This window comes from Abrus precatorius, unplaced genomic scaffold (assembly GCF_003935025.1).
Source record: "Abrus precatorius isolate BTA unplaced genomic scaffold, Abrus_2018 Scaffold4, whole genome shotgun sequence".
Taxonomy (NCBI): Eukaryota; Viridiplantae; Streptophyta; class Magnoliopsida; order Fabales; family Fabaceae; genus Abrus; species Abrus precatorius.
Window position 1 is genome coordinate 12654140 of NW_020874384.1, and position 72089 is coordinate 12726228.

At 30.2% G+C, this 72089-nt stretch overlaps 5 protein-coding genes across 10 annotated transcripts in view; 3 read left to right on the forward strand and 2 right to left on the reverse strand.

Moving 5' to 3' along the window:
• LOC113865017 overlaps positions 1-5288 on the forward strand; it is a 16068-nt gene extending 10780 nt beyond the window's left edge. Inside the window, exon 8 of one of the 2 annotated variants that reach the window (XM_027499326.1) lies at positions 4644-5288. In XM_027499326.1, coding sequence (XP_027355127.1) covers positions 4644-5045 — 402 coding nt within the window. In that variant the 3' untranslated portion in view covers positions 5046-5288. The remainder of the gene's footprint in view (positions 1-4643) is intronic. The other variant, XM_027499327.1, reaches the window with a different exon arrangement.
• Positions 5289-16490: 11202 nt separating this feature from the next.
• On the forward strand, positions 16491-21051 carry LOC113865601 (ethylene-responsive transcription factor WRI1). Its single transcript, XM_027500285.1, has 7 exons — positions 16491-16663; positions 16760-16842; positions 17062-17070; positions 17264-17352; positions 17531-17655; positions 17981-18057; positions 20414-21051. Exons 1-7 carry the CDS (start codon positions 16491-16493, stop codon positions 21049-21051), a joined length of 1194 nt encoding a protein of 397 aa, XP_027356086.1.
• Positions 21052-23714: 2663 nt separating this feature from the next.
• LOC113865232 lies at positions 23715-25520 on the reverse strand. The gene is made up of 2 exons (XM_027499645.1): positions 25412-25520; positions 23715-25125 (listed from the first exon to the last, which is right to left on the reverse strand). The coding sequence occupies exon 2, from the start codon at positions 25121-25123 to the stop codon at positions 23945-23947; it is 1179 nt and encodes a 392-aa protein (XP_027355446.1). The 5' UTR covers positions 25124-25125; positions 25412-25520; the 3' UTR covers positions 23715-23944.
• Positions 25521-30054: 4534 nt separating this feature from the next.
• Positions 30055-38427, forward strand: LOC113864590 (protein FAR1-RELATED SEQUENCE 3-like). The gene is made up of 6 exons (XM_027498479.1): positions 30055-30330; positions 31520-33836; positions 33926-34015; positions 34345-34494; positions 37699-37814; positions 38050-38427. Exons 2-5 carry the CDS (start codon positions 31635-31637, stop codon positions 37807-37809), a joined length of 2553 nt encoding a protein of 850 aa, XP_027354280.1. The 5' UTR covers positions 30055-30330; positions 31520-31634; the 3' UTR covers positions 37810-37814; positions 38050-38427.
• A 1566-nt stretch (positions 38428-39993) lies between these two features.
• On the reverse strand, positions 39994-50351 carry LOC113864801 (serrate RNA effector molecule-like). 5 transcript variants are annotated; one of them, XM_027498919.1, is made up of 12 exons: positions 49796-50351; positions 48793-48920; positions 44406-44457; positions 43362-43436; positions 43191-43265; positions 43009-43056; positions 42783-42851; positions 41864-42664; positions 41730-41775; positions 41113-41363; positions 40833-41015; positions 39994-40403 (listed from the first exon to the last, which is right to left on the reverse strand). In XM_027498919.1, exons 1-12 carry the CDS (start codon positions 50185-50187, stop codon positions 40343-40345), a joined length of 2181 nt encoding a protein of 726 aa, XP_027354720.1. In that variant the 5' UTR covers positions 50188-50351; the 3' UTR covers positions 39994-40342. The 5 variants fall into 5 exon arrangements, with proteins under 5 accessions (XP_027354720.1, XP_027354721.1, XP_027354719.1 ...); XM_027498920.1 differs by having other exon boundaries at positions 48793-48917; positions 49796-50299; XM_027498918.1 differs by having other exon boundaries at positions 44397-44457; positions 48793-48917; positions 49796-50261.
• Between the last annotated feature and the right edge of the window lie 21738 nt (positions 50352-72089).

Below are 72089 nucleotides of genomic sequence, written 5' to 3' on the forward strand. Positions count from 1 at the left end.
TTCTTTTCCTTTTGTTGTTGAACATGCCTTAATCTTGGAAACTTTTGCAGCTTTGATAGTGATACCACTTGATGGATTCTTTCTTTTCTTAGAATGACGCCTAGTATATGTTGTAGGCTCTCCAATTCCAGAAGCTTCATAAACAGTTGTCCAATTTAAAGTGTTGTTACCATAAAAAACTAAGTCATTTCCAGCATCCTCATCTAGAGCATCATCATCCATTTTTCCAACCAACCACTCATTACACTCATCAATATCATTGAGTGTAATTGGATCAATTACATCTTTAAGATTGTAACATTCTTTGAGTTGTTGGTTGTATTTCACATAAACCAAGTCATGTAATTTTTTGTGATCAAGCCTATTTCTCTTCTTTGAATGAATCTGCAACGTGAGTTTAATTATAAGAATATTAATCAGTTTCTCTCTAATTTATAAAAGAAAATAGTAGGCTCGAGAGATAAAAAATTACTTGCTCAAAAACACTCCAGTTGCGTTCACATCCGGATGCACTACATGTCAAGCTCAAAATTTTGATAGCTAGTTGCTGCAAATGTGGAGCTGAATGTCCATACATTCTCCACCATTGAGCTATAAAATGAAAGACAAATTATAACTCTGAAGATGAAGTATAACCTTAAAATTAAAATATTGAAGAATTTGATGAATTACCGGGAGCAATGCTTTTTCTTTGTGATTTTGCAAAGTCGGACCCAAAGAGACCACCACCGCTCTTGTAAATTGGTAATTCAAGTAGTATACTTTGTTGCACATCCCGACTTGGCACCAACCTCTTGATACAATCATACAACCCATTTGTAACTTCCAAATCAAATTCAATTTGAGGGTTGTCATAGTAAAATTCTGGGTTTAAAATGTGACCAGCTGCATGTAATGGACGGTGAAGCTGACAAGTCCATTTGTCATAGTAAAATCAATGATTGCAAACACATCTTTGTATTTACTTTCATTATTTTTGAATGACTTCATGATAGCTTCTTTACTTTTCTCCATTGCTTCATAAATATACCCCATAGCTGGTCTTCTTTCTCCATCAACCAAACGTAACACCCGGACAAGAGGAGCCATGATTTTCAAAGTATACACCACATTATTCCAAAATACAGGATTTAATAGAATTTTTGTTGCTTGCTTCCCTTTAGCTTCCTTTGATAACTTGTTTTTACACCATTCCTTAGAAGTAAACATCTTTCTAAGATTTGCTTTTTCTTGGTGAAGTCTTTCTAATGATAGAAAAGAAGTTGCAAATCGAGTAACTGCATGTCTTACCAATTCCCTCTTGTTTGTAAAATTTCTCAACAAACTCAAGGTACTTGAATGACTGTAGATAAAGCCAACAACCGATATTCCCCTTTGAATTGTCTTCTTTATCAAAGGAAGCTTTCCAATATCTTCAAGCATAAGATCTATGCAATGAGCTGCACAAGGAGTCCAATAAAGATGTGGTCTTTTCGCTTCTAACATCTTACCAGCCAAGACATAATTGGTTCCATTATCCGTTATCACTTGCACAACTTTATCTTCTCCAATCTCTTCCACAAGAGCATCAAGCATCTCAAATAATTTTTCACCGGTCTTCACAAAATTAGATCCATCAATAGACCTCACAAACATAGTACCAGCAGGAGAGTTGACCAAAAAATTAATCAAGCATCTTTGCTTTCGATCGGTCCATGCATCTGACATTATGGAACAACCATGTTTGCTCCATTGCTCTTTATGATCTTTCATGAGGGAATCGGTATATTCTAGCTCTTTCTTTAGAAGTGGAACTCGAATATCATGATAACTTGGAGCTGGTAAATTTGGACCGAAAGCACCAACAGCTGTAAGCATTTCTTGAAAGCTCTTCATTTTAATGAGGTTAAAGGAAAGGCCAGCTTGATACCAAAATCGAGCTATGTATTGATGGATCCTTGCCTTGGCTTCTTTGTCACATCGTTCTCTTATATTTGTTTGTCTCAATTTTTCCTTTTTTCTTTTCTCAATTGCACTTTCAGGCTTTCTACAAAACAAGTCCATTGGCCCTTTCTGATTTTCAATGGCAACGCTACGGGTTTGGGTATCCTCTTCATCCTCACTTATATCATAGCTTATACTTTCAAAGCTTCTCACATTTGGCATCTCAAAATTATTTTGATTCTTTTTTTCCTTTTGATATGTCTCAATCTCTTTTCTAACTTCTTCCGGACACTTGGGACAAGCTTTCACGTTACCCTTCTTTCCAATTAAATGTTGTTTCACTCTAGTGATTCCCGCACTCATAACTTTTCCACAAAAATTACATACAATGTTGTTTGTATCTCCATCTTTCACCGAATGAGCATATTTCCATCCCGGGTCAGAACGATTAGAAGTTCTTGAACAATTTGATGAAGACTCATGTTGAGCCATGTTAAGAGTAGCTGAAATAAATAGAATTTTTTTTTGAGGAAAAACAGAGAAAAAACAGAGAAAAATAGAAATGTGGGAGAGGTAAAAATTGAAAGATGGAAAGGGTAAAATTTAAATGGGGGAAATAAAGAAAAAACTGAGAGGAAAAATGAAAAAAAATAGCTACCAGAAAAATGGAGTCGCCGGAGATGGAAGTGCAGTCGCCGGAAATGGAGGTTGGAGTCACCGAAGATGGTGCAGTCGCCGGAGATACAGACCGAAATGCACCCAAACAAAAACACAAAGAGCCCAAGAAAATGAGATCTCAGCAACGAGATCTCAAAGAAAGCAGTCGCAGAGAGAGAGAGAAGTGGTCGCAGAGAGAGAGAGAGATGGAGGGAGCTCAAAGAGATGAGCAGAGTGGAGAGTGAGATCGCAGAGAGTGCGATTGCAAAGAGAGGGAGAGTGAGATCGTAAGGAGAAGAGAGAGAAAAAACCTAGATTTAGGCAGTTGGATTCTGAGCTGGGTCGGGTCGGGTCTGGCCCAAAAGTGCAGAAAATCCAATTTTTTTAAAAAAAAACGCCATTTATCACGATTTCCGCCATGGCCGGCCGTTACCGCCATGCTCGTAACGGCCGCCATGGCGCCGCCATAACGGCCATTTGACAACACTGGTCCTCACTTACTTTTATCTTCCATTTTAACCCCATTAGCGACGGTTACATTTAGGGGCTTAGTTGTTCTCAACTGTCCCACTCCAGCTTTTGCCAATTAGGTGTCAATGAAATTATGAGTACTTCGTCTGTCCACCAGTACAAACACATTTTTTTTTCCAATCCACCCTGTTATTCTCCTGGTATAATAATTCTCTGATACTCCTGTTTCTCCTTGAATTGCACTCAAAGAAACAACAGGATCTGTCTCCTCTTCTACCTCTACTACCCCTTCATCTTCTTTGAATCCAGCATCTTCTCTTTCCTCTACTACTTCCATCACAAATAGTTGCATCTTCTTTCTTTGAGGCCATGTAAAAATTTCTCATGACTGAACAGCCTCTTGCTACAATGTTCATCTAATTCTCGTGGAGTTAATTTGGATTGAAATCGTAAATTGGGCTTACCCAAGATCCCTTTTTGATTCTTAATTGTTGTTGAATTCAAACCCTTATCATCAACCTTCATCTTTTTTTCTTTACTTCCACCCCATTTTCTTGTAACACCCACCCTGTCTTTGGAAATACTAGTGAATGTTTCTTCGCTCTTGTTTAGTAATTCCAAATTCTTTTTAGCCAATCTAAATGCTTTGAGTAAAGATTTGGGCGCCAACAATTTACCCTTATTGAAATTTCTGGTTTCAGGCCCCCAAGATAGCAACCAAGTTTTTGTTGTCGTTGAGTTCTAATAAATCAAATTTGTCAAATGCTTCTTGCTAATTAGGTAGATCATCTATCTGCTTCAATTGCATCGATTCCTTCATGGGATCTTCAAGAATGACTCCAAATCGCAGTTTTATTGCTTCTACGAGAAAGCAATCCCCATGTCACTTCACCCCCACATCCACGCTCTCACCCTTGAAACCAATTATACTATTGAAAGTTCTAGATACCAGTGTTAAAATAGAGAAATTAAGAGGAAGAATAGAAAGAATTGATAGAAGAGAAAGATTCAAGACAAAGTAGAGATAAAACTTTTCATCTACGCCTTCAATTACAGAAACATCTATTTATGCATTTCAAAAACTCCCTAACTGAATTTTGGCAATGCACTTATTTACATTTATCCCTATAACAACTACGTGTCAGAATCTGAAAGGAGGTGAGTGGAACTTTTGGAACAATAGGAATGCCAATTGTAATTAGGGGATAGGAATGCCAATTGTAATTAGGGGATAGGAATGCCAATTGTAATTAGGGGAGAACAGTACAATTTATCGACGTGGATTTCAAAACTAATCATAAGAATTTCTTATACAAGTACCCTTACACAAACACACACACTCTTTAAATATGTGGGATCGTGAAAGTTTAAATGCGTCAATTTTCAATGATGAAATCATGTGCTAATATGGGTTCTGATTCCTTATTTTCCATTCCATTGAATGTAAAAGGTTTATGACAAAGAAAGCGGTGAAAAAATCTTGGTGATATAAACTTGTTTTTGAATTCCTTGACATTGACATTGTTATATATTGTCTTAGTCTTACACTCGCTCAGAGGAATTCTAAAAATAAATCTTTAACTTTTTCTCAGGACGATGCCACTCGGGGACAATCCGTGAATACCCATTATGACCTTTCACATCCGTATGCCAGCGTTGATGCTGTGGGAACTATTCGAGGTCGAGTCAGTTCAATACCTGGCAGCGCAGAAATTAATTGCAAACCCTGCTTCTCTCTTGCACAGAAGCCATCTGAAACCTCTGCAGTTCAACAAGACATCCAACAATACATAAAAAAGTTCGAAAAAAGCGTTTTGAAGTCATCAACTATGAGGTCAAATTATTGTGACCTAGATGAGTATAGTTTTCAATCATCAGCTGAGAGCTTGTTGATTGATAGAGTACTGCTAAAAAGTAGAATTGAATATGGTAGTTTGTTACTTTGTGATAGTGGTAACAAATTGTCATCTAAATCTTGCGGTTTAGGGATTTAACTTGGAAGTATCGATTAAGCAACTTTTACTCGTATACGATGCACTGTAATTTTCATCTTGTCTTTTTTCACTTCAGAAGTAATATAAATCTAAATGTACATGTGCTAGAGCAGCTGAGCTTGAATGTCCGGTTGCTTCCCTTTTTACTCTCTAGCACTGTTCACTCTTAAGCTATACAACATATGTACACAGGAGATTGTTTTTTTGCACATAATTTTAATTTTAATGATACTTTTAGGGGATCCTTCGAAGTGGTTACAAGTTCTTTTTAACTTATTTTAATAAGTTTTTTTAAGCTGATTATTAAAATGGCTTACGACTTGATTTATTTTTAATATCACACTAGAGATGTAGGTTATTTTATTAATCGATTTTAACAGTTTACTACTTTTTCCACCTTTTAATGTTTTTTTTATTTTAGATTAATGTTTTTTATTTAGTAATTATGACCTAAAAATAAATTAAAAATCCATCATTAATGAATTAAATAAAAGAATTGAGAATAACCTCCCCGAAATTTTTAATAATACTTGAAATATTTCAAATTGCATATGAAACTAAAAGTCACAAAATATCCAATTATGCCCACAAATTTAGTTTTTGAAAATATTTATCAATTACTCCAAATAAATTTAGTAGACCATACCATTATATATACTTAAATTATAATAAAATTTCGATTAAATTTTCTTTAATAATGTTGTATCTTTCTTTAAAAAAAACTTTTGAAATAAGAATCATAGCAAACTCTTAGGACTTATTTCAAACCATTTAAAGAAGTGATTTAAAAATGTTATGTCTTCAAATTTAGGTGATTATTTTACAAAAAAAATTATTTTATAAAATTATTTAAAAATGCACTACTCCATCTATTTAAAATAACTTAAAATGATGTTGTACTGTAAATGCAAGAAGTCTGCACATAACTTCTAATCTAGCTATAGAAGAAAATGTTTAAGTGAAGTCTATAACTTTTATTGAGTATCACCTTGAGTTACTAACTTTGCTTTATTTTTTACTATTTTTTCTTCTTCATTGAATGCTTGGAAACTAAAAAATAAAAAGCATGTTTGATTACAGTTTTCTGTTTTTTTTTTAAAAAATTAGTATCAAAACAGTAATTAAACATGCTCTTATTCTTTGAAATATTATAATAAGAGTAATTTTTTTATGTGTCATCAAAATCTTAAACGTTGTCGCATTAATAAAATATTATAATGTATTTTTTTCTTAAAAATTATCTTTATAATTGTCATATCATATAAAGAGCATCACTCTATACAGTTTAAAAAAAATAAAATTTGTATTCATTTATTATTCATATTGCTTATATGATAATTCAAAAAATTAGCAATATCAATTATTTGACATAAAATATTTCAATATTGAATCATATTTCATTATCGATATTATTGTCAATTAATTATATTTTAGTCTTATGTTAATCACATAAATATGTATAAAAGTATTAATCAAATTTTTAAAAGTAAAAAAATTGAGACTTTATTTTATATAACAACATTAAAGATTTTTTTTATATAATTTTTATTAAAAATTTATATGAAAAGTTTTTAATCTTATTTTAAAAAGTATATTATTTAAAAAATCTATAATTTTTTTAAGAAAAATATGTTTTTCAAAAACATATTAACAAAATAATCATTTTAAAAAATAATTTTAATTGTTTTTAATTTTTTGTTCTAATTATAATTTTTTATTGTAAAAATTGAATATAATAATAATAATAATTTAATATCAAATTTTAATATTATATGTACATAATTTTTTATTTTTAATATATGTATATTTTTATTTGAAAAGTGAAAAAAATTAATAAATTTTTTTTATAAAGATTAAATTAATTTTAATAAAAATTTATTATTTATTTAAATATAATTTTATTTTTATTTTTATAAATTTTAATAAAAAATGACATCATATTATCAGTTATTGATGTACATCATATATAAATTTTAAAAAAATATTATTTATCTCTTATCATATCACATTAATTTATATATTTATGTTATATTTTTTATCATGTCATGTTAAACAAACAAGGCTTTAAACGTTGATATGTTAACTAAAAATAAATTTTAAAAAATATTAAATATTTCATAAATTTTTAAAATATTTATAAAAAAAAATTAACAAAAGAAATTATCATTTTCAATAAATTGTGTTAAAAAAATTATAGTAAACTGCAATAAATGCAAAAGAAATTCCGAAAAAGAAAATAAAATGTAAGGGTCATAAAACACGAAAAATTCAGTTGGTTTGGCGTTAACTATACTTCATCACTACTAAATAACAGTCATTAAATACAATATTTTAGATATTTCGTTCATCATAATAAAATTTCAATTTTAATACATGCTCTAGATAATAAAATTTTACATTGTTACTATTCAATGTAATGCTTAGCTATATTTAAACGATGTAACAAGATATTATTAAATAATGCTATAAAAATTAAATAAAAAATTTATTTAAAATAAATAAATAAATAAATTCTTCAAACAACTATTTTGCAGTATATATGTGTTGAATTTTGAATTGTTGATCCATTCAAAGAAAACTAATAAATCATTGTCATGATTCACATGTAACTTGAAAAGTGTACATTTAATAAATGGAATACTCAACATTAAAAAAATACTTTAAATATAGTAAATATAATTAATCAGTTTTAAAATTTGTTATATGAATTTGCAAAAATATATTTATATTTTTTATTATTTAATATTAAATGATAATAAAAATCCCTTTATCACGTTATTCGAATCAGTCTACAAACCATACTTTGCACGGAAAATGTGTAGAAAGGTTGCAAATTGAATGAGATATAAATTCAAAGACAACAATTAATTAATTTGTAAAGGTAGTCATAATTCATTTAAAACTAGAAAGGGATGTGCTTACAACGCGCTATTCACATTTTGACAAGAGACGTGCATAAACCAAATTTATTGGTTTTGCTGATTTAAGTATTTAAAAATAATAATTTTTTATAAAAATATATTATTTATTATATTTTATATTTTTATGTAATGAATTTTTTTATTGATTATATTCAATTTAAGAATCAAAATTAATATTTATTTTTAATATGTGCTTAAAAATATACTAAAAACTATATATAATAATTTTTTATTTAAAATTATATAATCCAATGCATTTATAATTTTAATCATCATTATAATTTAAATCTTACTAACAGTACTTTAAGAGCATTCATTAAGAAATAAAAATAATAATTTTTTACTAAAAATAACGTTAAAAATATGCTAAAAATTATAGGAAAAACACATTAATAATATTTTTAATAGAAAATTTGATTTAAATACACTTTCTCTTAATATGAAATATAAATATTACCACATCATTCTTTTTTATTATAAAATAATTCATTTTACTTTACACTGTTAAAAATTAGTTAACAATGGTTGCTGAAGGAAAATGTGTTAAAATGATTATTTACAAAGCTGAAAATGTATTAAATTAAATTTAAAGAGAGGAATTAATTGATTTTAAAGTAGTCATGAATCACGCATAGAAGAGATGCGTAACGTAAATTGCAATAAACCAGCGGTGGTGAGTATTTAAAGCTTAAATTTAATTTATACAAAAAGAAAGTAACGTTAAAGATTGCTTTATTTATTTAAATGAGTATAATTTTAAACATAAGTTTGCTTTAAAAATAAAATAAAAAATGAGTTAGATTTATTAGTTTGTATATATATATTTTTATTATTTTAAAAAATTTGCATAAAATTTTATTTATTAATGTAGTATTAAATATATGCTAAAAGTAAAGTAATATAGTTATAAAACATAATTTATCCAGCTTAGAATACTTTAAAATTAGAAATAAATTTTTTTATTATAAAAATTGTATTTTTTTTTTTAAAAACATTATGATTATTTTATTTAAAATAAAATTTATAGCAAACTCACTGCAGTGTCTTACTCAACCCTCCAGCTAGCTTTATAGCAAACTCACTGGAGCGTCTTATTTTTTAACAATAAATTAATAAAAACGGGTGGAATAAAGTATTTTACAAAATGAATTTGATCTAACTTTTAAATTTAAGATTTGAGTTGGACTTATTTACTTGACATAAATTATTATTTAAAGTTTGATCACATTTTTTTAAAAAGTTAAATATAACTTACAAGTTTATTTAAAAATTTATTTTGCAATAATTAGGTGTTTTAAATAGATGAAAAAAACTTACCTCTAAAGAAAATAATAGTTGGTCTAAATTTATAGGTAAATTGACAACCTTAAGCTTTAAATTTAAAATTAATATATAATCTCAAATCAATATTATTAAAAAAAAATTTAAATGTACAATATTATACATAATAATAAGTTATATATGATAAATTTTTATTAAAAATTATAAAATTTAATTTAATTTAATACATTAATAATATTAAATACTATATTTTTTATAAAAAATTATATAATAATTTTTTTCTGTATAATATTACACAAGATAAAATAATTATTACTATTATTATTTAAAACTATGCTTATTCAAATAAGATGATTTATTTGTCTTAAAGATCTTTTCAAACGAAGCTAATCATGTCATTTTAATTAAATTAGTAATTTTTTTATACATTGTATGAGTATGGTTAAATTAAAATATTTTTTTGAAGTAAAATAATATAGATATATTATATTTTTTTAAAAAAATATATAATTTTAAACTAATAAATATTTTAATTATAAAAAATAGGTATTTTATTATATTAAATAACACTTAGATTATAGATAAATTTTTTAAAATTTAAAATGTTATAAGAAAATTAGTTAAAATTCATAACTAAAATTGAATTAAAAGACTATATGTTCAATATAAAGGAAATTATAAAGAGTTATATTTTGTATATAAAGATTACACTTAGCATGATTTAAGCCATATACTCCAAAATTATATATAATCTTCTTTGTGGCAAAATTTTTAGGGAGTGTTTGGCATATTAAATTTTTTTAAATGAGATTTTTGAAAATGTGTTTTCTCTAGATAACTTGTTACTCATGTTTATTTATTAAGTAACTTTTCTAGAAATTCTTTTATTTTCTCTTATTTTCATGTTTGGTATTAAAAAAATTTATCTAAGAATATTATTACTTTTACAAAAATACTTTTAACTTATAAAAAATAAGAGCATATGCTTATAAAAAAAAAATAGGAGCAGAGCAATTATGGAGAAGAGAGCGTGAGAGAGACCAATGAAGTAGAGGGGGTACTTTTGTCTAAAAATTTTAAATTTTTTGATAAGTTTAGGATACTCACTCATTGAGGTGAGAAAATAAAAATTTTAATTTATTCATAATTCAAGTTTTTCGAGAATCTTATAAAGAATATTTTTTTTTTATCTTATATCAAATATGAGTAAAGAAACTTTTTAAGTAACATTCTAAAAAAAGTTACAAAATTTGAATACCAAACACTTCCTTACATACTCGTAGAGACAATTTTCTTGTTCTACATTCTCACTTCAACACATTAATGCACATTCACTGATGTAGAGTGATAATAACAATTGTTTTAATAAGTGGTAAATGTTATAAATTATTGTACAAGTAAATGTCTATTTTCATAACTTCTCATATTCTTTGTAATTTACCATTTTATAATCGTTTTGTTTAAATCTTATTAAAAAAGATGATATTCTTTAGTTATAGATTTAAGCCTATAAAAGTATCTCACTTGTATTAAGCTGAAGTGATTGAAATAAAATTAAAATTCTCTATTCCTTTTTAGATTGTTCTCTCTATTTTCTCAGTTGCTCCTTAAAATTTTACATTCATTTCATAACAGAAAAAAGTTTTTACAGCAATAATTGTACATTATAAAATTTGAAATAATTTACGTTATATACACGTTTTAATATATATTTTTAGAATAATTTTAAAGTATTAGTTAAAAAAATAAAAAAATATAATAAGAAATTATTACTTTTAATATACTTTGAACATAATTTTATTTTTTATTAATTTCTTAAATAGCATTTGACTCATTATTTATTTATAAAATCTATTAGTGATGTTTCTTTTTTAAGAAAAACAATCTATATTATTTTCTTAAATCTCTCTAAAAAAGTTTCATAAAAAATAATTTCCTAGAATAAATTAATCCAAACACCACTGTTTGGTAGGAGATATGTTATTATAGTCAGATTATGGTCTAATCAGCTATTGGATATGCTTGAGTCGTCAAAGTTTCACTACTTCATGTATAATTGTGAAAGGAAGAAAATAGTTGTGATTGCATTCTAGAATAATCATCTGAATCATTAAAACATTATTGTTTATAAAAAAATTATTAACATTAAATTTTGTGATTAAGTTAAATATTGAATAATAATAAACTATTAAAATATTTATTATATTTTTAATAAAAATTTAAAATATTTATTATACTTTAATAAAAATTTAATACTTTGATATATTTAAACTCAGCTGAAATAAAAAAAAAAACTTTATTTATTTATAAGATATACAGTTGAACCCAACTATCATCGTGTATGTAACAATTTCTTGTAACTAAAGAATCCGTGTACGTTATTCGAACACGTACGGAGTTAAGTTACATAAAACAGTCTACAACTTGGCTCTTGATTTTCATAAATGAAAAGAAATTTGGTGCATACCATCAAATGCTATTTAGCAACTTATTTTAATTCAGATATAATTTAATAAATGCATTTTAAAAATGATAGAGATTATAATTTATTGAAAAATTTAGAATTTGAATTAACAAAATTAATAGTAATATGCATGTCATTTTATAAATAAAAGTAGACGAAGTTAAGTATATTTTTATAGTGTTTTTTAATTTGATATATAGAGATAATTTTTAACAAAATATCTTTTACATTATTAGTACATAGAGTCAAGAATAAGAAGAGGTCTCAGCATAATCTAATATTAGAAAAGATGATTAATATATAAGAGTGTTATCATATATCCATTACCTTAAAGTTTTAGGTGAATCTGATGACCTAACCTAATTGTGATGATTTGTTTCATGAGCATTTTCTTTTATAAATAAATGTAGACTTCTCAATATTCTAATTTAATAGGTTCAAGTAACAACATATTATTATTCATGAATATGTGATATTTGATAATAAAAAAATAAATTAATAATTAATTAATTGATTAAATTTATAAATTATTTAAGAACATTTTATTTGTACATGAAAGAAGACAAAAATATGTAAATATTTCACTTTAAGAATATTATGACTGATCATTTTTATTAGAGAAATATAGGATATTTATATAAAATAAAATAAAATTTAAATTTTCAACTTGTTAGATACATGAAAATGCTCATTCTTGTAATGGCTTTTAATCTAAATTATATAATAAAATATAATTTCAAATATAATATTATTATTATTGCTACTGCTATAATAATAATAGAAAAAATATGCTTTTATTTTTTACCTTTGTTTATAAAATTAATTTAAACTTTTAAGTTTTGAATTTATGCAATGCAATATTTTATACTTATTAAATTGTGTAAAAAAAAATTTATTACTGAGACATTTAATTTGACTGTTAATTACTATGTACTTTTCATGTGCATAAAAAGTTATGTTGCATAATTTAAAAACCTAATATCTAAATTTTACGTAATCAAAAGTATAAAAAAATAAAATTGATTTTTTACTTCTTTAAATAGAAGTATTTTTGTATAATGTAGGTGAGAAGCACATGAAAAGTTAATGATCAAATTACATATTTTAATAATAAAAAAATTTTCTACACAATTTAGTAAGTACATAACATTCTGTTGTGTAATTTAAAATTTTAAGGTTTAAATTATACATGATCAACTTTTTTTCTAATAATTATGATAAAATTTACAATTATAATTATAAATTCAATTATAATTTAAAATTTAAGAAATAACATTTAACAAAAGTAAATTTTTAAAAGTAAAATTTATTATATTAGAAATATTTTTTAACATATACCTAACGACAGATAGAAAAAAATATTATAAATAAGAATACTTATTATTTAAAATCATAAAATATTTAATGTACTTTTTTTAATGATAATTTAAATATTTAATATACTATACTTAATACTTATTAATATATACTTTTGCCAAATATTAAAAATTATTGTTAAGATAATGAAATTTTACATTTATGAATTAATAACAACTTAAATGATATATATATATATATATATATATATATAATAATTTCAACGTTAAATTATCAAGACAAATATTTTAGATAATTAGTTACTCAGATTTATATTCAATAAATTAGATCTATGTTCAGAATTTTAATAATTATATTAAAATTGTAAAAATATAATCAATATTTTAATTAAAATATTTTATTACTTTCATGTATTTAAATTATTTTTAAAAATTAATATTAATAAAACCATGAAAAATATATTAACATTTTTATTAAAATTGAAAAAAAAATGTGGATCCCATCCCATCCCCTCTCCTCATGTATAACGACACGCCACCCCGAAAAAGAAAACTCTGTAACGTGTTCATAAATTAAAAGTCCATGAAACGTGCAACTCATTCCATTAATATCATTCCAACATGAATAGTTTGCCAAGTAAGTTAAGTCAATTTTTACAAGTTATGTAAATCACTTAATGATACCTCACTAATAATCTAAATTTAAAGTTTTGTATACAAATTCAAAAATTTGTTAATAATCTAAATTTTATTATTTATTCATTTATAAAATGATAATAAAAAATAAATAAAATTATTAAAGTGTCAGAAAAAAAAACTTCATTTAATAAGAAATTTAAAATAAATGTCAAGATTAGTTCGGGGTCAAATATTTTAAATGTGACTTTATTGTCTGCTTTTGTATTTAATTAATGCATTTGCACCAAAGGAAATGCTTCTCAGAACCAACATAAATTTGGAAAGCAATTACAAGAGTAACTAACTTATCTTGTCCAAATAATAAAATAATTGTGAAATTTAAATTATTATTATTATTTTAGAGTTTTAAATATTTGTTTTTATCATTATTTTATAAATTCAATAAATAATGAACTTTTTATAATTTTTTAAATAATTAATGTGTTTGATAAAAAAATAATAAATAAGTTATATATAATTTGATTGATGTTTTAATATATATTTCAATGGTATATAATAAAAAATTAATAAATAATATTTTTTTATTAAAAATATTTTATGTTATAAATTCAGTGATTTTTGTGGCATTTATAATTTTTTCAATAAAATTTTACCTTATATAGGTTCGGTTGTGTGTCATTGGGTACATGTTAAAAAAAAAAGATCAAATAATGTATTAAATGAAAGGTTTAATTAAAAATAGTTTTACTAACATCAACCCATTTGGCTAAGTTTAAAAGATAAAAAAAAGTAGTCATATTTTATTGAAAAAATTAAGTTTTATTGCATTAGATATATAATATATAATTAATATTTTTAATAGAAAAAGTTACAATTTTTAAATTTTTAACTCAACCTTAATGATCAAAATTAATAAAATAAAATAAAAAATTAACTAATAATTTTTTAAAAATTAGAATATTATGTACTTCCCTTGTTTCTGCATATATAGTCTCTTTAAGTTTAGTTGAGTGAGTTTATGAGTACGTTTTTATAAAAGAAAAAGAAAAGTAACATGTTTCTTTATGTTTTGGAGAAATTAAAATGAGATAATTTTTAAAAGAATAAAAAAATATATAAATTAGTTTAAATTCATGTGTAAAGTTTGATTATTTTACCATTTAATTTTTTTATTTTCAGAAGTACTTATTCAAAAGTTTATTTAAACTGAGTTTTAGTCAATTTTAATTTTTTTATCATTAAGATAATTATTATTTCAAAATTCATTATGTATTTTCTTTTTCTATTAATTTATTGCATAATTTTTTAATCAATAGGTATAACAAATTATAATATTTTAATACAAATAATAATTAAATACATTTATCATTTATTGTATCACATCTTTAAACAGCCATTTTTCAGAGATGCATAGAATAATCTTTTCTTTTTTGTTTGACGGTTAAGGCTTCACAAAAAAATTTAAAAAATAACAAGTATTTTAAATTTTATAAAAGTTATTACTTAATTTTTTACTATGCTTTTCATTTATTATATTAATTATTTCATTTATTTATTATTTTTATCAAATAAGCATTAATTATTTAAGATAAAGCTATAAAAAACATTAATTGGTAATTAATTTTATAAAATGACAATAAAATGTGAGCAAAATAAAATTTTTAAAGTGTCAAAGAATAAAAATAAACGGAAGAAGATTTAAACTTTCATACAAAATCTTAAATGTTAAAAAAAAAAGGTTTTATTAACCCAGTTCTTAAGATTAAATTTTGGGTATTCTAAAATAATATTATTTAATTTAAAAAACACAAATATTATACTAAAAACATGTAGATTATTATTAATTATTTAACACAGTAAAATAGAAGGAGTAATAAATTTAATGTATGAAAGATTGAGTTAATGTTTGAGTCTCTGCAAATTATTCAAATTGGTGGATTGCTTAATGTGATTCAACTTCCAGTCACAGTCTTCACTGTCTTGTAAATTGAGCACACACAAAAATGACAAACATTATTATACTAAAGGGTGAGGCAGAAAATAAACAAAACAAAGGGTAATAAGAGTCTTCTCCTATGCTTACATAGCCTCTGAATATTTGTTTCCTGTCATTATTATTTGGTTAAATTTCATAACCTTAGCACATAACATTCTCAACTAATTATTCAGATTAAGATACTTTTTTCTCTTCTCACATGCCCTATTCCAACTAATACCTCAGAAACACACTCAAAGTAACTGACATGGACACTTGACAGCATCCAAGCCAGGTAAGTTTTCAAGTTTTATTTTTATTTAAAACCAATATAAAATGCTGACAAAAAGGGTTGAGATTCCTAAACCAGTAAAGCCAGCTTAGAATACAAAACCCCATTGGTAGCATGGCTGCACCACCTTGACAAGTGTTGCTCAAATTCAAGCCATTTCATCAGCCATGGTTAATTGACCAAGTTAAATTCCAACCCAAGGTTAAACCATTCACTTCCTTTCCCACCACACCCAGAATTAAAGGTTCAATTGTATATTTAAACATTTTCCACTCCTTCTATAACTCCCCAGTTTCTTTTTCTTCTTCACTCTCCCATTCTCTGTGTTTTGGTAAACCACTTTAGGTAACCTGATTACTACTACTGCTTCTACAAATACAAAGATATGCAATCATAGAACCTACCAGAAGAGGGAAAAAGAGAAAACTTGGCAACTCATTCATAGTCCATTGTTCTCTTATTTAATTTTTTTGGGGTCTAATCCCAGTCCAAGCACACACATTTAGGTGGGTGTTTTGAACACAAGTGGTCGTTTTGGCATTGAGATTGAGGCCCAAATGAAGAGGTCTCCAACATCTTCTTGCTCTTCATCTTCTTCTTTTGGGTTTGAATCTCCCATTCAATCAGAAAAGAGAAGGCCTAAGCATCCAAGAAGGAATTTGAAGTCTCAAAAGTGTAAGCAAAACCAAGTCACTGGCAGAAGAAGCTCCATTTACAGAGGAGTTACAAGGTTTGACTCAATGTTTTTTTATTTCTCTTTGCGTTTTCCTTAATGGGTTTTCAGTTTTGCATTTGCATGTCACTTATTACTGGGTTTGATCAATAGGCATAGGTGGACAGGGAGGTTTGAAGCTCACCTATGGGATAAGAGTTCTTGGAACAACATTCAGAACAAGAAGGGGCGACAAGGTAATTTTCTTTAGGGTGATTAAATTAATCCAAAAAAAAAATTAAAAAAATTAAAAAAAAACAAGTGAGAAAATAAGGGAGATCTATTGTTTTTGTTTACTATTTTTCGCTTTGTAATTTTTTTATTTATTTTTGATTATTATCTATTTTCTGACTTGGTTTTATTCCTGATAACCCCTGTCATTGCAACGTTCACAACACTTTTGGGGGCTGGTTTAGTTTATTTGGGTAAGTCCTTTTCTCATGCACTTGGATCTCACACTATCCTAGTCAACTTTTCAATTTTCTAAATTAATAATTATAATGCAGTAGCATCCTTTCTCCAGATTATTTTTTAGGGTCAAGAAAGATTCTGATCATGATGGGTCACTTGGACCCAATTCACTAATTTCATTTTTTAATTTTTCTTTTGTTGATGTAGGTGCATATGACACTGAAGAAGCTGCAGCCCGTACCTATGATCTTGCAGCCCTCAAGTACTGGGGAAAAGATGCAACCTTGAATTTCCCGGTATCTTAGTTTATTAATTATTTTATTTAATGTGACATTTATATTGAATAAACATTCACTTATTAATATATAAATTATTAATGATATGATTATTTGTATTTAGCTTTAATGAATTAAATATTTAATTATAATTTAATAATGATAATGACTAAGGAGTTAGAATGGATGTACTATGCAGATAGAAACATATGTGAAGGAGCTTGAGGAAATGGACAAAGTGTCAAAAGAAGAATACTTGGCATCTTTGCGGCGGCAAAGCAGTGGATTTTCCAGAGGCATCTCTAAGTACCGAGGGGTGGCCAGGTTGGTTGCATTGAAGTGATGTTTGCATATCATTATTGTTATTTTGTAATCATTCTTCATTGCATACTTTTCTTCATCAAGTTTAGGAATGTATCATTTCTGCTACAAACACTAGAACTGACATCACTTTAGCCTCTTAGGTTTTGCCATATTTACCTTTTGCTAATTAATGCTACAATTTTCTTTAAGAAATATTTCATACTAAACTTTTCCATAATGCACAATATTGTACAAGATATATAATTATACATTTTTAATAATATTAGTATATAATAAAAATAATAATAAGTATTATACTATTAATCAAAATCTAATATTTGAATAGGCATCACCATAATGGCCGCTGGGAAGCTCGCATTGGAAGAGTATGTGGAAACAAGTACCTCTACTTGGGGACATATAGTAAGTTATCCTTCTATTTCTTATATTAAAATTGTTTCAAACTTTGAGTCCTAGGATTGTGCTATAAACAAACTTAAGGTGAATTATGTGAGATTTAAAAGAGAAAACATAGAGCCCAGAAACGAGAAAGGAAAAATATATAAATAATAATAATGTAATTTCTCTTTCTAATTAAGCAAAATATGTCACATGGAATGTGGCAATCCATAAAGGAAAAAGTACAATTTGTAGTACTAATTTTGCTTTTATGTTTCATGAAATTTCTTTTTTCATTAGCAAAGGAATGTTGTAATCCATAAATTGCTCATAATTAGTAGATGTTACTCTTTCCCTTTGTTCTCTCCCAAAATCTTACTACCAAATCTTATGTTAATTTTTCATGTTCATTTCAAAAATACCAAATAATTAACTTCATTTTTCAACTTCTTTTATTGTAATATACCAATTTTTACTGATTTTCTTCTTATTTATTTAACAATAACACGCAAAACGGCCACCTTTTACCTGGTAAATTTTAGCACACAGATCCAGTAGCTTCTTAAAAATTACATTTTTTATGTACAGAAAGGACAAATTTGCTCTTCGAAATTCGAAGCACACATAACGGCTGATTCAAATTTCTTATTCCCTCTATCCGACTCTTAAAACTCTTAAAACCTCTTTTTGTTAATAGAAAAGTGATTTTGACTGAAATATATTTTGTAAAAAAAAATAACATCAAAGTTTAAAAAAAAACTCTTTTTTCTGTTTAAGTGTTTTTTTTTTCAATTAAAAGATTAAGAAATAATAAAGAAAAAATAGGGATAATTTAATAAATAAAGTAACATATTTTACGGCACAACATAGCATGTAAAAGTGGAGTTGTCATAATTAGTGAGAATGAGTTGAGTTAAAGCTTGAGTTTTAGGATGCATGTGTGAGTTGTGGTGATTGCATGAAGTGTAGCTGGAGCAGTGTTGTCGAGTAGTTGCAGTATACATCAATTTCTGGTCTGACAGGACGATATGTGGATCACATAAAATTAGGAGCATAGGAAAGTTACAGCTGCAAGCAGCAGTAAGCAACAAGGCACGTGCATACCCCTCTCCCCCTTTTATTCAAAGTGAACATCCCCAGGGGCTTATTATGAGTAGGGATAAGGAACAAGGACCCATCTCTCTCTCTCTCTCTCTTTTAAATTTTATTAACATCAGTTTTTAGAGTTGATGTTAAGTATTTAAAATATATTTTTATATAAAAATATTATGTTTATTATGATAAATTTTTTCAATAAAATTTGCACTTATATTTATTTAAAGAACAAACAGCTAAATTAGTCCTTAAAAAATTTTGTTTGACCCAGTTTAGTCCATGAAAAAATAAAAGTCACTAAATAAAACCCGTTTTTAATTTTCATTTAAAAAATAATTTTTTATTGGAAGATTATGTTACCTGTTTTTTTTTTGGGAAGAGGGTAGCAGCTCTTCTCTTTGTTTATACATATTCAGATATCTTGAAATTTTATTTTTCATAAATTGTCAAAAAATTTGTCATACCTTTAAGTTAAATTTGTTCCTAAGAAGTTTTTGAAAATAAATAAATGGCTAAATAATGTTACTGTTGTACTATTCAGCTATGCACAATTAGTTGGCCAAGTTCAATCCAACATTTGACAATAGAGCCCTAAACCCAATAGACAAGCATGTTGGAGGGTACAGCATATCCTTGACTTTGCACTTTGTTCATGAATGATGATGCAGAGTTCATGCACTGTCCACAATCTCCTGCCAACGTGTCGGTCAAAAGTAGTAATTAAAAATTTGTCAATCCTGAAAGCAAAATAAAATTGAAAATTTGTTTAAATACTATAAAAGGTAAACTAAAATTAAAAATAAAAATAAAAAATTAGATCAGTCACAGACACTAACAACACCCCAAATCCAGAGGGCACGTGAATAGTAATCCTGGCCGCGATACTTCATCCTTTTAACTTTCTGAGATTCTATATCATAAAGTTGTCTTTTTGCAAATTCTATTCTTTTATGAATTAAATAGTCAGCAACCAATTTTTAATTAGTACTATAATTATTCTTAAATGTTATCTCCATCTCTAAGATTTAATGTAAAGCAGCTAGGTTTTTTAAAAATATTTATTTATTTGTTGTATAATATATAATAAATATTATTTTCTAATGAAGTTTGAAAACATCCTTAAACTATTGGTTAAAGAATAAAAATGTTTTTTTATTAAAAATATATAAAAGTGCACTCATTTTCGTAATTAATAATGTATTTTATTATAATTTATAATGTATTGTTTCAATTGCAAAACTAGTTGGTCTAATTTTTTTTTCTTTGCTTGATTTGAAAATCAAAGAAACTCAGGAGGAGGCAGCTATGGCATATGACATGGCAGCAATAGAGTACCGAGGACTGAATGCAGTGACCAATTTTGACATAAGCAACTACATTGATAAAATACAGAAGAAAAATGACCAAACCCAACATACAGAACCACAAACAGAAATAGCTCCTAACTCCTCTGACTCTGAAGAAGCAGAAGAAGAACAAACAACTACACCCCCACCTGAAAATCTTTACATGCAACCACAGCAGCACCAAGCTCCACATACCCATGTTTCTCCAAGTGAAGAATCCTCACTAGTTACTATTATGGACCATGTTCTTGACCAGGACCTACCATGGAGCTTCATGTACACTGGGTTGTCTCAGTTTCAAGATCAAGACTTGGGATTAAGCAAAGGTGAGGATTTAGTGGGCATGTTTGATGGTTCAGGCTTTGAGGAAGATATTGATTTTTTGTTCAGCACAGAACCTGGTGAGAGTGATATCAATGTGAGTGCAGTTTTGGATAGTATTGAATGTGGAGTTACAAATGTGGCTAGTGGAAGCATGGTGATGGATAACAATCAGAATAAGCTATTATCCTTTGCTGCTTCTTCTTCTTCCCCATCATCTACAACAACTACACTTTCTTGTAACTACTCTCTATGATCTCTTAGGAGGGTGTTGGAGGAGCTACATGTGGAAGTTTGTGGGGATTGTTGGGTTTGTTTTGTATGTTGTTGGGATTTGGTGTGATAGGTGGATGGATGTGAGTGAACATTGGGTGTTTATTGGTTTTAGGTTTTACCTTTTGTCTCCACACTACCTTTTCTTTCATCTTGGACTTGGTTTTTAGTATAAAGGAGAAAAAACCAAAAAAGTGATTTGGATGCAAACTAGGTTTTTTTTTTTCCTCTCTTTCTTAGGAGACAATGCAGTATACATTATGATCAAACCTTTTTTTAGCATTTGGGGGGCAACCTACAAAGGCTGAGATTCCTTTGTTTAAACAATTTGGGCTTTCTTTCACTTCGTCATTATATTTAGTGTGAGCATAGTAGTTAGTGCCGAGATCTGAATTCTGATCTCAGGTTTGGTTTGTTCTATGTGTCGCCGACCGCTAGTCTGTATCTATTAAAATATTTGTCTTCCCGTCATAATAATAATAATAATAAGAGTTAATTTAGTTATATCTTGCTTTGTTAATTAAAAAAAAATGTGTCATCATTTTAAAAATGTTTAAAATATGTCTTATTTTTCTCGTAGAAAAATGATCAAGTTAATACAAGACATTTCCTTACTAAATTTAACACAGGGTGCTCACATACAAATAGAGCATAAGTAAAGCAAAAAGATGCGACTTAGTATAGAAATACTCAAGTTTAGCAAATTAAAAGTGTTATTCAATTTATATATAACAACTTTAATTTATACAAATTATAAATCTATTCGATATAATTTTTTAAAATCTATTCAACCAAACTTATTTAGAATTTAGAATATAAATTGTTCAAAGGTAATGTGACATCCACACTAATACAAAAAGACAAATACTTTCAACATTAGATAATTTCTAAATAATAAAAAAATGTATTAGTTAAATCTTAATTAAAATGAGATCATTACCTTTAATATCATATTATTACATCAACTGATTGAAAAAAAAAATGATAAAACAAGAAAATGTAAAAGTACTAAAAATAAAAATAAAAAAAAGGAAAGAGGGAGAAACATTGAAATTTTGGAAAAAAAAAATAATGGTTAAAAAATAAAAATTTAAAATTAATTTGAAAATATACAAAAAATTATGAAAATGCTAACCTTCAATATTAAAGAATAAATAACTAATAATAAAAATATCTTATACAAAAAATATTTATAACACTTTATAATTTTATTGTAATAAACATGTTTTTTTAATGAAAAAAAATTCTTAAAGTTAAATGTTTAAATTTAACTCTAAAAGTTAAGATTAATAAAACTCTAAACTATTGTTGCTAATGTTAGTTAGCATGTATCTGCATATTTTAGACATGTTGCCTATATTTATTGAAATTTTATTTAAGTTATATTCAACAAATTTATGTCTCTCGTAAGAAGTAATTTTATGAATGCCTTTTGAAATACTACACTAATTCGACAAAATAATATATTATGAATTAAAATAAGAAATTAATTTGTCATTTTATCATGAATTATTATATTGGTTAAAATTATTAATTTTTATAATAATTAATATAAAAATCATATTTAGTATACATTTTACTTAGTTAATAATGTAAAATATTTACAATAACATAGTACTAAAATTAAACTCTTAAAATAAAATAGCATTATGTCGCTTATATTTTGTATACATCATTGGCAATTAAAAGATTTCATATACATGTTAATTCGTAAAGTTTATGATAGGTGCTTATGATAGGTAAATGTTATGATGTAAGCTTAATAACATATTCATTCCTTTTTCTCAACATGTAAACATATGTTTAAATGTGAAAGTTACTCTCAATAGAAGCAGATATGCTCCAATTCACGCGAAATAAATTTATTTCGCTTAAACAATAATGAAATTTTCTGTTCCCCCTCACTTGAAAGAGTTATGAAAGTTAATTGTAAAATTAGTAGCTAAAATGTAACAAAATATGTGCATAAAAGATATAAAATTAAATTGAAATGTCAAAATCAAATGTTAAACGATTTCCATATTTACCATCTCTGTAAAGAAAAATCATGTTAATTATGGATAGCTTAAAAGATGATACTCAGACAAATGAATATAGTTAAAGCTGATACTAAGTTTTAGGCAAGGAAAAAACCGTCAATTACATTCACCCATAAAAAAACATTGTCAATTACTCTTTCTAATTTTGCAACATAAATAAGAAAGAAAAGATCAGAACTTATATAGACAATGCCAAATTAAAGACTCCACGGGTATGAAAAGCCCAGCCATATCAGCACGCTACTTTTTTTCTTTTAGCATGCCACTTATTTAACCACAAAGTATATGCAAAAGAGTGCCAGCACAGGTTATATAATAGGAAAACATGATTGATTGTTCACTTTTTCATACATGTGCTCAAGGACACAAAATAAGGACCGATATATGATAATTTTTTATTAAAAATAATAAGATTCCACATTTGAATGTTACAATTTTTAATAAAAAATTTCCTATTTCTTAATTTTTTAACATGGGCCTTTGGACGGCACATAAGAAAATCCGTTGATTGTTTGTCTACGTGCAAGAGGGCCTCTCAAGCATAAACACGAAGCAGAAAACAACTATATGATGGAGAGAATTATATAGTCTGTGTTTTCTAGTGCTGAACTAAAACACAGTAAACCACCTAAGCTACATATAAAGCAAAACATCAATGAAAACCTAAATATTCAATAGACAATCACAAGTGCACAGAATGCCATAGGATTTAATATCAGGTTAAACACACTAAAGATAACAGAGTAATGAGTAAACAAAGAATTGACACTATCTTTTGCCTAAACCTGACATTACAACCAGATTTTGATGACTGACAACTACATTTTCGGAGACCAACTAATAGATAAAAGGGATAAATTTGAACTTAACTTTGCTTGCATATTCGGTGTAAATCTGGCCAAAAGTCTCAATCATCAAAGCCTCTTCCATCTCTGCCTTCTGCTTATAGTACAACAAACAAACTGCTACAACAAATAGCAGACTCAAAGGTGCTCTAAGCGCGAGGCAGTACGTTACAAACAAAAGCATTGTTGAAGAATAAATTGGATGACGGACCCAGCGATAAGGTCCAAATTGCACAACTGCGGTTGGTTCCACCACATTTTCTGAATAGTTAGCAAGATACAATGTGGCCTTATACTGCATTAGCAGAGTTGTGATAATCAAAGCCCAGATTCCAAGATTACTCCACCCACCTGGTATGAGGTGAAGCTCTGGCCCTTCAAATGCTGCAAGCCAATGGCCAGCCATGACTCCTGCGCTGAACAATAGGCGAGACCACATCGGCAAGTTCACGTCCCATTTTGGATCATGGGGCCGTGCATAATAATCTCCATATAACCGCCTTCGAACGCTAACATTGAAGAAAAAGAAATAATGATACACAAAAAAGAAAACAAAAGGCCAGCCTTCAAGGTAGCCATTGAAATGACCTGGTGGAACAAGAGTGAGCCATGTAAAAACTGATGTAACAATTGCCAATTGCTCAAATATGTTTGCCTCGCCAAGCACATGTTTCCGAAAACTATATAACCCATAGACTGCAAGCACTGTGGCCACTAACCATGGCCAGAATAACCAAGTCCAGCTAAAATACATCCAAAAGAAGGGATTGAAAAACATATTCATAGTCCATTTTGTGGCTGCAGTTATGATGCATAATATCCCAGACCACTTGACAATATCAATTGATGTCAACTGCAGAAGGGTAACTTTAATTGAATCAAATGAGAGATTTCTGAAGTAATTTAGGACTGAATTGTCAGATTCAGTGGTGGCATTACTGGAAATTGAACATCTAGGAGAAGGTAACAAATCAGCCTTTTTCCTTGCTGGTTTCAAAAACGAGGAAAAAGGGTTTCCATTGATACAATTCAATCGAAAACTAATGCTCTTGGTAGCAATCATATCAGCATGAAAGTGTTTGTTGAAAGGTCTCAGAGACACTTTGTTGCTCACGATAGAGAAACCAAAAGGGGCAGTTTTGGAGTGTGAAAGAACCTTTGCTGCTTCCATTACTGTTTCAGAGAAATTAGTAAATACTTTTCAGAGAAAATCGCACAAATCTTTGCTGCCGGTTGCAGGTAAACCTCGAAACCAAATATGCACGTGAACAAAGCTGGCTCATGACCTTGGACACATTTGAGTTACTCATGAATCATAATCACAACACTAATAGCCCATTGATGTATGCACGGATCCAACCCACACAAATAATCAAACATGTGATGTGCACACATGAACACAAACGGAATCAAATAATTGTAACATTAAGAACGAAAGGAAGCAAGAAAGGAAAGGTACCCGTTAAGCAAAATCTGAAGTAGAGTTTGCAGAGAGAATGAGGAATGAGAAAGGAAACTCTCTTCTGCGTAAGCCACGGAGACGCTTCGTGTAACCGTGTCTCCAGTTATGCAGGAATGGACCAACCACATCACCCCTTTTTAAAAGATATTCTATATTATAAAATAACGATTTTTGTAATATATGTATATTTGGAAATATAATAAAAATTAATAAAGAATACATTTTTATTGAAAATTATGTTATTTTATGTTATTAATATATTAATTTTTTTATTTTAATAAAAAATTATTATGTTTGAATTTTGCTTATAAGTAATTGATAAACATAAAAAATAATAAAATAAATTATATTCATAAATTCTACTTATTTCTCTTGGTCTGGTCTTATTTTTTAAATGCAAAACTATAATTATATTTTACATATGTTGTATAAATAGGAAAAAAATTTGTGTAAGAATATGAAATTAAAGAAGTTAAAATGATTTAGTACTATTTTATTTTTTTTATTTGAAAGTAAAAAGTTCAATTGGGTCGAATTTAATGAGTTGACCCTATTCACTTGAACTTATTTGGAAAATCATATTTTTGTAAAATTTATCCAAGTTTATCAACGTATTTTCTTGTAGCTTTTAATTTTTAATTTTTTATTATCATTTGAGTCTCTTTTTTAGATCATTTTAGTTTTTGCTAGGTTAGTATCAGTTTTTTAAAACTAAGCATGTTTGACTTCTATTTTAAGAATAAATTTGATTTTTTAAAACAAAAAAATTGAGTAATTGTTTTATATCTTTTTAGTCTATCAAAATGAGTTATTTTTCATAAATTGTTTCTAAAATAGAAAAGTAGAAATACTTTATAAAACAGTTTCTTTTTTTTTTTTATAATTTATCATCTCTTTAAAATAGAGAAAACAAAATTTAAAAACTATTTTCATTAGTGATTAGTACAGTATATTTTTTATTCCTAGCTCTTTTTGTTACAGGCATTGTCTATTACCTGAAATATAAAAGTTCGCTTCTTCCTTGTAATTGAAACAGTGAAACAATATCGTAGACCACCTCCACCATTTTATAGTGATTAATAGTTTTTTTACGAATAAGCTATCTTTGTTTCAACCTTTTAATAGGTGAAAATGTGTTTCTTTCATTTATATGATGTATAAATCCAACTCTATTTGCTTTGTATAACTGTGCTATGATTGGTATTGGCAAAAATATTTCTTAGTCTTTTATTTATTCCCTAGAACAAAACTTAATTATAATATCATTTGTGTTAGTTTTCAATTATTATTAGAATTTTATCTCAGCAATACATATAATAAAGATGAACATATATTATTAAGATAAAACTTTGAATTTTGTTTTATTCCTTAATATTTTTTTTCTAAACAATTATTCTTAATGGTCATACAAGGCATAGAAAAATAAAAAGTATAAAAAATTTATGAGTTTAATAATTTAATAACAATTAAAAAAAATTAAGTTTAATCTATTTTATTCTTTATTTTGTTTTATCTTATAGATTTATTAACTATATGTAGTACGGTTGCTTACAATACAATTAATTATAAGATATTAAGAGTTTTCAATTCTAAACACAAACATATAAATATAAATAATTAAAGCAAAATCAATTTAAAAAGGAAACCATAATTATCATTAAACATAAAAATAATATAAAGTATGCAAAAGATTCACCATAACTCTAACTATGAATTTAACTACTTATAATGAAATAAATAATAAAAGCAATTGTAAAAAAAATCTAAATTAATTCCAAATAGAAAAATAAACTAGAGAAATTCCAAAGACTTAGTCACTTGTCAAAAGTCAATTAAAAAAAATTATTACATGCGTACCCTCATTATTCTTTAATTAAGGTTCTCAAATCCTAAAAAGTCTTTAATTTAAATCATCACACAAGTAGTATGACTGTGCATACCATCAAACATGACTATATTTATCTTTGAAGCATTTTCAGTGTTGTTTGCGAAATAAGGTCATGCTGTTTTTTTTACGTGTAACCTAACTTTTCATCAAATTTTATATAATTGAGTCAAAAAAATGTTCCATACTTCACTAATAATTTCTTTTACCTTAAACTGCTCAATAAAAAAATTAATACAAAATCTCCATCAAATAAAAATTAAGTGTATAAAATTAAGTTATAAAAACATTGTAAAATATAAACTTATCATTCAACTTAAGCTTTCAATATATTGTTGAGAAATGATTGGAAGTCTTGGAGTTATTAAAATAAAAGGAGGTAGAACAATTGAAAAATGAATAATAATTCAAAGGAAAAGAATTTGAACTTTAAAATGACTATTAAAGCTAATAATATAAAAATGTCTAAAAGACTTTATAAGTTGCGAAGAAAAAAGAAGAAGAAAAAAGTAAGACAAAAAGAAAGATGTAGAGAATTTGAGAGTTTCTATATATAGATAATTTTTCTTCACAAACAAAATTAGAAGAAAATGATTAACAATCATTGAAATCTTATGATTTATTAGATGCAGTTAACTTCAGTTTCAGTAGTGTTTGATTTTGACCAAAGCTGCTTGTGTAGTTGTGTTGGTCAGCCATCAACAAAAATGGTGTAAGGACTTGAGTGACATTGTTTTATGATGTTATTGTCTTTGTTTTTGGAATAAACAAAAGACCTAACACTAAAAGATCTAAAACAATGAAAATAAGTATAAAGGGATAATGTTACACCTTTTTAGTATTTGTTTAGAAGCATGATTAATCTTTACTTCTTGAATAACTAAGTCAATCACTTTTTCCGTCTTTTTTTTAAACCAATGCAAAGTGCTCAAATAATAAAATAGTATAAAGATGTAGATTTAATGATGCATATTTTGTCATTTAAATATAAAGATTGCCTTGATATATTATAATAATATATTATATAAAACTATATAATATTATAAAAATAAAATTACTCTAATATTATAAATTTGAATTTTATTGTTTTTGGAATTTTTTTTATTTATAAAATATGTATTTGAATTGAGTTGTTTATTTAGGAAAATACAAAATTAGTTTATAATTTTTTAAAAAAAATTCTTTGTTTACATAAGAAAGATTTAAAGTCGTCAGTTTATTTTTTAGTTGATTTTTATTTTTCTATTTTATTTTATTAATTAATAATTTTTAATATAAAATTAATTGTTATATATTTTTTTAATTTTACCTTAAAAAGTAATTATTTTATACAATCCAAACACAATAATTTATTTTAAAATTATTTCTCATATATTGCGTTTAAACATAAAACTTATTTTATAGAATTGATTATAAATATAATTAATTATTAAAAATATCTATTTTTTAACTAATTCAAACATATTATAAGTCATGTGATTCTTCCCACTTTGATTATTTATAAATTTATTTTCTTTCAAATATCAGTACTTAATTTTAACTTTAATTTCAATTAAAGTTTAAATTTTGACACATTATATTAAATCTGTGACTTTTTTAAATGAATTAAATTTTAAGATTACTACAATATTAATAATTTTTTTTTTACTTTTGAACTATCATAGTGTATTGTATTTAAACAATTTATTAAAATAATGTTTTTCTTTATTTTAAAAGTTTTAGTTTTTAGTTTTTTTAAATTACAAATATATTCCAAAGCAAGAGTAATCCTTTCCTATTCAATCCAAAAACTTTCACCTCATGGTGTAGCTAACTTTTTTTTATGCACAAGATTTGAACTTAAAATTTTACTTTAAAAATTAAACATGTGCAATTTTAACTAATTTTATTGGTTTATTTTTATGTAGTAAATATAATATTAATGATTAATATTAAAAATATTTATTTTTCTCTTAAATTTACTTTTTAATAAAAATTTAAATTTAAAAATACTTTATGTAATGTATGGAAAACTTATTGGCTTAGTTCACACCTTTATATTAAATTTGATGAATTAATTTTTTTTTTCTCTTCTTATAAAACCCAATAAATTTCTTAAATTATAACTCTCCTGAGATTCATTGAATAAAATTAATGCTAGCTTTAATACCAAAAAAAAAATTAATGCAAACTTTTTTATTTAATTATATTTTTAGTTTCAATGTATACTTTAATTTATATGTTATTTTGATAGTCTTTCTTGTTTTTTATTCTAAAATTTTGTCCAACAAGTATAAAAAATATATATAACATATTATAATTTAAACATTACAAAAATATACAAATAATTAAATAAAAATTAATTTTTATTATATTTTATGCATTTTATTAAATAAATAACTTATCGTTCAAATTTCAACAATTTATATAATTTTATTAATTAATATTTTTCAATTAACATTTAATATAATATAATGTTTATGAATTTTATTACATATCAAATTTTAATGTTTATAGATTAAATTAATATTAATTTATTTTTTAATTTTTATTCAAATAAAAAATTACTTAAATTTCTCCTATCAACATAAATATAATAAAATATTTATAATGTTTTAAATTAAAATATTGATTATCTTGGTAATAATTATTAATCTATTCTATTTACTATTTTTAATTTAATTTTTATATTTTTAAAAATATAGCGGATTTTTATCACTTAGTGGTTCTAATATACTAGGACATAGTTAAAATCGAAATAAAAACATCCAAAAATAATTTGCACATGATGTGGATGAAAATTTTCAAATAAATGAATATTTAAAATAAGAAAAAGAAAAGCATGAGTGTGAACTGTGAAGTTTAACGAAAAGTCGAATTACTTTGATTCTGGGTTTTTGGTATTCCCACTCTTCTACGGTGAAATTCAAACTCTTCTTCCTCTTTACTCAAAATCCTGAATCGCTGTCACTAAGGGTTTGTGGTCCAAAACGCTGGGTTTTGATTCAATTCATAGTTTCTGGTTCAATCCAACTCTTCTTTTAGCCCTCTGGTGGGTGAATTTTGCTTTCCTGTTCTTATTTTTCTTGTTCATTCACGACAAAGGATGCAAAAATTATGAGAATGCTCTTTGAGAATTGTAAAACTGCAAACATGATTTTTATTTTGTTTTTTTATGGTTAGCAATTGTAGTGAAAATTATTGTATGTATTGGAGATGCTGTAAACATGACAATGTGATATTCTCAACGTGTACTTTTATTGAAGATGGGGAATAAAGGTTCTTGAATTGAATGGTTTCTGTATTTTTTTTAAGCAACAATGGGCAGGCGTCTGAAAACTGATTCTAACCATAGGTGGAAGTATTTACTATGCAAGTTGTAAATTTTTATGTGATTAAATTGTTATTGGATATGAAGAAAAAACGTTAATAGATTGAATAGTTTCTGTGTAGTATTTGAAGCAACAATGGGAGGTGTTCTGAAAAACTGACTCTTACCATAGGTGGAAGTATTTACTTTGCAAATTGTAGATTTTTTATGTGATTAATAATTTCTTTCAACAAGGCAATGGTGGTCTAGATTATTTTTAAGTCTAACTTCAACATTGTAGCAATATGCTACTCATGTTTGAATGCAATTATTGTTGTGCTAAGGAATCCTTGCAGTTTATTAATTTAAGGTTCAGTAATTCTTTAACAATCTTGAGACTTTTATACTATTATATTCCTTAATATCCAACATTCCAACTTTGGTCCTTGTTGTTCTTTATACAGAACAAAGTCACATTTTAGAACTAGAAGCTTCTAACATTAACGTGTGAACTATTTTGAGTATAAATATTTTTTTTTCAATTAAAAAATAAAATTATTTTGTTCTATACTAAATTCAGTTTGATTTTTCCACTAGAAATGTTTAACTAGTTTCAATTAAGGGTTTTCTGAACATATAAATACTAATTTTCTCTAATATTTATCAAAATTTTGTTTTTGTGGGTTTTAGACCAAAACTAATAAATGCCTTTAATTGCCTTACCCAAGATTCCACAACTACCCTTTCTGGGTTGGTATAAACTAGCATTTTTATGTGATCAGGTCCAATATCTCTTGTAGTTGATGATTTTGGCAATTCCTTCGTCCTTTCTTCTAGGTTCTACAAGTTGAAAATCATTGCCTATATGCATAATCATATGTTTTCTACAATTTATTACAGACATGATGTTCTTATTCAATTTATTCTGTAGGTAGTGATAATGCAGGCAACTTCCATCATAGCTTCAAAAGGATTAGCTATGAATCACTTTTTCTAGTCTTTCCAAGGGAAACCCTTGAAGTGCTCTTATCATTAGCTACACTATCATGGATGTTGAGGCAGTAGATGAGGGGGAAAATAGTGATAGACCTGCTTCTAATGAAAAAGGCCAGGAACAAAATATGATTGTAGACTTGGCTGAGAGAGAAGTAAATAATCAGGATGGTGAAGCATGTAGGAAACCGCAAGTGGGTATGCTGTTTGAATCTGAAGATGCTGCAAAATCATTTTATGATGCATATGCAAGACATGTAGGATTTCGCACACATGTTGGTCAATTCAATCGAACTAAGCCTGATGGTCCAATTATAACGTGGGACTTTGCTTGTGCCAGGGAGGTATTTAAAAGGAAGAATGTAGTTAGTTGCAATGCAAAGCTTAGGGTGGAGAGAAAAGATGCAAACTGGGTAGTGACAAAATTTGTTGAGGATCATAACCATTCCCTGGCTTCATCTAGAAAGGTGCAGTACCTTCGACCCCGTAGACATTTTGTCGGTGCTACGAGGAATGTTACAGAGACATTTGATGCCAGTCATGATTCCTATGTTTCCATGAACGGAAATCATTTAGAACCGGTTAGTTTAGTTAGCAGTTCCTCACCAGCAGAAAAAAGTCATCCAATGAGAAACATTGGGTCTTTTACCTATGCAAGATCTTCTCAAAAGAGAACCCTTGGAAGAGATGCTCAAAATCTTCTAGATTATTTTAAGAAGATGCAGGGAGAAAACCCTGGCTTCTATTATGCAATACAGCTTGATGATGAAAATCGCATGACCAATGTATTCTGGGCTGATGCAAGATCAAGAACAGCTTATAATTACTTTGGTGATGCTGTAATTTTTGACACAATGTATAGACCAAATCAATACCAAGTCCCATTTGCTCCATTTACAGGAGTCAATCATCATGGTCAGATGGTTTTGTTTGGTTGTGCATTACTTCTAGATGAATCCGAGTCTTCCTTTACTTGGCTGTTCAGAACATGGCTATCTGCTATGAATGATCGACCCCCTGTCTCCATAACCACAGACCAAGATAGAGCCATACAAGCAGCTGTTGCCCAGGTGTTTCCAGAAACTCGCCACTGTATTTGTAAGTGGCACATTTTGAGAGAAGGTCAAGAAAGATTGGCTCATATTTACCTTGCTCATCCTTCATTCTATGGGGAACTATATAGCTGCATCAATTTTTCTGAGAGTAATGCGGATTTTGAATCAGCATGGAAATCTCTTCTGGATAAATATGATCTCCAGAAAAATGATTGGCTACAAGCAGTGTATAATGCTCGCAAACAATGGGCCCCTGTTTACTTTCGTGGTACTTTCTTTGCTGCAATTACTTCAAACCATGGAATTAGCTCCTTTTTTGATGGCTATGTAAATCAACAGACAACCATACCTTCATTCTTTAAGCAGTATGAAAGATCTCTTGAACATTCATTGGAAAAAGAAATAGAATCAGATTATGAGACCTTTTGCAACACACCTGTACTGAAGACTCCATCACCAATGGAACAACAGGCAGCAATTACATACACCAAGAAGATTTTTGCTAAGTTTCAGGAGGAACTGGTGGAAACTTTTGCTTATACTGCAAATAATGTTGAGAATGGTGGTCTGGTCAGTAAATACAGGGTTGCAAAATATGAACATGATCACAAGGCATACATGGTCTCAATTAATATCTCTGAAATGAAAGCGAATTGCAGCTGTCAGATGTTTGAATACTCAGGCATTCTTTGTCGACATATATTGACTGTCTTCACAGTTACAAATGTTCTAACCCTTCCATCTCACTACATTTTGAAGAGATGGACAAGAAATGCAAAATCTAGAATTGGAACAGATGAAAAAACAACATATTTACTTGGCATCGAAAATCTGACTGTACGTTTTAATAGTTTATGTCGAGAAGCCATTAAGCTTGCTGAAGAAGGGGCAATAGCTGTTGAGACTTATAACTCTGCTATGAATGCTTTAAGAGAGGGTGCTAAAAAGGTAGGTGTTGTGAAGAAAAATGTTGCAAAAGTCATGCCTCTGAGCACTCAGGGTAATGGAAGTTGTCAGGAAGACAATAGCAAGAAGAGCCCTTCATCAATTTCTGAAGTTATCCCATCATTATGGCCTTGGCAAGATTCGCTGTCACATCACTTCAATCTTAAAGACGTTGGACTTCCTGTTGCTGATCTGAATCACCCTAATATGGCTCCTGTTTCTATTCACCGAGATAATGGGCCTCCAGATAACACTGTATTGATCTGAATCACCCTTATAATTATTAGGTTATTACTGTTAAGATATGCTGGTCATGGCTTTAATTGACTCTCATATTGGTGCAGGTTGTCCTTAATTGTTTCAAGTCTATGACTTGGATTATAGAAAATAAGAATTCAAGCTCATCCAGTAAAGTTGCAGTCATTAACATGAAGGTATGCATATAAGTGCTTTGTATGCCTGCAAGATGTAACCTCCGTTCTCATCTGAGTTGTGCTCTTCATATCTTTTATTTATTGAGAAACAGATCTCTCAATATCTTTTGTCTGATACTCTTATTAAATTTAATGTGGCTTCAATGTGCTCTGTGGTTGGAAGAGATCTGTCTCTATCCAGATATCCATTTAACAATCATGCTTTCTGCTGAAAATATAAACAATCTAGGTTACTTCACTTACTATATTGCTTTCTGTGTGTAGTAAACACCTACCTGTTGCTGAAGACATTCTTTTCTACTTGTTAATCATTATTCTCCCTCTTTCAGTTGCAAGATTATGGCAAGGGACCGTCAGGAGAGACAGAAGTGCAATTCAGGGTGACAAGGGTCACTTTGGAGCCTATGTTGAGGTCTATGGCTTACATCAGTCAACAGCTAAATGCACCTATCAATAGAGTTGCCCTCATCAATCTGAGGGTACGTAAACTAGAATCATGATCTTCTACTCTTCCTAGCTCCTAAACATTTCACAATGCACTATACTTTTTGTGGTTGTGGTTGAAATAATTATCTCCTTCAAATGCTCTCATTTCACATAAATGAAACTTCAGAAATCAGAGCAGGAGGTTTACAGCCTATTATAAAGTTTGAGCATTTCCCCAGAAAAAAATATTTTCTTTTCCTTCCTTTTTTATTAATGACCTACATTAATAGAATACAGAAGAGGCTCTCAGTATTTATTGCTAGACCATTTATCCTTTCAGTTATAATTTACCCCGAACTTGAATTTTAAGGTAAGCCACTGAATTCTTTATTTCTCTAAATGCTCCCTCATGCAGAAGCCTTTTGAGCTTTAAAATGGGCAAAACTTAGATTGACAGTCACACATACTTTGTGTTGAAAATATAGCTAAATTAGAAGAATGGAGGCAACAAGAACTATCCTTTGGTTATAGATGCTGTGATATATAAATAGAGAGAGGTTAATCTATGATTTTACAAAGTTGCTATACTGAAATAATGTGATTGATTTACTAGGGGTACAGCTCTGTACATTTGATATGGCAGATTTAGCAAAGGTGTATTAGTAGAGTCAGTACAATACACTGGAGTATGAGAGTTATATCAACTAGCTAATGTGTGTTGCTAGACATAAAACTAATCCTGAGCCCTCACCTAATGGTTTAAGCTTTTACGGGGCTTGATTATTGATACAATATCAGAGACATTGGTTTTGCTGGGACAAATATTGTTAAAATGGTGGTATGAGCAGGTGCTATTGTCTAGTGATGAGCAGTGACATTGTGAAAGATGTGGCTTGGCTTGGTGCATAGTGGTAACACGTTGGAAGATACCTGAAAAGTCGGTTAGGTGCTTGAAAAAGGCCTTCATCCATTGAATACTTGTGAAAGATTTGTGCTTGAGAATGAGATAGTTCGGATTGTGAATTAAAATGTTAGTGGAATGTGGAGCGTAAATAAAATTTCTTGTTTCAAGGAATGGGAAAAGTGAAGACTATATAAAGTGAAAGGACCCACGGGCATTGGAACAAATCCTTTTGACATTTGGGATCCTCCTATCCCCAACAAGTGGTATAAAAGAGATTCTATGACTGATTGATTAAGAGTTCAATCCTTGTCTCATCCATGTTTTTCTTAATGAAGTTGAATTCTTGGACATGGTAAACTTGGTCTATATATTGGACACACAAATCCAATGGATTTTTGTGTGAGGGGAAGTGTTAGATGCAAAACCAATCATAAGCCTTCCTTGTAGCACACTGAGAGTTAGTCCATGCATAGTCCCTCAAAATGAATGCTCCTAAGCATGGAGTGTTAATCATTGTGTTCAATGCTTTGGAAGTTTTGTATAATTTTACTCATACAACCCTGAAGTGTGGTTATTATATGGAGCTGGAGTTGATTCTCTAGCATATTTAGGGCTCGATTATTGTAGAAATTCTAGATAGTACTGTAGTGAGTCCCATGTTGAAATTAGAAGCTTAGATGACATTGTATATAGTTGATTACTAATAAATTTTCATTTTCCAAAGGGGACATGGGTGCGAGATCGGAGCTTTTGAACAACTAGTTTCTTGGTAACATAATTACAACAACAAATTTTTTTTATCTTACTAAGTAAAGTCGGCTACATGGATTATATGACATCACTAAACTCAATCAAAAACTAAATTTCACAGATATTATTTATAATGAGATTTCTTCGATGATTTTCTCTAAAGTTCTTTTTTATCTTCCTTTAATCTTTTTCATTAGGATAAAGACCATATAATCAACCCTCCTTATTGGTGTCTACAATGACCTTCTTTGCACATGTACAAATCAGCATAATCGATCTATTATCATCTTTTCCATAATAAGTGTTATCTCAATCTCTCCTTATATACAATTGTTTCTTATCTTGTCTTTAACTTATAGCCACACAATTAACTTAGCATTCTCATTTTTCCCATTCACTCTATTTTCTTGTAGTCTCTTTAAAGTCCAATATTTACTAACATATATGATAACTAGTCATGTTACAATTTGATAAATCTTCTGATTGGTACTTTGTATTCCCTTTAAATATCTTTGTTAATTCTCCATCATTTTGTAGAATTGATCCCAAAGCACCTAAATTTGATGACCTGTGGATCATCTTCAATTTTGACTTCTAGTGCATTATCAACATCTTGTTCCTTCCTATAATAATAAAGTCCAGTTGTTTATGACCTTTGAGTTGTGACCATTTAATTTTTGGATCCATAGCTTTTCATGTTCTTTGTTTGTGACTTTTAAAACGAATATCAAAGACCAAGACTCAATGTGCAATTTTTACCATGAGATAAGATTTTCTTAGAACCATAGGTGGAATCAATTTGCAATTTTTACAAACTCTTATCCGAGCTCCTTACCAAAGTGGAATCAATTTGCAATGTTCCTTTCACTTCTAAAAGCAAATGTTCATAATCTTGAAATCATAAGCTAAAAAGCAATCAAGAATAAGTTGTCCTTTCCCATTTAGCTCTCCAAAACTAAAATCAACATGAGCTTTCTGAAATTGTATTGCCTAACAACATGATGTCTGATTAGATCCTCACCAAAGAAAATATTTTCATCTTGTGGAATGCCTTGAACAACCCCTCCAAATTTCTCCAGAACTTCTCTTTTAAAAGAGCTTCTGAACTTAATTGCAAGGCATGAGCACTGATGATATTGACAGTTTCTTGATAATAAGAGAATGAAAGTTATTTAATTCAGACAATCTAATGAGTACATGATTATTATCAATTGTATTGGACATCTATCTGAATTGAGAACATCCAACAGTTAATACTTCCATAAATGAAATCTTGAAATGCTAAATAAAACTGTTACTATGTTTGAATCCTGGATTTTCCACTCTGGGAAGAACTTTACCTAACTACCACCCCTTGAATTGCATGAGATTATGAAAAATTAGGTTTTGATTATAAAATTCAAAATGTTAATGAATTTAGATGGTCCAATAGTATTTGATATTATTCTTAGACTTGATATCGACAATATTATTTCAATTCCATATTTCTTTGTACGCCTATGTTTGGTTATGCAATATTCTGCAGTCTTAGGAAATTTAGTGTTTCGTGTTCTATAAGATTGTGTCCAATGTATTTTAACGTAGACATTTCTACTTCTTTCAGCTTCAGGATACAAAGGCAACTACTGGGCAAACAGAGCTGAAATTCCAAGTTTCTAGAGATACGCTTGGTTCCATGCTGAGATCTATGGCCTTCATCAGGGAGCAGCTTTAATAGTTGTAAGCATTATATGTCCAGCTCTTTGCTATCTTTCTTCAAAGAGATGGATAAAATCATAGTTTCTATGCTCAACATTTTCTTTTTTCTTGTCCTGCAATTCAACTTAAATCATCAAGGATAGAAGATGACTAGTGTGAAGAGCATTACATCTCTTTGTTCAGTGTTAGACAGATGCCCATGAATTTCAATAGATAGGTATCACTTACCTTTTTTAACCTGATTTTCTTGTCACAGTTACTACAGCTTTTGGACGGATAGACAGTGATGGGAATGTTATAGTGCAATACCATGGAGACTCATCCATATTGTGAAGGACATGTTATTCTTTTAAGGATGACCATTTTTTAATGTACCTAGTGTGACCCTTCAATATTTCATTGTGCAAGTAGCTAGGAATTTCTGAATAATTGTTTATACTAGAATTGAGTAGGTCTTTTTTTTTGGCCTTTTCTGCTTTCCTTCTCCTCACCTTCTCTAGCTTATAGATTATACACCATTTCCATCATGGAAATATATTTTGTATACATGGAACTCCTCCCATGTTGTATAATAAATACAAAGATCTCAACATTTCAAAGTTTACCTATAAATTTTATTAAAATATTTCCTTTTAAGTACTTTGCAATGGATCAAAATTAAAAAACAAAACTCCCACGTTCGGAGCAGCTCAATTATCCTCCCATCAAACAATTTACCCGCATAATTTCCCGAACTACATAACAAAAGCATTTAACTACCCCATGGCTAACCTCATCACCTCAAATGTCGTAGGCACTACCTTCAAATCCAATAAACACTGTTCTTACGCCACTCACCATTGAAACCCCTTTTTATCCATGAAACCACCTATCCAAACCTCAAGGACTGACAAGTAGAAACCAAATCTTTGTCCCCAAGGCTCAAACTCCATTATAGTCCACCAAGAAAGCTACCACTCACCTAAGGGTAAGACAAAGGAGACTAACATGTTTGTCATACAATTTACTCGTGTGAATATAGCACTATATTGGTCATGTAATACCAGCGTAACTGGTTTTCGTTAATTATGATAAAACAATCAAATATAAAACAATCAAACAGAAAATGAATCAAATTACTACTTTTAAAAGTTTAAGAATTAAAATGCCCGTGACCCAAACTTTAGCAGGACAAATTAGAACCTCTCCCTATGTTTGGTCTTGTTAATTTCAACTTTTGGGGTTGAGTTTAAAAAAAATAATTATTAGACTTGTATCTCTAATGTAACAACTATTTTTCAATTAAAAAAAAATTACTATTTTGTATGTTTAATCTCAACTTTAAGAGTTAAGAAGTAAACAAAATCATATAATGAAGTAGTTTTTATTATTTGTTATTGTCATTAATGGATGTACCATACTGTTTTCCATAAAATAAGGAATTATGAGGCTTCCCATTGACTATTATTATGCTTTTGTTTCATGCCTCTATTTTCATAGGGTTTGTTCAGGGTAATTACATATTTAGATTTTAGTTTTCAAATGTGAAATTTTACAAATAAAATATGTTCAGTTAACATAGAGAACACTTGCTTTGAAACTCAAAAAACACTTTTAACTCAATTTTTAAAATAACAATAATTTTGTTGCAAAAACAAATTATTCAACTCCTTCATAATTCTTGGAAAATGCAACCACCATTATGATCATCAATGTCATGTTCACGACCATCACTGGCCACTATTGCTATTATTTCTATCACTACCTCAATAATTATCATAGTAACAATCTTATAAATACCACTGTAGCAAATGCCATTATTGATCCTTGTCACAGCTACTACCACTGTTATCAGTGTCACCATTTTTATTATCACTATCACAATCATACCATTATTACCACTATGATCACTATTGTTACTTTTTCACTTGCTCCCATCATCAAACAATTTCTCTGTCCCACTGTCAATTAATTTCCATCACTTTTTAATTATTTTATGATGGATAGACAGTTAAATAAAATAGAGAAATCTGTACGGTCTAAAAATGAATAGGATACCAAGTTTAATTAGACTGAAGTTCAGACAATATCAATGTAAATTACCCAACTTATAAAAGTGAATGAAGCCTCAAAATGGGTATTTTTTGTGCTAATGAATGTGTATTTCATGAAATAAATTCACCATTCCGCGTACCAAATATGAACAAGCAGTAAATCTCGTGTATAAAACTATAGTTTTAAGTTACTGTTTTGGTTATGAATTTAATTTTGTAGAAAGTACAAATATTCTTTTCTTGGCATAGAAAATATAAATCTGGATGCACAAGTTCTAAATTTAAATTCAAAATATGGAAGTGACGTATGTTAGCACTCTCAAAATTCAATGGTACACTCCGTACAAATTTACGGAGTACTGACCTAGTTATGCAAAAGGATAATTTAGTAACAAAATATACAAATCTAAACCCTAGTGCATTAGAAGTCGATTCCCATGACAAATATCCGAAAATAAGATTCTCCGACAAATTCACAGAAGATAGAGACGACAGGTTCAGCCACCACAATGACACTTACAAACTCCGATAGTCTATCACAGTGACCTCGTCTTCGGGGGCATCCAGATCTTGATAACTGTACCATATGCAAAATAATTAAGTATATTAAAAATTGATATCTGCTTTCATCTATGGCAGCCACATGCTTGTTTACTAGGATATGCTTCTAAACTTCGCTAGCCATTCTCCTAATTTCTGGCCATAACTAAGGTAACAAACACACTTAAACTCTGAAACGACTTTCCATTTCACAAACAATAATTCAAGGCACTATGCCACTGTTTAAATATGTCAGATTATAGACAAATAAGGCAAGCACTTAAGTAAAACTAAGCATTTTTAGGCCAAGTGCAAGGAAGATTAAAAAATCACCAAATGTACCAAAAAGAGCACAAATATAAGCTATTTGAGTGGATTTCCAGAAGAACCACAGACATGAGTGAGAAAAGACTGATAGGAGATACCACGCAAAAATATCCGTGCAAGGGTCATGCAGAACATTTACCTTCGCATTCGCCGAGGATCTGGTCTAAAAGCTGGAGGAACTGCAATTATTGGTGCTGTTCCACCCATATGAGGGCCAGACCGCATCTTTCTTCCAGAGGCATCATATGAAGATGGCCCTCCTTGCTCTCTTAACATCTGCATTGCAACTTCTGGCGGAGCAGGAACAAAGGGTCCCAAAGGCCTGTAGAGTTATAAATCATATAATCATTAACAAAGGCTTAAAACATCAAAAGAGGTGCATCAGAAGTGGAAAGGATAACAAGAATAGCGAAACCAACCCAGCACCAGGCACAGGCATCAACACTGGCGGAGGAGGGGGCATATCTGATGCAAATGGGGGTACACCAGGCCCTGCATATGAATCATACATTGTTTCGTCATGGTCTTTAGACTGCCTTTCATGGGCTGGGGAAATATCAGGCCTATCTCCATCATTTACCCTGTCACTCCGATCATGATCTCGCCGATTACCACGATCATCTCTCAATCTGCCCTCAAGACCTAATCTTCGCTTTAAAGGCCTGTCCTTCTACAAATTGGGAGAAAAAAATGGACCATAAGAATATGAAACTCAACCATGATATCAGTCAGAAATACAATGCCATGCTTAAGTCAGAAATTTGTAAATGCTGATGCATCTCATCATTTACACTCGAAAGCGTGCAGAATACATTTAGAGGAAATTTTGAGAACTTCACTATTTGACAAGCTTTGCAGAATCCTTCCACAATGTTGTCAAATTAGGGATACACACAACTACCAAACCTTAGACCAAAATGTTCTCACAAGTCACAAACATAACCATAAAATACTGTTTCCAAATCATGCATCTTTTTTTGTAATGTCATTTTTCTAGGAATATATACTTGTATGTCAAACAAAATCAGCAGTCCACCTGAGGTTGCTGCATGACAGGTGTCCCACCAGGAGCATCCGGATCACTACAACAGTAAGATCATTATAAGTGATATTTCCACCAAAACCTGCAATAATAACCCCAAAACAGAAGAAGCCACTGCTATTACTTACTTCATGTAATTTTGAAAATAGAGGTCCTCGCGTACTTTTGAAGTTTGTTCCAGAACAAGCTCTGGGTGTTTAAGCTTCAGATGTTTGTGCACAAATTCAGCAGCATGAAATAGCTTAGTGCAGCCTTTAGCTCCACAGCCATACTTCCATCCATATTTTTCATCCCTAATTTTTCGAACATATGGATCCAACACTTCAACTGCTGCAGCATCTATCTTCTCCTTAGCAGTCATTACTTCCAAGGGATCCTGACCATTCAGCCTTCCCTGCCAAAACAAGTCAAGTTTCTTCTCCCATTCAGACCCTGACTTACCTGGTTCTTCATTCCCTGTTGCTTCTGGCCTCACATGCCTCAAACCCTTGGCTTCATTAGTCTCAATCATGCCATAATAATCTACACCATGAATTCGCCAAAGATATGTAATAAGTGTGTCCAGAAGCTCAACACCCTCTAAACCCTTAACAGATGTTAAGCCTCGTATAATTATTATGGGACCCACAGATCCACTATGAGCCTTATCATCATTTTTATTGTGATCACTGCTGCATAAAATATTATCTTCAATCCCCTTCTCACTGTCAAGCTTGTGAACAAGGGCCCGAGCCTGTTGAACATCAGCTTGTATTCGTCTAGGTTCAGAACTGATAGGGTGAGCCTTTGGAGCAGCTGAAGAATCATTTTCTTTATTAGATCCCCGACCATGTCTTCTTCGTTTACCTCCAGTGTCTGCTTCCTCCTCTGAATTTGGCTCACTAGCTTGCCCTGATTTGCTGGATGTAGAGGCATTTAAACCAGGATTTCTGTATTTATTGAAATAGAAAATACGGATCATAGGAAGAATAGTGAGAAGCATGAGGATGAAGGGCAGACAAAGAAACATAAACACAAGAGCAAGTAAAACAAAGGACAAGAACATACAGATCCAAAGTTCCACTCTGCAAATCAAGCAGAAAATCCCTTGCTTGCTGTCGAGCATTTTCATTCCTCCTAAAAGATGATGAACCAAACAGAACTCATTACAAATTAGGCGTCTTAATACAAAAATTAATCCACCTGCATATCTAGTAATCACCTGACAAAAAATAATGATCCATAATTCCATATATAGTGCTTAATTAACACTGTAAGATTGATATAAACGCACCTTTCAATAACTGTTAGCAAATTTGTCGGATGATATTTATCTTTCAACCTACATCAAAAAGTAAAACAATACAAAAAAAAAAAAATCAGATCATTTAAACTGAAAACAATATGGTAATGATAACAGTACAGGGGAAACATTTCATGATTGAACTACAATTATTCGAAGAGAAAAAAAAATACCACTCCTCATCCTTATGAGCATTAAAATAAGCTCGTTTTTGGGTAGAAATATACTCTGATTTGTACTCTTGATACCTAAAAAATAAATTGCAAGTAGTCACTTGTCAAGATGCAAATTTGCATTCTTACGCAAATTTGTCAAGATGCAAATAGACATTTTCAAGAGCTTACCTACGCTCTGCTTCAGCTGGTAGTATATCATCCTCAAGCTCCTGAATGAATTGCTTATAGGACATCAGCCCCTCCCTGGAACAACATATAAATATCTTAATCCTAACATGCTTTCCTAGAAAGATCATTAAACAGGTAATAACATAATCACAAGTAGATATGTTACTTCTCTTTTTCTTGATTGAAGATACACTAGGGGTACAGAAATATCACAATTAGATATGCAGTAAAGAGCACAGGATACAATTGTTTAATCGACTGAAAATGACAAATCATGTTAGGAGGGGGGGAAAAAAGAGCAAGACATGAATAATGTACTGGTTGCTACAGAAATTCAGGATCAGGAAGGTCACAAGTTTAAGAACATGGAAAAATAATTGGGTTTCTTCAGCCAAGGAAACAGTTCATGCAACATTAATGGATGAAAACACGAAGGTTAATTAAAACCAAAGTCTAATATTCACTCTTATAATTAAAACTATAATACTGCAATTCAAGTGAAGGCAATTCAAAATTAAGGTTGTTATACTGAACCATAACCAAAAGTCAACCAGTAAAAAAGAATTACACATTGAGCTGACAGCTGATACTCCCATCAACAACGACAACGCTCTCAAGAAATATTGCACATGGATTAGGTAAACTGAATACAATGTATTCATATATGGCATGTTTAAAAATTCTTTTATTAACAGTACAAAAATATAATTGTGCATGTGCCAAAGCGCATGCAGCGTTAATGGCAGCAAGTAGTACACATCCATAATCTCAAAAATGACATCTCATCTTGGCCTTGTTGGCTGTTGCAATTAGGCTTCAATTGAAGCCTTTCAGATGTGAAATTAAAATGTTCACAGATTGTTTAAAAGTTTAAGCTCCTCAGCAGCATAGTCCTCAAAAGTCCAAGTTTCATGTCCACATTTGCATACTCAAGTACATTTCCACTGACAACATTCCTTGTCTATGCTGGACATGAAAAGCTATAAATGGCAAGAAATATTTTTTAATTACTGGTTTGGATGAAAGAAATATTACAAAGCTGACCTTTGTGCACCACCACTTGGCAATTCTCCATAGCCTCGATTTGATTCCATATCTGCAAAAGTACAGAAAAAAAAATAGAAAGTAGAAACATATAAATAGTATGATGTTATGGAAGGCTTTAGAAAAAATCATAGATCTTAAGCAAATACGAGTAAATCATAGTTATCAATAGCGGCGGAGCGGCCCTTTCCCGCGACGGAGAGCCTGTCGCGTCGCTTTTCAGAGTAGCGGCCATCACGCCGCAAATAGCGGCAGAAAACTCCGAAAATAGCGGATGGAGCGGCCGCTATCTCATCCTCCCATGTTTCCGTTTTTGCCCCTCATCTTTTACGGTTGGGGCCTTTTAAGGGGGGGCAATTTTGGAATTTCGACCCCCCTTATATTTCTGAATCATCTTCTTCAACCCTAGCCTCCGTCAGCTCTCCTCTCTTCTGTTCTTTGTTTTCCGGTCATCCTCCGTTTTCTGTGCTCTGTTTTTCCAGCGAGGCTTCCATTTTGATTTCCGGTCATCTTCTTCGTCTCCGACGAGCTTCTAAAGTGACCCAAATTATTTTGAGTCATTTTCTTCATCTCTTATCATCTTCTTCAAGGTCAGCACAACTTTCCGGTCATCTTCAGCAGACTTTCGGCGAACTTTCCGGTATTGAACATTTGTTTTTCCTATATTTTTCTCTGGTTTTTTACTCTTCTCTGTTTTGATTCTTCTATTATTTTCTGTACAAAATTTTGAAAGCTTAAAAAAGAAGTAATGGCTACTCCTCCCATTCAGTCACAAAGAACCGGTTCTGTTTCGATTTCATCCTGTGCATTAGTGAAGCCTTCAGGAAATAATTTGGATATAGATTGGCAATGGAATAGTTTGAAAGACAAATAATAAAAAGTCTGTTACTTGTGATTTTTGTAGAAAAACGATTACAGGCGGTATTACCCGAGCAAAGAGGGACCAAATGGGAGTGAAGGGAGATGTTGATAAGTGTCCAAGGATTCCCAAAGAAATAAAAGAAACACTTATAGCAGTTCATGAGAAGAAGAGAATTGAAAAAGAGGTATATTTACTTCAGCATGATGAAGATGATGATGAGGAAGAAGAGGTGCAAGAAATTCAAAATATTCGTAGTGGAAAATGACCTTCAACCTCAAGTGTTGCATCAGCTTATGTTAGTGGTTGTAATGCCACCAAAAAAGGAAAAAATGTCAAGGGCCTATTAGATTTATTGTGGTTAAAGAGTCCAGAAACAAGCATCAAATTAGCAAAATCAAAAAGACAAACAAGTATAAATGTTGCTTGTATCAAAGAGGCAAGAGCAAGAACAATTCAATACATAGAAAGATTTCTTTGTAGGAATGGAATTGCTTTCAACGTTGTGCGCTCAAAAAGTTTCAAATTAATGGTTGAAGCTATTGGAAACTATGGTCCACATCTAAAGCCTTCTACTTATCATGAGTGTAGAGTTCCTCTTCTTAAAAAGCAGTTAGAGTATACAAAAGAAATGTTGAAAAGTCATAAAGAAGAAAGAGAAAAATGTGGATGTTCAATTATGTCAGATGCGTGGACGGATAAAAAAAATATAACATTGATCAATTTCTTAGTAAATTGTCCAACTGGTTCTATGTTTGTAAAGAGTATTGATGCATCTGCTTATATGAAAACTGGAGAAAAGTTGTTTGAGCTCTTGGATAGCTTTGTTGAAGAGATTGGAGAGAAAAATGTTGTACAAGTAGTTACTGATAATGGAAGTAATTATGTATTAGCCAGTAAGAATTATTCTTAACTCTCTATATTAATATCAGTTTCTAATTATTTTATTAGTTTCTAATTTTAGACTATGCAATTTAATTTTAGGTAAGTTGTTGCAAGCTAAAAGACCACATTTGTTTTGGACTCCATGCGCTGCACACTGTATTGACTTGATATTAGAAGACATTGGAAAAATACCTAGAATCAAGAGAACAATCCAAAAAGGAGTTACTCTTCTGAGTTTTATTTATAATCATTCATTGACTTTGAACATTATGAGGAGGTTCACAAATAAAGCTGAATTGTTAGATATGGAGTAACAAGGTTTGTCACAAAATTCCTCACATTACAAAAGTTGCATAATAAAAAAAACCTTAGAACAATGTTCACTTCCAATGAGTGGTTAAAGTCCAAAACAGCCAAAGAAGCTAAAGGAAAAAGGGCAGCAGACACTGTGCTTATGCCTTCTTTTTAGAATGATGTGGTTTTCAGTCTTAAGGCTATGGGGCCACTTGTGCAAGTTTTGAGACTTGTTGATAATGAAAGAAAGCCTGCAATCGGTTATATATATGAGGCAATTGATAGAGCTAAAGAAAGCATTCAAAATGCATTCAAAGGAAATGTAGACAAATATAAGGAGATTTTTGCTATAATTGATAGAAGATGGGAGTGTCAACTTCATCATCCATTACATGCTGCAGGTTATTATCTGAATCCTCAATTTTTTTTATAGCAATAAACAAATTGAGAATGATCCTAAAGTTGTGGAGGGCTTGTATAAATGTATTGAGAGGCTATGTATAAGTGAAGATGATGTAGACAATGCTACAATTCAATTGTCAACATATAGAAGAGTTGAATGTCTCTTCGGTTTAAGTGGAGCAAAAAGACAAAGGGCTACAATGGCTCCTGGTAAGAGATTTGTTTAATTTTTTTTATTGTAATGTAATTATGTAGATATAACACAAAAGGTTAATAAGTTGATGCATAACTTGCAGCTGAATGGTGGAAGAATTATGGAGTACGTACACCACATTTACAAAACATTGCTATTAGAGTGTTGAGTTTGACTTGTAGTTCACTGGATGTGAACGAAATTGGAGTACTTTTGAGCACGTAAATAAATATCAAGTAACTTCAATTTAAAGTTCTTATATTAAAAGTGCAAATCTAATATATATTTTTTTATGGTAAAATAGATTCATTCTAAAAAGAAAAGCAGACTTGAGCATCAAAGGTTACAAGACTTGGTTTTTATTAAATATAACCAAGCTCTTAATGAACGTTTTGAGTGTTCTGACGTGGTGGATCCTATTATCTTAAAAGATGTTGATGATAGTAATAATTAGTTGCTAGAAGGAATAGCTGGAGATGATGAAGATGCTGTAGATGAATTAGTGTTTGATGATGATAACTTGACTTGGGGAGCTGTTGCTAATGCAATTGGGGCTAGTGAGCCTATAACCTACACTAAGCGACAAGCTAGATCAAAATCCAAGACAACTATAATTGCTTCTTCATCTAAATCTAAGGGAAAAGGGAAAGAAATTGTACAAGAAGAAAAAGAAGAAGAAGAATGTGATGAGGAAGACTTTGAAGAGGAGGAAGTTCTTTATAAAAGTAGTGATGAAAGTGAAAATGAAGAAGACATGGCAAATCTTGGAGATGAAGATGATGATAATTATTAAAATATTTGTATTTGAATTGAACACTTAGTATTTTTAAACATCTAAGCATTAGAGACTTAAATTTAGTTAGTTAAATTTATTTTTATATTTTGTTGTTACTTGTTATTGACATCTAAGCATATATATATATGTGTGTAATTTAATTTATGAGTATATTTATAATACCTAAAATAACGACCATCCCGCTATCCGCTATGCCGCTATAGCGTTTTTGAGGTCGGCTGCTCCGCGCTGCTGTCCGGGATTGACTACTATGGAGTAAATAGCAACAAAAGTCAAAGAAACAAACAAAATTAAGGGAAAAAAAATCAAATTTCAAATACAAGAGTCAGGACATCTAAAACATTGAATCAAAGTGAGGATGGGTGTCAGCACATTGGAAAGAAGAGATTGAGAGTTCAGAGTTCAAAACAAAGGTGATTCAGAGTTTAGGAAAGAGAAAAGAATGGAGGTGGCTGCTGCCATAAATACTTTCTGGAGATGAGTGTTAGTGGTACAAAAGAGAGAAGGGTGGGTGGGTATTGCTTCATGAGGGTGTTGCGAAGTAGAGAAAAGAGTGGAAACTACATCCAATCAAAGTTTATTTTAATTTTAGATAAGAAGGAAGAAATCTCAACTTTAACCCTAAAAAACTACTGATGACACTGTTTTGACAGGCCGTGCAGCTACAAAAACTGCTATTCAAACTTCATAGCAGCCCATTGCTGCTCTGTACTGCTACGTTGCTCTAGTCCCACTAGTGAACTATTCATAACTATGCCACAGGTAACAAAATGCAATAAAGAAACCATGAAATCTAAGAGTGAGAAACTCAAATTATTATACAAATACATTTTCTTATTCAAAAGCAGGAGGTAATGAGTATAAGAAAAAATAACACAAGAATTAATGTTATGGATAAAATGGGTATTAAGTTTATACCGAAAAAGATCCTAGTACTTAGTAGCAACTACAGACATACCGGAAATTCCATTTTGATATCCCCCTGCAGAACGATGTCCAAACCTGCTAAAAGACTTCTCATCTATATAACCAACTCTTCCACCCACTCCCCTTTCATAACCTCCATAATAATCATATCCATGTCTGCTGTAATAGGATGATGAGGCAAAGTAAGGGTAAAAGCAGATTTGCATAAAGCATGAAGTACAGCTTAAATAAAGGGTGTACAAAGAAATAAAGGAACTAAGTTCAACTAGCATAGAGAAACAGAAAGAAACATGTTAAGCACACTATAGCAAAGACTTTTCCATTACAACATAAAAAACAAATATCATACCACGCCTTATGTCTCTCATAGCCATAGGAAGAATTTAATCACCATGAGAACATATACAACTCTAAATCACTCCACATATAACAACTCATCCTTACCTAGTCAAGTTGCAATAGTGAAATTTATATTATTCATTTCAATTATTAACATACAAGAAATTATAACAAATAGTCATAGTACACCATCAGCTTTACTAGTATTACATTACACTATTACTACATGCAGTGGGCACCAGAACTACAGTTTTCACAGAAGCAGCAACCAATTCCAATAAATCATTTGTTCTAACAAGGGATTATTATAAAACTTGATCAGATTAAGGTGATATTCCCTCTTCAAAATGGTGGGGCAACTGCCATTTAGAAACAAGAATCGCAACATCAAATAAACTCAAAAGGTAAATGCTATAAGGTACAAAACAGTTTTCATGAGTTACACGACATTTCCTCTCGAAACAACATTTCTCTCTTTTAACCTTCTTTCACTTCAACCATATACCGATCCTTCTCCTCATTGGTTGAAAATTATTTCGTAACACTTCTTACAAAATACGTACCAAATAGCAGTAATGCATTGCTTAACACAAGGAGCACAGCACTCGATTTCAATATCCTAAAACCTAATAGTAAATTCATGGCAAGCATACGGCATTCAATTCTCAAAATCACACAAAGACAGCGAATTCTACCTATCATCGGGTCCGTAACCGCCGCGGGGACTGGCTCTCCTTCGCTTGAACGGCGGAGGCGAGCGCCGAGGAGAATATCGCCGGTCGCGATGAGAAGGGCTCGGGCTGCGGCGGCGCTTGAAGTCCCTGTCCCTATCTCTGTCTCTGGGAGGCGGCGACACGTTCCGGTCGTAGAAATCGCCGCTGCGGCGATTCGGAGGACGATCAAAATCCCTATCGTCTCTGCGGTCTCTGAAGTCTCTATCCCTGCGGCGGGACGAGGAATGCTGCTGCGGCGGAGGAAGGTCATCGTCGGCGACGGAGGAGGGAGGAGGTGGTGGCGGCGGCGGAGGAGCGGAAGAGGAAGGGGATTTATCGAGCGAATCGAGAGGCATGTTGATGACTTCGGCCATGGAAAATGGAAAACCCTAAAGGACCAAAAGAGATACGAACGAGGGAGTGAAGTGATGGGAAATGTGGTTTCTTTGGTTCTCTGTGTTTTTGCTTTGTGGAATAACTCTCCTCTTTCAGTGGAGACCTGATGATTTTTCTTTTACGTGTGCAGTTTCTAAGGCTTAAGCCCTAGCTGCTCCGTTTGCAAAGAAATACTCTGCTTGAAAGATTAATTTTTTTTTTTAATTACAGGTAAATAAATATATTTTAGAAAACTATATTATTATTAAATGACGATGATGGTAATAAAATCGTATATTTTAAAATGAAAAAAGAATAATGGTGCTCTTATCGTTCATAATTATGGTTGTATTTTTTAAAATAAGAAGAAACTTAAGATATGAGATTTTCCAAATTAAAGTAAAAATTATGTAAATTAAGATATATTATTTTTATATTTAAATAGTTTGATATGTTTTATCAAATATCATATTTAAATTTAAAAATAATTAAGTGAATTTAATTAATAATATTTGAGAGAATAAAAGTTATAAAATATAAAATATTTGATATTAAAAAAAATCACGTAATATTAACGAAATAAAGTGTGAAATATAAGAGAAATTTGTGTCTTTTGAAAAATATTTAATCACATACAACAAGAAAAAAAAAATATGCAAGGCAATCTCCTTTTTCCCATCTCCTTCTCATAAAATAATGGTCTTAGAACATATCTTACACTTTTTATATTAAATTAAGCATATTGTAGATTAATTTAACATAAATTAATGTAATTTTCTTTCAATTTATTTAATAATGTTGAATTTTTAAAAACAATTATTTTAAAAAACAAAAATGCTCCTTAAACATGGAATGCATTTTAATATAATAAGTTTTATATCATTTAGTGTTTATTTAGTTTAAAATTGAGTAAAATTAAATTTATTAAAACTAATATTAAACCGTTGACAATGATTAAAATGCATGTAAAAATTAATTTATACATACATTTTTATTGAAATGTTATTTTCATTAGAAATGTAAAACACTTTTAATTTTTTTTTTTTTTGTGTGTGGCTTTTAATGGCTGTGTCAAAATTAGAAGTGGTCCATTGAATGTCACCGGGGATAAAATATTTTTGTTATTTATTATGATACCCTTATCGATCTTAGGAACACTGCGACAAGAAGCATGGAACTAAAATCTCATCCATCAATGATCCATTCCATTCCTCATTTGAAACACTGCCACCGTTGATTGATTTTGGCAAATTTTATTTTATTAGGATTTATTTGCAATTATACGGTTGAATTAAGGACTGTTCTGCTAAAAAATATAAAATTTACCTGTTTATCAAGTAACAAAACAAACAAAGTTCAAATAAAAGTTAAGAGAAAATGTAGGTACTGTTCTATTGGTGTTATTGCTAAATATTATCAATTAAAATTAGAATTTTATTTTAATAAATTATTTATATTTAATGTTATTACAAAACTTTAAAATTTACGGTCAACGGTATACTATTTTATTTTTTTAGCGTGTGTCTAAAAGTACATGAGAAAAAAAATAAAAAAATAATAAATTTTATTAAAATTATAGTAATTAATATTATTAATGCATTGAATTTAGTGTTTTTATGTGTTTTTTTTAAAACTTATTAAATATAAATTTTTACTGTGTATAGTTAGATGTATGTAAAAAAATTAATAAATATATTAATAAAATCTTATTATTACTGATTCTTTACATTGAGTCTTAAAAGTTAAAATTACTTCCTCTATCTTATATTAATTGTCACTTAGTATTAATGTATATACAATTATAAAAAATATAAATTTCACTAAAATAAACCTATTAAATGTGATAAAGTTATTACAACATGGGATAATTAATTTTAAATTTATTTATATTGTTAGTTAGTAAAAATGATTTTTAATAAATAATGGTATTATTGAAAAAATAATAAAAATATTTTGTTGATGTTCTAAATTTTTGGATTTCAAAGGAAAATAAAAGAAAAATGTTTAAAAGGCAAGAAAAGAAGAAAAAATGTTTAATATAAAATACAGAATTAAAAAATATATGATTAAAAATATTTTAGAGAATATCTCAAAAAAGTTTAACCACACTATACATTTAAATTACTTTATTTTATTTAATTATTTATTTATTTTGTTTGTTTTGATTTATGTAAATATGATTATTTCAAAGCAAATTATACTTTTTTTTATTAGATTTAATCTAAATACAAAAACTCAAACTTAAAATCTTGTTTAAGCAATATTGAGCTTGACAATTTAACATATATTTTAGTGAGTTTATTACTGAAATAATTTATTATTATTATTATTTAAATAACTATAATAATACAATTAAAAACTAAATATGCTATTTAAAATTTCATTAAAATCTTTAATATTAGTGATTATGCATACGTCTTCATGAGTATGTTTATAATTTTAAATGTTTTTAAATAATAAGTAAAAATGCTTATACTTTAAATATAAAAGAATATATTTTAAAAATGAAAAACTTCAAAAAGTATTACTTATTAAATAACAATAAATTTATTATTTTGAACATTATTCAACGTAATTATGTTTAAAAATATCATAAAACACTTAATTATACATAAAATTTTAGGTGTAATTTGCATAGTTCATTGTCCTCAATAATAAATTTCTCTTATCGATTTTGTCTTGGCAATTCAAACATATAACTAGTCATACCTACATAAAAGTTTTAAAAACTGTAGTCTTAACATATCTTGTTTATTATCTTTAACTTTTATTTATTGTTATTATATAAAATTAAATATGAAGATTTTAAGATTTGATTAAAGGCATAAATATGTTTTCAGTCCTTATACTTTAGTAAATTTTTTGCATTAATTTTTCTAAACAATATTTTTTATTTTAATTCTTATATTTTAATAAATTATTATTTTTAGTCTTTCTCTATGATTTAGTTCAATTAAAAATTAACATTCAACAACCTCTTGGCAGAACAAATTAATATCTCATTCTTTTTTTACTATTTATCTAATGTTAATAAAATTTTTGGTGTTAAAATGAAGCTTAATTAGATAATTTGTTTGCCTATTCATGTGTCATAGTTAGATCATATTTTCATAAGGATTTAACTAGTGATAGAAGATATTTAGCCTTTAATTATATGTTAACTTAAATAAATTATTGTTTATTGAGTATTCTAATTTTTAAGACAATTATGTAGAAGATTTTAATTCTTTAAATAAAATGTTGATGCTTAAAGAAAAAAAATATAGAAGATTTTAATAAATTACATTATAATATATAGTATTTTACTATATTTTTATTGTTCTTAGGATCTTGAGAAAGGGATTAAAAATGAAAGATATCAAGAGAATCAAGAATAGAAAAATGGGAGTAGAACAAGTGAGTATTTCAACATCTAAGTTGAACGTTTTAACACCCTGAGACTTAAGAATTTAGTTTCAACACTACTTAGTGAGCATTTCAACGCTAAGAGGTTTTTGAATTTACTACATTCTTATAAAAAGCCTATGCTCAACACACATAAAATGTGCATGACTTATTTTAACATCGTACTTAACTCTAAAATCTTTGAAGGTTTGTAAAAATTATTTTGAGATATCAAAAGTCATGTAGCAGATTTCTATGAAAAATTCTATCTTCTTTCTTCATTTTTTATTTATATTTGTGTTAATATGTGTAACCTGAATATTCATGATTACAAGGGGATGAATTTCTATTTAATTCTCATGTATTATTAATGTAGTTTCATTTTTTATTTATCTTTCTTGTAATTGAGTGAATTTCTCTGCTCTAAATTAAGAAATTAGTTATTAAGTTTTGGAATTATGAAAATATGATTTTTGAAACTTTAAGAATAAGGTTGATTTATTAAAAAGGATAAAATATATAGTGCTATTTTATTTAAGTATCTACTTTCTTCTTTACACTTTATTTTTAAATATGTTAAATAACTTATTAATTTCCTAAAAAGGTTTATAAATCTTATTTTTCTCAAAAATTTATTAATCTAGCAAACTAATCTATAACAAAGAGAATGAATAATACCTATCTTCATATTTAAAGAGTGCATAATATTAATTTAATAATAATTACTTAATTATTTTAATTATAGAGCCAATATTTATTTAAATAACACTAGTGAAAATATTAAAAACAATTATTTAACTATTTATTTTTTTAAGCGTAAAATTTAGCATATATTTACTTAAATACTTATTTTTATAAATAATTTATATTGTACCACTTTATTTAAAGTAAATAACTTATATGATTTTCGACGATAACTATTTGAAGGTATGTACTTGCCTATATTTTTACCTATATAAGGTACTTATATAAGAAAACATATTTTAGAAGTTTTGTTTTAATTTCTTAAACGAGACATTTTCTAAAAACATGTAGATACATAGAACAATTACAAATTTAGTGCTCTTAATTACTCCCATACTTTATGTAACTTTTTTTAAGTTATTTGATAATTAGTTGGTTAATATTGATAACTATTGAGAAATAAATGATAATTAGGTACTCACATCCCGTCCCATTTTCGTGGCTAATAAGACACTAGGCTAACTCTTTCAATTTCGATCATTTCCTTTCAATCTCATTGATTTAAACACAAAGGCCCCAAAGTACTTAGTCTCTTTCTCATTCTCTCAATCTCACACATTCACGTTTTTCCTTTCCAGCTGCAAAAACGTCCACAAGGACAGTTATTTAGAGTTCATAATTTCTTTCCAAAAATATTACGTTTATCCTACATGTATGCTCTCGGAAGAAGATTTAATTTCTCATATCCTTGGAGGACTCAACACTACCTACACTCCATTTATCTCAAATTGCTATTTTGCCCAGCTGGAAAAATCTATATCCTTATCTGATTTCCAATCTGAATTATTTGTTTTTGAAGCCCTCCTCGAAAATCAATATCGTAGTGTGCAAACTAATAGTTTTCCAATGGTTGCCAATAAACTTGGAGGGAGGGGAGGAAGAAATCAGCAAAAAAATAAAAATTGGCAACACCAACGTGCACCTTCCTCAATTCAAAAACCTATTCAAAGCAATAAAAGTGGGAATGTTGTCTCTATCAAAACTGGGCACATACCCAACAATACTGAGCGTGTACCTGTGTGGGCAAGTGACCCGTCCTTTGATACATATTCTTGTCAAATATGTGGCAAAAAGAACCACATGGCACTTGACTACTTCCATAGGTATGATTATAACTATCAAGGGTGACACCTACCTCAACAATTAACAGCCATGGTTGCACATTCTTATTCTCTTCATAATTAGGATACTTGGTATGTTGATAGTGGTGCAAACCAACATGTCACTGCTGATATTGGTAATCTCCACTTGGTTGAACCCTACACAAGGGATGACAAAGTAGCTGTTGGTAACAGTAATGATTTACAAATTAAGCATACTGGTAAACTTACCTTACATGCATTTAAATCCACTTTCAATATGAAACATGTTCTTTATTGTCTGCAAGCAGCAGTAAATCTTTTGTCTATTAATCGTTTTTGTATAGACAATGATTGCTACTTTATTCTTACCAGTTCTAATTTCTTTGTGAAGGACAACCTTACGGAATGCACGTTGCTAACAGGTATGAGTGAAGGTGGACTATACCCTATTCAGGTTGATCGGGAATCAGTAAATAAATTTAGATCAAATGCTGCTCTTATAGGAGTCCGCACTACTCTTGATGTTTGGCATGTTAGATTAGGCCATCCATCCTCACATATCACCAAAAGTGTTGTTAAGTCTTTTGATTTGCCTGTTTTCAGCTTCTCCAATTTGAATTCTGTGTGTCAACCATGTTTAATGGGAAAATCTAAGCAATTTCCATTTGAGGATTCCTCATGAGTGGTGTTGTCTGTCTTAAATCTTATTCATTCCAATGTTTGGTTTTCACCTATTGTTTCTTCTAAGGTCATCGATATTATGTTCTCTATATAGACGACTACTCACGAATTACATGGTTATACCTTATCCATAATAAATATGATGTTTTCTCTTGTTTTGTGAAGTTTAAGTCCTTGGTTGAAAATCGGTTTTCCTCAAAAATTAAACAACTTCAATGTGACAATGGCGGTGAGTACATTTCTCATCAATTTTAAAATTTTTTTATGTCAAAATGGAATTCAGCAGCGATTATCTTGTCCTTACACCTCTCAACAAAATGGTTTAGCAGAGAGAAAATATAGACATATTATGGAAGTTGGACTATCATTGTTGGCACAATCACATTTGCCTACAAAGTATTGGGTTGAAGCTTTTATGACTGTCATTTATCTTATCAATCACATTCCCACACCTATTCTCGGTCATATATCCCCGTACTTTAAATTGTTTACTCAAGCACCTAATTACTCTTTTTTACGCACTTCTGGTTGTGCTTGCTATCCACTATTGAGACCTTATACGAAAAATAAACTAGCTTTTCGTAGTAAACAATGCATATTTCTTAAGTATTCTTCTCAGCATCATGGCTATCGCTGTCTAGATCTCGTGTCTCAAAAGATTTATATCTCTCGTAATGTTGTTTTTGATGAACTTAATTTTCCAGCTAAGGTATGGTCCTTCTCCATCTTTACTGTTGCTGCGGGTGATTCCCTACAAGGTATGTCCTTTGATCTTACTCCTTTTTATTCTCAACTTAAGAAAAAAAAAAGTGCTAATATATGATACTATCAACTCTCCCTCCCTAGCCATAATACCCTCAAGTCCTAAACAGCAACCTCTAAGCCCGATATATGAAGCACCTCAAAACTAATACAACCACCACAAAGTCCTATTCTTGAATCTCCTCAAAGTCCTCATATTCAACCAACCCCAAGTCTAATGCAATCACCTCATAGTTCAATACCTAGGCCATCATCACCTAATACAGACTTACCTTCACCGCCTGATAGTTTTTGGTGTAGGTGAGATGAGTAAGATAGTTGCAATATTAGTAGGAATAGTTGAAAATGGTAGTTGAAGTTTTAGTAAAAGATTCAAGAGATAGAGAATCGATATCTTAATTACTTCTTCTTCATGTTATTTACAATGGGATGGCTTGCCTATTTATAGGCATCTTCCACCATTAGATTTGGGTGGTTCCATATACTAGAACTATCTAGAAACTTGAAAGATTTACAATATTCTAGAACTACTTCTAAAAGTATCTTGAAACTAGAAGATCCAAATAGTTTTTCCTAGATTGTCCTAGTATTTTTCTAGACTATTCTAGAAATTTAATCAATTTCTAATACTCCTTCTTGATGCAAATTTATGTAACTCCAAGCATCATGTGAAGCTATTCAAATTTTGGTCTTGGTAGTGCTTTCGTGAAAATGTCTGCAACTGGATCTTCAGTTGTGTAGTACTCGAGCTTGATTTCTTTAGTTCCTTCTGCTTTCCTGATAAATTGATATTTGATTGCTATGTGTTTTATTTTACTATGATGCAGTGGATTCTTTGTCATTACTATAGCTGATTTGTTGTCGCAGTAGATTGTAGTAGGTTCATTTTGTTTTTCTCCCATTTCTTCAAGTATTCTTCATAACCATATTATTTGACTTGTAGTCTCAGCAGCTGCTACATATTCTGCTTCTGTTGTTGATTGTGCAACTGTTGCTTGTTTCTTTAAAACTCATGAGATTGTTCCTGATCCTAGTGAAAAGGCATAACCAAATGTGCTCTTCATGTCGTCAATTGATCCTGCCCAGTCACTGTTGGTGTAACCAAGTAGCTTTGAGTTGCCTATAGTTTGGTACCATATACCATACTCCTTTGTGTCTTGTAGATATCTTAGGATTCTTTTTGCTGTTCCAAAGTGAATTTAGCTTGGATTTTGCATGAATCTTAAAAGAAGACTTACAACATACATTATGTCTGGTCGTGTAGCTGTGAGATATAGTAAGCTTCCAGTCAAGCTTTTGTAACGTGATGCATTAGCTTCTAGTGCTCTATCATTTTTCTTTAATTTCTCATTTATCACCAATGGAGTGCTGACCGTCTTACATCCATTCATCTTAAATTTCTTGAGTAGTGCTTCAACATATTTCTTCTGTGAGATAAATATTTCTTCTTTCTTTTATTTTACCTCTATTCTGAGGAAGTAGTTCATCAAGCCAAGATCGGTCATTTCGAAGGTTTTCATCATATCTTTTTTGAACTTAACTATCATCTCTACATTGTTTCCTGTGCAGATAAGATCATCTACATACAAGGAGACAATGAGTATATCATACTAACCTTGGATCTTAGTGTATAAAGTTGCCTCACTTTTGCTCCTCTTGAATCCTTGGTCTGCAAAGTATTGATCGATTTTGCTGTACCATACTGATGGAGCTTGCTTCAATCCATATAGAGCTTTTTTCAATCTTAGTACTTTGCCTTCATTACCTTTGTTGACGAAGCCTTGTGGTTGCTCCATATAAATCTCTTCCTGAAGAATGCCATTAAGAAAGGCAGATTTTACATCTAGTTGGTAAATATTTCATCCTTTTTGTGCAGCAAGAACAATTAGAGTTCTTATAGTATATAGGCGTGCAACTGGAGCAAATGTCTCGTTGTAATCAACTCCAAGTTGTTGTGAGTATCCTTTAGCTACTAGCCTTGCCTTGTACTTTTGTATTGTACCATTAGGATTAAGCTTGGTCTTATAGACCCATCTTACCCCAATGATATATTTATCTGTGGGGCAATCGACTAGCTCCTATGTGTTATTTTTCTCAATCATTTTTATCTCTTCTTTCATTGTCTTGACCCATACTTCTTGTTTTGACGCTGCTTTAAAGCTCTCAGGTTCAGTTATGGCTAAGTTACAAGTCTCATTAATATCTACCAAAGATCTAACTCGTCTTGGAGTAGACTTTGGTGGGGAATGTTGTTGTTATGGAGGTGAAAAATTCTCACCTGAGACTTCTTCAATTTCTTGAGGTTGCTGCATTAGTATGCAAACATTTTTCTGAACTTTTTCATCTTTCCAACTTCAAGCAGCATTTTCATCAACTTCAACATCTCGACTAATGGTGAGCTTCTTGGTTTGCAAGTTGTAAACTTGATATCCTTTTAATTGTGTGTTATACCCCAAGAAGATACCTTGTACAGTTTTGTCTTCTAGTTTGCGTCTCTTCTCTTCTGGAATATGTATGTAGTAAATTGATCCAAAAATCCTTAGATGTTTTGATGATGGTTTTTGCCCGCTCCAAGCTTCAATTGGAGTTTTATCTTGGACAACCTTAGTTGGACATTTGTTAAGTATGTAGACAGTAGTATAAACTGCTTCAGCCCATAAGGTATTTGACAATTCTTTCTCCTTCAGCTTGGATGTAGTCATCTCCATTACTGTGCAATTTTTCCTCTCAGTTACTCCATTTTGTTGTGGAGTATATGTGACGGTAAGTTGTCGTTGAATGCCTTCATCCTCACAGAATTTATCAAACTCTTGAGAGGTATACTCTTTGTCACAATCACTTCTTAATACTTTTATCTGTTTACCACTTTGCTTCTCCACAAGGGCCTTAAACTTCTTGAATATTCCAAAGACTTTTGACTTTGCTTTGATAAAATAGACCCAAGTCATTTTAGAAAAATCATCAATGAAAAGGATAAAATACCTATTATGATGAAGTGATGGTGTCCGCATTGGTCCGCAAATATCTATATGAACAAGCTCCAATAAGTCTTTTGCTCTCCAAGCTTTTTCAGTAAAAAATGGCAGTTGATGTTGCTTGCCAAGAAGACATCCTTCACAAGCTTCATTATTTTCTTCAAGACATGGAAGATCCTTCATCATATTCTTTTGATGTAGAAGTTTTAATGCATGGGAATTGAAGTGGCCAAATCTTCGATGCCAAAGTCTTGAAGTATCAACTTCTCCTTTCATGGCAATGTTAGCGCCTTGTTGAAAACTTATTGAAAAACTTCGATTTCTTTTTCCCATCTTTACTTGGCCAATCTCTTGCTTTTTACTATCATATACCTTACATGTGTCCCTTTGAAGTGGAGAGAATAACCTTTCTCCATTATTTGACCAATACTCAAGAGATTTTCCTTGAGGTTAGGGACTAGTAAGAATCAGTAATAAGTTTCGTACCTTTCTTTGTCTCCACCATAATAGTGCCTTTGCCTTTTGAATCAGCGATAGTACCGTTCCCCACTCGAACTTTCACTTTGATGGATTCGTCGATATCCTTGAAGATGTTCATATCTTTGGCAATGTGATTGCTGCAGCCATTATCCAAGTACCAATTTCCACTTATTTCAGTACTGGAATCTTGGTAGTATAGAAAAAATGTGATTCTCGATCATACTCTTCAGCGAAATTTGCTTGATACTTGTTTTTGTTGCGATAATACTTTTCCACGTGTCTGAATTTCTTGCAATGTCGACATTGTGGTTTTTCACAATACCGACATTTTTCTTTAGCATGATTTGTCCTCTTACAGATGCCACATGGAGGATATTTATCTTGATTGCTTCTAGAGAAATTTCTAGAATCCTTTTTGTTTCTAGAAGTTTCTCCATTATTCTTTCTTCTTTCATTCCCTTTATTCTGAGACCTTAATTTGAGCTTTAATTGAAAGACATTTTCTATTGAATCCTCATCATGCCTTTTCAATCTTTGCTCATAAGCTTAAAAGGACCCTACCAACTCTATCACTAATAGAGTAGATAAGTCCTTTGTTTGCTCAATAGTGGTGACAATTGAATCATACTTACGAAGAACTATAATCAGTAATTTCTCAACAACTTTTTTATCAAGAATATTTTCTCTGTAAGCTCTCATTTGATTAATAATTTCTTTTATTTTGTAATAGTAATCCTTGACAGTCTCAGACTCTTTCATTTTTAATAATTCAAACTCTCGCCGTAGAGTTTGAAGTTTTATAGCGCGTACCTTTTCGCTTCTTTCAAACTCCTCCTTCAGCGTATTTCATGCTTCTTTGACTATTGTAGCACTCATTATTCTTGAAAAAATTGTGTTAGTCATAACTTATTGTAAAGTAAACAAGGCCTTCGAATCCTTTTGTTTATTCTCCTTCAGTTCTTTTCTTTGAACTGCAGTAACGGATGATATGTCTATAGGAGTAGTGAATCCTTCTTGCACAACATCCCACAAATCTTGGAAAGTGAAATATGTCTTCATTTTTGTACTCCAAAAATCATAATTTTCACCATTGAAAATGTGGATGAGAAGAGATGATGGTTGAGTAATGCTAGCTATGGTTAGAAATTTTTTGGAAGTGGTTTATTTTAAGTTCGAAATAGTATGATAATATTTCTACACCCAGTAGATGACCGAACGTAGCTCTGATGTCACTTATAGTTTTTGGTGTAGGTGAGATAAGTAAGATAGTTGAAATGTTAGTAGGAATAGTTGAAAATGGTAGTTGAAGAAGTTTTAGTAAGAGATTCAAGAAATGGAGAATTGATATCTTGATTACTTCTTCTTCATGTTATTTACAATGGGATGACTTGCCTATTTATAGGCATCTTCCACCATTAGGTTTGTGTGGTTTCATATACTAGAACTAGCTAGAAACTTGAAGATTTACAATATTCTAGAATACCTCTAGAAGTGTCTTGAAACTAGAAGATCTAAATAGTTTTTTCCTAGATTGTTCCTAGTATTTTTCTATACTATTCTAGAAATTTGTATCAATTTCTAATACCACCTCCTTCCATACGTTCTTCTTCACCACACAATATGGTGACACGCTCACGAACTAGTAATCTTAAGCCAAAATAGTTTTCAAATTTTTATTTTTTCTATGCTTCTAATCATCTAATTTGCATGTTTACCAGTGTACTTAATTGTGTAGAACCAAGCAATTTCTCTCAAGCTATTTTGTCACAGGAATGGAAGTATGCTTTGTAGGTGGAGTATGATGCTCTTATAGCCAATGACACATGGGACCTTGTCCCACAACGTGTTAACTAGAATATTATTCAAGCTAAATGAGTTTATAAGGTTAAACAAAAGGTAGATGGCAGCATTGACTGTTATAAAGCAAGACTAGTTGCATGTGATTTTCAACAGGAGGATAGTGTTGATTTTTCAGAGACATTCAGTCTAGTTATTAAACCAGCTATTGTGAAAGTGGTGTTATCACTTTTTGTGTACTTGGATTGGCCCATTTTGCAATTTGATGTTTCCAATACCTTTTTGCATGGAACACTTGAAGAAGAGGTTTTTATTAAACAACCTTATGGTTTTATTGACCCTGCATATCTTGATCATGTTTGTCGCCTTAAAAAGGCCCTTTATGGCCTCAAGCAAGCACCACGAGTAAGGTTCCTTCGTCTCTCTAATAGCTTACTTGATCTTGGTTTTGTTAGCTCCTCGACTGACACTTCATTGTTTACTTTTCACAATGACAAAGTTCATGTCTTTGTCATCATTTATATAGATGATTTACTTATCACATGATCATGTCTTCACTTTATTCAAACTCTTGCTGCCCAGCTAAAGAAGGAATTTTCCTTGAAGGCCCTTGGTGATTTAGGATATTTCTTAGGCATTGAAGCATCATGTGATGCTAATGGGTTACATCTCTAACAGAGCAAATACATCCTTCATGTTCTTCATTGTACACGAATGGTAGGTGCAAAACCATATCTAGCACCTTGCGTTTCTGACAGCAAACTTTCTAGTGTACTTGATGAATCTGCCCACGATGCCACTAGTTACAGGCAAATTGTTGGGGCTCTTTAGTATTGTACTCTAACTAGTCCTAAAATTGCCTATATAGTAAATCAGCTATGTCAACATCTCCATTCCCCTACTGCTATTCATTGGAAGCTTGCAAAGCATGTTTTACGATATCTTAAAGGAACCATTGATCATGGTTTGTACTTCACAAAAGGTTCACTTAGCCTTCACGCTTATTGTGATTCTGATTAGGCAGGGGATTCTGTTGATAGGTGGTCCACAAGTGGGTATGGAATTTTTTTAGGTCCGTCTAGTTTCTTGGTGTGCAAAAAAGCAAAATGTTGTCTCTCGCTCAAGCACAGAGGTTGAATACCGAGCATTAGCTATGGTTGTTGTTGAATTGTATTGGATTCATATGTTACTTAAGGACCTACGTGTGCCTTTCTTTTCCCTCTTATGGTTTGGTGTGATAACCAAAGTGCAATTACACTTGCTGCTAATCCTGTTTACCACGCTTGCACCAAACATGTCGAACTTGACTATCATTTTATTCGTGAGAAGGTGATTAACAAAGATGTTGCAATTTATTATATCCCTACCTTAGATTAGGTTGCAGATATTTTTAGCCAAGGTTTAACATCTTCTCAATTTCAGTTCTTGAAAGACAAACTCATGGTGTGTGACCTCCCCATTCGTTTGGGGGGAAAGAATGTAAGGCAATCAGTATCAAAATATAATCTAGTCCATAATGAGAATATTATCATTAAATAGTTATTATGATATTTGGCTATTAATTATACGTTGATATTTATGTTGATATGTAGGAGTGTTTTGAGGGATTTTATTGAATTATAAATGTGTATATAATAGAGAATATACATCAAACTATGACACATTGGTCTAGCCCTTCCTCTCCTTTTATTCTTTCAATTTGGACCTCTTGAATGACTTTGTTTGCAACATGAAACTGTGTTTTTGGTTTGTGCAGGACCTAAGCATTCTGACGCACTTTGGAGCTCGCTAACTGGACTTCAATTCATCATGATACCTGTGAAAATGTAAGTATGCATCAAGAACTCATTTTTTGCGTCAATAGAGTACAGACATTTATTTTATGACCTCTCTATTATTTGACATTGACATGCAAATGCATGACCATGATTCTCATAGCATAGGTTTTCTTGACCATTTTTTGAATAAAAAATTGAGTTCCAAACCATTAAAGTTATGCCCAATGTCCATAATTGTCTTGAAAATCAATTTTCTTGCGATAACAGAGAGCTAAATCATCTTTTCTGACCTCTGGAATGGTTCAATCTGAGATGCAACCTTATTTTCATGTTCTTCATAGAATAACCTCTCAAACGCATCCATCCAAGCATCGTTGGAGATTGTTTCACCTACTTTTGACCTAAAACATGTAAGTGCCCCAATTTTGAATCTTGTTTACATAAACAGTAGTTGTTTTCATGTTTCCTGTCCAAACTAATTCATAAAATTGAGATACAAGTGTATGGCTTTATTCCTCGCAATATAAGCTTTCTAACAAATCTTTTCAGAGTGTGAATCAGACTCTGTTGCACCCATTTGAGCTTGTTTTCATCATTGACATTGAATTGCTAAAAATTCTGATATGCAAGATTTTTCTAATCTATTTTCACTGTCTATTTTTAGCACTTTTAAAATTAGTAAATTTGAGCAAAGCTAATTTTTTTAATGAGTTCGGTGTCGTCTTCTTTAAAAAAGGAACACAACCATACCTCTCACAGATCAAACGGACATTAGATGACTAAATTATGAATATAAATGCAAGTCTCGTCTATATGACAATTGTTGGTTTTGCCAAGAGAGACATGAAGCATAAGTCAAATTGGATCGGGCATGGAGTGCCTCTTCTTCACTTGGCTTAGTTCGCTATATAAGGTGTGGGGAGAAACTTTCATATGTCTAAAGCTAAGAACGAATAAATAGTTAAAAGTATATGTATTTGAATTGTTTGAGTTGGGCTTGAATAGAAATTCTTAGAAACTTCTTATTTTATCAAATTTATAGTGATTATATGTCTAAGATTGAATTATGTGTGTTGCATGTGAATATGGGTGTCCTTGTTGAGCTTGAGTGTGCACATGTGGGTCTTCAACATGGTGGAATGGACAAGTTTCTATCCATCCTTGTTAAAGTTTTGATTCTTTTATGTGAAATATTTGGATTTTTACAAAAAAAAGTTATTTTGATTTTGAATTGATTACGTAGCTTGGTTTAATCATTTTTCTTAAATTTGACCTAGATGGAACATAAATTTTAGGAAAAATTTTTTCTTATGACATGCTTATGTGAAAGCCTATTATTTTTGAACAATTTATACAATTTTAGATGATTTTTTCAAATAGTACATTATGTTTTTACATGAGAAATAAATTATTATTTTGGCTTATCTAACTATTTTGATAAAACTTAACTAAGTTATATTTTGATGGAAAACTTATAGGCATTTGATTTGAGATGATTTTATGAAAGATGATTTTAAGTGTATTGTAAAGGCATGGATTTTGAGATTTTGACAATCTTTGTGTTTAGATGTGGAATTTAGATAGGTCTAAAGAAAATTTTTGAGAACTCTATGTGATGTTGTTGGAAATAATAACTATGTGAAGTGAACTGGTAAACTCAATAACATTTTACTATACTATGTTTGTAGTGAGTATGCATATGTGATTACAACTTGGCTATACTTTATAATAATTTGAATGAGTCTTAAAACAAACTGGTTTGACATTTTTGTGTGATAATATGCCTACAATTTTGGAAACATATATAGAGCTATGTGTAAAGGAATGATTAATGACACACATGTTCATGATGATGGCATCTGTGGAAGGTACATATGTTAATGAGAATTTTCCAAGGTAGCATGCATGTGTAGAAAATATATAGAAGCTTGGATGTTGCTCCTAGAATTTAGTACTCGTATTTTGAGTAAGGTACTTATATAATGGAAAAACAAGTTTATGTATATAAAAATGTGTATGGACATTACTTTGTGAAAAGATTCTTAAATACATTTTGCAAAATGAACTTAAGGAATAAACTATGAGCAATACATGCACATGTGAGATGTTAACTGGATCATATGAGGGTATGAATGACAAGGTATGTGGACTAAAGGTCCTAAGTGAAATTATGTCCAACTTAAATGTATCATGACTAGAAGTCATAAAAATTACTGAAGACGTATTTAGAATTAGGAATTGTGTGAATTTATTATGTTATGTGGAATGTAAGTATCTATGTCATTGCTATAACATTAGAATAATCTTAAGGATGATTTCAAAGTTCTTAAGAAATTTATGGAGTTTGAAATTTCAATGATTGAGATATCCATTAGCCTAAATCTTATTTAAGAGTTCTTTAAATGGTGTCCAATAGGTCTCAACAAATTTCAAAGGTTATTAGTTGGTAGAGCTAGTTACAATTATAAGTATTGTTACCTTACCAATAGATTGATTAGTTAAACTCTCAATAACTTTTTAATTGAGATGATGATGGACCGAACTCTAAAGATGAATGTTTGAAATTAAAGAAGAAATGAGGAAGAAGAAGAAAATAGATATGAAAAGAGGACGAAGAGAAAAATGTAGAAGAAACACATCGAAGGAAGGCAATAAATGATATATGTGATAGAAAAAGATAAAAAAATTTATATTGTTTTTTTTTTCTCTCTTTATAAAATTTCTTTGGAAGTTTATCCAAGTTGCGTTTAAGTTACTAATATTTATATTTGAATAAAGTTGCTAATATAAGATATCACTAAATTAGTATCAATTAAGTGAATAAAACATGTTGTGTAGTTAGCTCTTAAAAGAAATAATTAATAGTGTAAATGAGCTTAACTACTCATGAAATGTTTAAGTTTCATTCGTTAAATACTAGACTAAAAAATTTAATTCAATAAATAAATAAGCTCAAATTTAAAGTTAAGTTCAATTATTTAAATGAGTTAAAGCTCAAAATTTATAAATTTGACATTAATAACTTGTGAATAGCTAATATTTAAATAATTATAATATTATTTATTATATTTATTATTATTATTATTATTTTTGAATTATTTACCAAGTATTAATTTTTAAGAGTGGTATTTTAAACAAGTAACTATACTTTTTTTTATATAAAAATGTACCATTTTTATATAAAAATATATTTTTAACTTAAATTATGTTGGATTAATTATATTTTTAGTCCCTATAAATATAGATATTTTTGTGATTAGTCCCTACAAATATTTTTGTTAGGAAGTGGTCCTTCTAAAATATGTAAATTAGAAATTGATCCCTGTCGTTAACCTTCCTTATGTTAAGTGCTGAGCTGGCTGATGGAGAGCCAACTCAGCACTCCACGTGGCCTAAAAGAGTCCTAGTCAATTGCCTACATGACTTCATACTTGCCTAAGTGGTTTGCTGAGGTGGGTCACTTTCAGAAATGAAAAACCCCAAATTTTTAACCTCACTTTGTTGTTTTATATTTAGGGCAGATAGTGAAAAATCCTAATCTCCTGTTGCACGTCATCTTCTTCCTCAGCAGTATCGAAGCCATTGGAAGGACAAAAGATACAATACAATTTTGGAGCAACAAAATTAATGGCAACAAAATCATGAGCTTCAACGTCTTCCTTAGCAATATTGAAGCGACCAGGACAACCTCTATGTAGTTGTGGAGAATTGCTAGTCCTATTTACCTCCAACAGAAAGAAAAATTTTGGAAGGGCATTTTGGAGATGTTCGAATTGGAAAGTAAGTAATAAATATCCTTCATGAGTAAGGTTTCGCATTGTTCATTAAGTTCAAAAATATTTCTTACATTTAGTATGTGTGAAATATGCAGTTGAAGGAGTCTTGTAAGTTCTTTGAATGGGCTGATGAAGAAGTTTCTAAGGGAGTGAAATGCCTTGTTCGAATGAGATTCCAACAATCATTGAAGAGCATGTGCATAGGATTGTAAAGTTAGAAAGAAAACTTGCACGTGAGAAGGCAAAAGGATGGATTCTGTGTTACACAGTTGGAGTTTCTTGGGCCATAATTGTTTTGTTGTTTATGTATATTGCCATGAGAGGTTAAAATGTAACTTATGTCCACTGCAGTAATATGAAATTTCAGTTTTAGAGTTCTATAATTATGTTTAGTTATTGTATTTTTAAAGTTTGGGATTGTGTAAATTTGATTAAGTAATGTTCTTTTTAGGTATGTATTTGATGGTCGCTTTAGTCATGTAACCATATTTATCATAAATTAAATACTTTTTTTAACTGTCATATTATTGAACAACTGTGGGGGTGTAATGTTTCGATTGTTTAACTGTGGTGTGTAAAATAACCTTATATTGTTTTGTACATTATTCTTAAATAAAAGTTGTCCCAAAATAACATCCATATCAGGTGTCCAATGTTAATATTTAATTGCAATCTGCCAATAGAATAATTTGTACATGTTAAAAAAGACGTTTCAAAGTTCTATCAAAAGAATACTTGCCATAAGTACATCCAAAATAACCGTAATATGTTTTGTACATTGTTCTAGGATAATAACTCATCAAAATTACATTCACACCAACAAAATAACATGCAGGTTTCTGATGGCTTATATTTTGTTCCTACATTTATAGTCTTAGTGCATCTTTTACATGTCTTTTCATTCCCTTATTTCTTCCATTTAGTGTGTTTTTACATTTTGCACTTTAATTAGGACTTTCTTGTAAATACTTATGTTTTGCTTTTCTAACCTTTGGTCCCTAATTTGGCCATAACTTTTTCTGTAGATATCCTTTTTGGTTGATTCTTTTTGCATTGGATTCCTTACTTCCGGGGGTTTAATTTAGACATTTGGATCATATTGTTTGGAGTTCGGAGCTATTTTCTATGATTTTTAGAAGTTTAAACTTTTAGTTTGACTTTTTGTATTGATTTTGTTTTGTCTTTCTTATTCCGATTTTGTTGAATTTATTTTCGGCCCAGCCTTGGTCCATTTATCTTATTCTTTTAGGACTAGTATTTATAGAGGCCAGGGGCTGATTTGGAAGCACTTTTAATTCATTATTTCAGTTTTCCAGTTTTGTAGAACTTTTCCGCTTCCAATAAACCTCTCATATTTTTACCTATTCTTCTTCTTCTCTTGCACCTTTACATATCGAATTCATATTCCTCTGCATTTATAATTGAAAGGTGTCAGGCTAGAGATTTATTATTGAGTAATCTATAATATTTTATACTTGTTCAATGTTAATTTAAGGATTATTTGGTATTGAAATAGATTTAGATGGAGTTTGAAATTATTTAAAAAAAAAAAAAAAAAGGTGAACAGTACAGTATGAACAGTGCAAACCGCGTATGTACAGTGACTGCTGACGTCACAAACGCGTACAGTACGCGTGCACAGTATTTTCCAGCGTGAATAGTGCCCTAAACAGTGTTTTCGGCGTGAACAGTAAGGCGGTGAACAGTAAATTTTAAAAATTTTCTATAAAAAGGGGGCTTCACACGAAATTTTCATTTCTTCACCCCTATCCAAGGTTCTCAAAGGTTCTAAGGCCAAATACCACCATTTCTCTCATACTAAACCTTCCTAAACTTAGATTTTTTGTCAGATATGAGATTCTACGTCTATTCTGAAGGATTTGAAGAGAAACTTCGTTGCCGAATCTTCGGTGAATCTTGCATTAAAACAAGTAATATTCGGTAGATCTAGTGTGAATCATCTTTCTGAGGTAAGGGGAGTTTACTTTAACCTACGAACTACGTTTTGAACGGTTTAATATGCTATTTAAAGATGTTTTGATATGATTTTGTTAGATATTTTGAATAAAAGCTATTTTCTAAGCTGTAACTGCTGTTAATTGATTTAAAATGTTGAGATTTTGGCTGATCTATTATAAACTTGCTTTAGTTGAGCTGTTAAAATAACTTTGGCGGTGTGCATCATGCTGAGATATATATTTTGCATCATTATAGAGCTGAGTTACATGTTTAGGTGGGTAGACATGTAATGGTAAGTTCATGCTGAGCTGCTGTGCTGTGCTGTCTGGATCCAGATACCGGAATGGGTCGCTCCTGGACTGGCTCGGTTCCTTCTGGATTACTTAGGCTGTGAAACCAGTTGGAAACCGTTTTCATGTTGTGCATTAGATAGGTTGGAAATGCACGAGATTATTGCTGTGAGAAATATTTTGCTATATATATATGATTTTATTTTAAGTTTGGTAAGCTCACCCTTGCATTTCTTTCTATGTCGTTGTGTGCGTGTGTACTACGATGATCGTACGGTGGTACGTGAGCAGATGTAGCAGGTGTTGCATCTACTTCACAGGCTGAGGGGCCAGTGAAGAAATGATTGAAGCTGGGGTCGAGTAATATTGCATCAAAGTCCTTTTTCCTTATATTTTGAGACCTCATGTAGAGGGAGCTACGTAGTATAATTTTGGGTATTTTGAATATTGTGAACTAAATGTAATATTGTGTTGTTTTATTAGATATTTGTTGTAAGAAACTCTATTTTATTTTGAATGAGAAGAGAATTTCATATTTATATTCTCTATACTTTATTTATTTTAAATAAGTTTGTGATGTAGAAACAATGTTCTCGGTTCTTTATAAAATGGGTCGTGACAAAAGGCAATTAAGTTTCTGCAAATTCAAGATGTTTTCTTCTACATTTTTCCTTCAATTACATTGCCAAAGTCCAGATCGCATTTGTTCAAGACGTTTATGATTGAGTTTGTTTTCTAATCTTACAATTTTGCGATTGCATAGAAAGTATGACTCGATTGGATTGTGCCTCGTTCTTAATCGTATAACAAGAAGTTGATTAATTGACTGTTGTACAGAAGAGATTTAAACAAATTCAGTATAATCACTTACATTTGTGTTTTGTGTATTCTAGATTTCAATTTTCATTCTCGGTTTAGGTTTGATTGTAATTGATTACCTGCATTGCAATTTACGTTTTAATTTCTCTGTGATTTAATTCTCTGCATTTAATCACGAAATTTTCCCCCAAACATACAACTTTTTCTGCATAATTGATATTGAAACAATGTGCATTTGCATCCTTGTGAGAGATGACCTAGGTTGCTCCTTAAACTGCATGTTTTTAAGAGGAATCTAGTTACTTTTGATACCACTGTGACATGGATATCAGTTTCCAGTATTAATATCTAATTGTGCAATCTGCCAACAGAATAATTTGTACATGTAAACAAAGAAGCTTCACACAATTTGTGTCAACATAATATTTTTCATAAGTACATCCAAAATAATCTAATTGTGCAAAATAACATGCAGTTGTCCAGTGTTAACATCTAACTGTGCAAAATAACACTAACTTTGCAATTACATCCAACTGACAACAATACATCATGGATTACATCCAATTGTTTTGTACATAATATTGCATTTGTACATCCAAAAAAGAAAAATTCTTATTCCCTCTAAGTTAAGCTAGTTGTATCATGACGTGCAGCAAAAATTGGGTCAACAACAACAGCTTCAGATTGGCTTGCAGTGAGGACTGATGATTGTGATTATTGTGGAGTGTTTGTTGAACAAGGTTGTGCTCCCCTTGGTCTTCCTTTTCCTCTTCCTCTCTGATACACATTTTCTATCATAGTACTTAAATGGTGTAATTCACTACTAGCAAGTGTACTAGGTAGTTGTAGCAAGTTATAAAATGTGGAAATCAGATTGAGTCCCAAGTATCGTCCTCTAGGATCTTATTTTTAATCACCAATTCACAAGATAATAACCATTTGCACCAAACAATTCATTGAACAGATTTAAATATGCAAGAAAGTAAAATTCAAAATTAAAGAAATGAGAGATTGTTAAAAACAGAATGTTAACTTGTACTATTAGAATGAATCACGAATGGAGGAAAGTTAGGAATTTATTTCACTAGAATATCAATATCAATTTAGTTCTGCCTCTGAACATTCAAGCATTTGATTGATTGACAATCGGTTTCTCTTTACAATAACCAAAGATTGATTCCTCAACTCATTGGTCCTAATATTAAACCAAATCTCCCTAATTCCTTAGGCCAAATTTAGTTCAATTTTGCATTACGAATTAGAACCAAAAGATTACAAAACTAAGACCACTTATCCCTAAGAAAATCAATAGTTTTGGTGATTAATTCAGATCCAAGCAACAAACCTAATTTCCACTAGTGAAGGTTACTCTTT

Coding starts and splice junctions, on each gene's coding strand:
- LOC113864801 (XM_027498917.1), bottom strand. CDS start 50,187: ATGGCCGAAGTCATCAACATGCCTCTCGATTCGCTCGATAAATCCCCT. Junction 43,057..43,190: donor GCTCATAAGGATGAGGAGTG/GTATTTTTTTTT, acceptor TTTTTGATGTAG/GTTGAAAGATAAATATCATC. Junction 42,665..42,782: donor CAGAGTGGAACTTTGGATCT/GTATGTTCTTGT, acceptor CAATAAATACAG/AAATCCTGGTTTAAATGCCT.
- LOC113864590 (XM_027498479.1), top strand. CDS start 31,635: ATGGATGTTGAGGCAGTAGATGAGGGGGAAAATAGTGATAGACCTGCT. Junction 33,837..33,925: donor ATGGGCCTCCAGATAACACT/GTATTGATCTGA, acceptor ATATTGGTGCAG/GTTGTCCTTAATTGTTTCAA. Junction 34,495..37,698: donor TTGCCCTCATCAATCTGAGG/GTACGTAAACTA, acceptor TACTTCTTTCAG/CTTCAGGATACAAAGGCAAC.
- LOC113865232 (XM_027499645.1), bottom strand. CDS start 25,123: ATGGAAGCAGCAAAGGTTCTTTCACACTCCAAAACTGCCCCTTTTGGT.
- LOC113865601 (XM_027500285.1), top strand. CDS start 16,491: ATGAAGAGGTCTCCAACATCTTCTTGCTCTTCATCTTCTTCTTTTGGG. Junction 17,353..17,530: donor ATGCAACCTTGAATTTCCCG/GTATCTTAGTTT, acceptor TGTACTATGCAG/ATAGAAACATATGTGAAGGA. Junction 18,058..20,413: donor CCTCTACTTGGGGACATATA/GTAAGTTATCCT, acceptor TGAAAATCAAAG/AAACTCAGGAGGAGGCAGCT.